This window comes from Pan troglodytes, chromosome 9, assembly GCF_028858775.2.
Source record: "Pan troglodytes isolate AG18354 chromosome 9, NHGRI_mPanTro3-v2.0_pri, whole genome shotgun sequence".
Classification (NCBI taxonomy): domain Eukaryota; kingdom Metazoa; phylum Chordata; class Mammalia; order Primates; family Hominidae; genus Pan; species Pan troglodytes.
Genome location: NC_072407.2, coordinates 93,434,750 through 93,506,838, shown reverse-complemented (window position 1 = coordinate 93,506,838; position 72,089 = coordinate 93,434,750).

Below are 72,089 nucleotides of genomic sequence, written 5' to 3'. Positions count from 1 at the left end.
TATTTTTCCTTGAAAGATGCCTTATCTGCAGTACTTCTAATCTCAGTAAACATACAATTATTTATACAACTTTTAGGTTCCCAATTTTTTTTTATTTCTTTAATCACACATCTAATGTATTAACAAGTGCCAGCAAATCTACACTCTAAATATATTTTCTTTTCATTTTATTTTATTTTTAATTTTTTATTTCCATAGGTTTTTGGGGAACAGGTGGTATTTGGTTACATGATTAAGTTTTTTAGTGGTGATTTGTGAGATTTTGGTTCACTCATCACCTGAGCAGCATACACTGAACTCAATTTGTAGCCTTTAATCCCTCACACACCTCCCACCTTTTCCCCTTGAGTCCCCAAAATCCATTGTATCATTCTTTTGCCTCTGCATCTTCATAGCTTAACTCCCACTTATGAGTGAGATGATACAATGTTTGATTTTCCATTCTGAGTTGTTTGAATTAAAATAGTAGTCTCCAGTTCCATCCAGATTGCAAATGCCATTAATTCATTTCTTGTTATGGCTGAGTAGTATTTCATCATATATACCACAATTTCTTTGTCCACTGATTGATTGATGGGCATTTGGGCTGGTTCCCGATTTTGCAATTGCAAATTGTGCTTCTATAAACATGTGTGTGCAAGTAACTTTGTCACATAATGACTTCTTTTCCTCTAGGTAGATAGTAGTGGAATTGCCAGATCAAACTGTAGTTCCATTTTTAGTTCTTTAAGTAATCTCTATACTGTTTTATATAATGGTTGTACTAGTTTACATTTCCATCAGCAGTGTAGAAGTTTTCCCTTTTCACTGCGTCCACGCCAACATCTATTTTTGGTGGTTGTTGTTTATTTTTTGATTATGGTCATTCTTGCAGGAGTAAGGTGGTTTTGCGTTGTGGTTTTATTTTGCATTTCCCTGATTGTTAGTGATGTTGAGCGTTTATTCATATGTCTGTTGGACATTTGTATATCTTCTTTTGAGAATTGTCTATTCATGTCCTTAGCCCGCTTTTTGATGGGATTGTTTGTTTTTTTCTTGCTAATTGTTTGAATTACTTGTAGATTCTGGATATTAGTCGTTTGTCAGATGTGTTTTTACTTTTTATTTTAATATAATTTTGACTTGTGGAATTATTACAGGAATAGTACACATATATTCTTCACTCAGATTCTATGACTGCTAATATCATATGTTGTATTATATATACACACATATAATATGAGTAATTGTCTTCTCTATTAATTGGGAATAAATTGAAGACAAAATTTTATTTTATCCTTAATTGCTTCAGTATATATTTTCTTTCTTTTTTTTATTTGCGTATGTCATTTTATTAAAGCATGGGTAGGTTTTTTTTAAATCATTTTTCCTCCTTCTTTTTGCTAAATAATAAGACATAGATTTCTTCCCCCTAGATGAGACTGAAACGTTTCAGTAAGATTCTATTAGATAAATATGTCGATTTCTGAATCTCAATTGTGGACCAAGGTCAATCTTACAATGATACACTTTAGTCAGATGCAAATTGAGGAATATAGCCAAGTACTTGTTTTAAACACCTTGAAAAATGTTAAAACAAGTTCATAATATTTTAGGATACTTACAAAGGCAAACTTCACAGAGGAAAGAGAGGCTTTAGAGGCCGAATACCAAGAATAGAACTTACTGCCGACTCAGTAAAAAAAGAATATGTTGTGTTAGTAGTAAACTCATTATAAACATACAAGTTATGCCCGTGCCAATACCGCCAACATCATTACGTGGTAAGCACTTTTTATGAGCAGGCATTGTTCCAAACAAGTTGTACTCTTCATTTTTTACCTTTTTATTTATTTATTTATGTATTTATGTATTTATTTTATTATTATACTTTAAGTTTTAGGGTACATGTGCACATTGTGCAGGTTAGTTACATATGTATACATGTGCCATGCTGGTGCGCTGCACCCACTAACTCGTCATCTAGCATTAGGTATATCTCCCAATGCTATCCCTCCCCCATACCCCCACCCCACAACAGTCCCCAGAGTGTGATGTTCCCCTTCCTGTGTCCATGTGATCTCATTGTTCAATTCCCACCTATGAGTGAGAATATGCGGTGTTTGGTTTTTTGTTCTTGCGATAGTTTACTGAGAATGATGGTTTCCAATTTCATCCATGTCCCTACAAAGGACATGAACTCATCATTTTTTATGGCTGCATAGTATTCCATGGTGTATATGTGCCACATTTTCTTAATCCAGTCTATCCTTGTTGGACATTTGGGTTGGTTCCAAGTCTTTGCTATTGTGAATAATGCCGCAATAAACATACGTGTGCATGTGTCTTTATAGCAGCATGATTTATAGTCCTTTGGGTGTATACCCAGTAATGGGATGGCTGGGTCAAATGGTATTTCTAGTTCTAGATCCCTGAGGAATCGCCACACTGACTTCCACAGTGGTTGAACTAGTTTACAGTCCCACCAACAGTGTAAAAGTGTTCCTATTTCTCCACATCCTCTCCAGCACCTGTTGTTTCCTGACTTTTTAATGGTCGCCATTCTAACTGGTGTGAGATGGTATCTCATTGTGGTTTTGATTTGCATTTCTCTGATGGCCAGTGATGATGAACATTTTTTCATGTGTTTTTTGGCTGCATAAATGTCTTCTTTTGAGAAGTGTCTGTTCATGTCCTTCGCCCACTTTTTGATGGGGTTGTTTGTTTTTTTCTTGTAAATTTGTTTGAGTTCATTGTAGATTCTGGATATTAGCCCTTTGTCAGATGAGTAGGTTGCAAAAATTTTCTCCCATTTTGTAGGTTGCCTGTTCACTCTGATGGTAGTTTCTTTTGCTGTGCAGAAGCTCTTTAGTTTAATTAGATCCCATTTGTCAATTTTGGCTTTTGTTGCCATTGTTTTGGTGTTTTAGACATGAAGTCCTTGCCCATGCCTATGTCCTGAATGGTTGTGCCTAGGTTTTCTTCTAGGGTTTTTATGGTTTTAGATCTAACGTTTAAGTCTTTAATCCATCTTGAATTGATTTTTATATAAGGTGTAAGCAAGGGATCCAGTTTCAGCTTTCTACTTATGGCCAGCCAGTTTTCCCAGCACCATTTATTAAATAGGGAATCCTTTCCCCATTGCTTGTTTTTCTCAGGTTTGTCAAAGATCAGATAGTTGTAGATATGCGGCATTATTTCTGAGGGCTCTGTTCTGTTCCATTGATCTATATCTCTGTTTTGGTACCAGTACCATGCTGTTTTGGTTACTGTAGCCTTGTAGTATAGTTTGAAGTCAGGTAGTGTGATGCCTCCAGCTTTGTTCTTTTGGCTTAGGATTGACTTGGCGATGCGGGCTCTTTTTTGGTTCCATATGAACTTTAAATTAGTTTTTTCCAATTCTGTGAAGAAAGTCATTTTTAGCTTGATGGGGATGGCATTGAATCTATAAATTACCTTGGACAGTATGGCCATTTTCACGATATTGATTCTTCCTACCCATGAGCATGGAATGTTCTTCCATTTGTTTGTATCCTCTTTTATTTCCTTGAGCAGTGGATTGTAGTTCTCCTTGAAGGGGTCCTTCACATCCCTTGTAAGTTGGATTCCTAGGTATTTTATTCTCTTTGAAGCAATTGTGAATGGGAGTTCACTCATGATTTGGCTCTCTGTTTGTCTGTTGTTGGTGTATAAGAATGCTTGTGATTTTTGTTCATTGATTTTGTATCCTGAGACTTTGCTGAAGTTGCTTATCAGCTTAAGGAGATTTTGGGCTGAGACAATGGGGTTTTCTAGATATACAATCATGTCGTCTGCAAACAGGGACAATTTGACTTCCTCTTTTCCTAATTAAATACCCTTTATTTCCTTCTCCTGCCTAATTGCCCTGGCCAGAACTTCCAACACTATGTTGAATAGGAGTGGGGAGAGAGGGCATCCCTGTCTTGTGCCAGTTTTCAAAGGGAATGCTTCCAGTTTTTGCCCATTCAGTATGATATTGGCTGTGGGTTTGTCATAGGTAGCTCTTATTATTTTGAAATACGTCCTATCAATACCTAATTTATTGAGAGTTTTTAGCATGAAGGTTGTTGAATTTTGTCAAAGGCCTTTTCTGCATCTATTGAGATAATCATGTGGTTTTTGTCTTTGGCTCTGTTTATATGCTGGATTACATTTATTGATTTGCGTATATTGAACCAGCCTTGCATCCCAGGGATGAAGCCCACTTGATCATGGTGGATAAGCTTGTTGATATGCTGCTGGATTCGTTTTGCCAGTATTTTATTGAGGATTTTTGCATCAATGTTCATCAAGGATATTGGTCTAAAATTCTCTTTTTTGGTTGTGTCTCTGCCAGGCTTTGGTATCAGAATGATGCTTACCTCATAAAATGAGTTAGGGAGGATTCCCTCTTTTTCTATTGATTGGAATAGTTTCAGAAGGAATGGTACCAGTTCCTCCTTGTACCTCTGGTAGAATTCGGCTGTGAATCCATCTGGTCCTGGACTCTTTTTGGTTGGTAAGCTATTGATTATTGCCACAATTTCATCTCCTGTTATTGGTCTATTCAGAGATTCAACTTCTTCCTGGTGTAGTCTTGGGAGAGTGTATGTGTCGAGGAATTTATCCATTTCTTCTAGATTTTCTAGTTTATTTGCGTAGAGGTGTTTGTAGTATTCTCTGATGGTAGTTTGTATTTCTGTGGGATCGGTGGTGATATCCCCTTTATCATTTTTTATTGCGTCTATTTGATTCTTCTCTTTTTTTCTTTATTAGTCTTGCTAGCGGTCTATCTATTTTGTTGATCCTTTCAAAAAACCAGCTCCTGGATTCATTAATTTTTTGAAGCATTTTTTGTGTCTCTATTTCCTTCAGTTCTGCTCTGATTTTAGTAATTTCTTGCCTTCTGCTAGCTTTTGAATGTGTTTGCTCTTGCTTTTCTAGTTCTTTTAATTGTGACATTAGCATGTCAATTTTGGATCTTTCCTGCTTTCTCTTGTGGGCATTTAGTGCTATAAATTTCCCTCTACACACTGCTTTGAATGCATCCCAGAGATTCTGGTATGTTTTGTCTTTGTTCTCGTTGGTTTCAAAGAACATCTTTATTTCTGCCTTCATTTCATTATGTACCCAGTAGTCATTCAGGAGCAGGTTGTTCAGTTTCCATGTAGTTGAGCGGTTTTGAGTGAGACTCTTAATCCTGAGTTCTAGTTTGATTGCACTGTGGTCTGAGAGATAGTTTGGTATAATTTGTGTTCTTTTACATTTGCTGAGGAGAGCTTTACTTCCAAGTATGTGGTCAATTTTGGAATAGGTGTGGTGTGGTGCTGAAAAAAATGTATATTCTGTTGATCTGGGGTGGAGAGTTCTGTAGATGTCTATTGGGTCCGCTTGGTGCAGAGCTGAGTTCAATTCCTGGATATCCTTGTTGACTTTCTGTCTCGTTGATCTGTCTAATGTTGACAGTGGGGTGTTAAAGTCTCCCATTATTAATGTGTGGAAGTCTAAGTCTCTTTGTAGGTCACTCAGGACTTGCTTTATGAATCTGAGTGCTCCTGTATTGGGTCCATATATATTTAGGATAGTTAGCTCTTCTTGTTGAATTGATCCCTTTACCATTATGTAATGGCCTTCTTTGTCTCTTTTGATCTTTGTTGGTTTAAAGTCTGTTTTATCAGAGACTAGGATTGCAACTCCTGCCATTTTTTGTTTTCCATTTGCTTGGTAGATCTTCCTCCATCCTTTTATTTTGAGCCTATGTGTGTCTCTGCACATGAGATGGGTTTCCTGAATACAGCACACTGATGGGTCTTGACTCTTTATCCAATTTGCCAGTCTGTGTCTTTTAATTGGAGCATTTAGTCCATTTACATTTAAAGTTAATATTGTTATGTGTGAATTTGATCCTGTCATTATGATGTTAGCTGGTTATTTTGCTCGTTAGTTGATGCAGTTTCTTCCTAGTGTCGATGGTCTTTACATTTTGGCATGATTTTGCAGCGGCTGGCACCGGTTGTTCCTTTCCATGTTTAGCGCTTCCTTCAGGAGCTCTTTTAGGGCAGGCCTGGTGGTGACAAAATCTCTCAGCATTTGCTTGTCTGTAAAGTATTTTATTTCTCCTTCAATTATGAAGCTTAGTTTGGCTGGATATGAAATTCTGAGTTGAAAATTCTTTTCTTTAAGAATGTTGAATATTGGCCCCCACTCTCTTCTGGCTTGTAGAGTTTCTGCCGAGAGATCCGCTGTTAGTCTGACGGGCTTCCCTTTGTGGGTAACCCGACCTTTCTCTCTGGCTGCCCTTAACATTTTTTCCTTCATTTCATCTTTGGTGAATCTGACAATTATGTGTCTTGGAGTTGCTCTTCTCGAGGAGTATCTTTGTGACATTCTCTGTATTTCCTGAATCTGAACGTTGGCCTGCCTTGCTAGATTGGGGAAGTTCTCCTGGATAATATCCTGCAGAGTGTTTTCCAACTTGGTTCCATTCTCCCCATCACTTTCAGGTACACCAATCAGACGTAGATTTGGTCTTTTCACATAGTCCCATATTTCTTGGAGGCTTTACTCATTTCTTTTTTTTCTTTTTTCTCTAAACTTCCCTTCTCGCTTCATTTCATTCATTTCATCTTCCATTGCTGATACCCTTTCTTCCAGTTGATCGCATCGGCTCCTGAGGCTTCTGCATTCTTCACGTGGTTCTCGAGCCTTGGTCTTCAGCTCCATCAGCTCCTTTAAGCACTTCTCTGTATTGGTTATTCTAGTTATACATTCTTCTAAATTTTTTTCAAAGTTTTCAACTTCTTTGCCTTTGGTTTGAATGTCCTCCCATAGCTCAGAGTAATTTGATCGTCTGAAGCCTTCTTCTCTCAGCTCGTCAAAGTCATTCTCCGTCCAGCTTTGTTCCGTTGCTGGTGAGGAACTGCGTTCCTTTGGAGGAGGAGAGGCGCTCTGCTTTTTAGAGTTTCCAGTTTTTCTGTTCTGTTTTTTCCCCATCTTTGTGGTTTTATCTACTTTTGGTCTTTGATGATTGTGATGTACAGATGGGTTTTTGGTGTGGATGTCCTTTCTGTTTGTTAGTTGTCCTTCTAACAGACAGGACCCTCAGCTGCAGGTCTGTTGGAATACCCTGCCGTGTGAGGTGTCAGTGTGCCCCTGCTGGGGGGTGCCTCCCAGTTAGGCTGCTCGGGGGTCAGGGGTCAGGGACCCACTTGAGGAGGCAGTCTGCCGATTCTCAGATCTCCAGCTGCGTGCTGGGAGAACCACTGCTCTCTTCAAAGCTCTCAGACAGGGACATTTAAGTCTCTTCAGTATATATTTTCTATAAACAGAGACAATGATGTTCGTATGTCTAATTGCTGGTTTGTTAATTTGAGTTTTGTTGGTATCTGCCAGGTTACTCCACTTTAAAGCTACTATTTTCCACCGTATAATTAAAGTATGCTGAGAGGAGATACCTTAGTATCCTGTTCCTTCAGCAACTTGCTCCCACTAGTTTAAGCATTCACTGATGATTCTTGCCTGAATAAACTATTCTTATGATGGCTCTTGTGATAGACAAAATCATGCTCCCTGCAACTGATGTCCATGTTCTAATCCCTAGAACCTAAGAATATGTTAGTTAACATGATAAGGATGAATTAAAGTTGAAGGTGTTATTAAGGTTGCTAATCTGCTGACCATAAAATAGAATTATCCTGGATTGCGTGAGTAAAACCAGTTTAACCAGAAAGGTCATTCAAAGTGGAAGAGGGGGGCAGAAGAGAGAGTCAGACAGAAGGAGATGTGACAATAGAAGAACATCAGGATTATGTGATAAGTAATATATTTGCTTTCACTGTTTTTGAAAATGGAGGAAGTGGCCATGAGCTGCAGAATGTGGGCTCCATCTGAAATCTGGAAAAGACAAGAAGACAGATTTTTCTCTACAGCATCCAGAAAAGAACCCATCCATCCTAACACCTGACTTTTAGCCCAGTGATATCCCTGTCAAACCTCAGATTTACAAGTCTGCAGGATTATAAATTCATATAGTTTTAAGCCATTAAGTTTGTTGTAACTTTTTATAGCAACAAAAAATAAATAAATAACAATTACCAAAAGGCAAATCTATCATTTCTTATATGTATTAGTTGCTTTTTTAAAAAATTGTAAAGCAATATTGTTAATTTATTTAGAAAATCAAACCTGGCTTCTCCAGGTATATTGCTAAACAAAATTAAGAGGATACTATATGTAATTTGGTTAGCCACAGGAGCTGAAGAAAATCATAATAAATCAAATAAGCAATGATTTTTTTTCACCCAGAAAAATTCTACACTCCTAATTTTGCTATTGTACTTATGTAGACTTAATTTTCATTATGGTCACATAAAATATTTAATTTGATACTGTACATACTTATTGGTCTGTTTACAATAATTACTTTCATTGTTATGTTTCTTTATATTTCTATTTTTAACTAGGGGGTGTAGGAAAAGAATGATTTCATCAGATACCTTGGCTAGAAAAATTAATAGAAAATATATATGACAAAGAGAATTTGAGACTTCTTGAAACTTATGCAAGTTTTGGCAGACATCATAAAAGGGAATCTTGGAAAAATGCATATGGCCTTATTTTTTATCACAACTATTTCCTAGAGCTATTTTGGGGAGGAATATAAATATTTTTGTCATAACAACAGTGTTTTCATAGTGTTCTTGTATAAATGAGTAGTTGCTGTTCTGAATTAAAAAGTTTGCCCCATTCCTTTAGTAGACAAGGATGTGTCAGATTATAAGATGATTAATTATTGAGAGATGATTGGGGTAATCATTTTACCTTTACAAAATCAATTACAAAAATTGCTCTCTTTAATTCATCCAGTATTTTGTTTTTGTAATTTTTTATGGTTCTATCAGCAAGAACTTTATTTAAAAAATTAAAGCTACCGGGCTGGTATCATAAAAGCAGTAATTTTTGACAAAGGAAGAGAATGTAAAGCTGCAATGAAGTAAGTATTCAAACATGTGTTCCGGTCAATGTTACTTTATCCTTTATTCACAGTTAAAAACTTGCTAATTTTTGGTTTTCTGCTTTAGAATCCAAGTTGACTGGGGGAATTTTTTTTGAACCAGGAGCAGTTTATATTCAAGTTTTCTTCAGAAGGCTCACAAGAAATTGAAAGAGAAAAGGAAGGTATACATTTGCCAGAAAATTAGAATGAGAGAGATGGGGAAGGAAAAGGAAATATGGTCTTTCAAAAGTAAGTACATGCCTTCTCTTATACCTAAAAATATAAATCATTCTTTTTTTAACATTTTTTCCTTTTTAAAGATTTTTTTTTCCTTTTCAGAATTGTGAAATTAAGCAAATATTTTGCCTAAGAAAAAAATTATGAAATACAGTTTTTCTGTATTCATATACTTTAACTTTACTGTCTTCCTCTCTTTATTTAGGTATGTCCGTCCAGAGTGGCCTCTCACTGTGTTTTTCACTTCATTAATCAAAACTTGTTCTCTGAAGTCAAGTTGACAAATTCATTCACACAAAGGCAAGAATAACAAATATTACCATAAAAATTGTTATCCATTTCCAGACATTATCATCAATCTTGATACTTTTTATAACTCATAGTATTTGTGTCCTCAAAATCCCTTCCAACTGAATATTTCAGGCAAAACCTGTCACTTGACCATAGTTGGTCAGAGGAGGAAATCTATTTTTTAATCTTTCACTAAAATAAAAAATAAATTCAAAAACTAGATGATATTTTCTTGCGGAAGTATTTTGAATTTTTATTGAAAAAAATCTTCAGTTCCTTATAGATGATTATCAGTTCATAAAGAGGCAATAAGAACATATTTGCAAGGCAAGGAGCTCATTGCTCTTCCTAAGTATTGAATGGCAACGCTCCTGGTGCTAGATTCTCTATCACTCATGATCTATAATATGTTCCCTTGAAATTCTCATATGTTTCTCTGTTTAGGTTACACAGGTAAGTCTGGTTTTCTTCTTTAGTTTGGAAGCTCTTTAAGGATAGAACCATGGTTGCTAATCTCTTTATCCTCTTTGGCCCCAAATCCTGGGACAAGTATTATAAAAGTATTTCCCTTTGACATTATCCCATATTTAACTGAATCCAGGGAATAAAGACCTAAGGTTGAATAGCTGGACAGCATTTTAACATAAGTATGGTAAAAGGAAAAGACAGACAGGAAGATTAGTTTATATTTTTGGCTAGAAAGTGATAGAAACCCAATTAAACATGAAAAAAATTTACTACCATAACTAGTTCACAAAACTGTTCATGGGGCTTTCCGGAATCAAGCATAATTATTCTGTATGTTCAAAAAAGTTATCAGTTCTCACCCTTTCTTTCCATCTTGACTCTATTGTTTTGTTATTTTTTATTTTATTTTACAGACTGTGTCCCCATGGCAATGTGGCAGCAAAAACGAACCCCAAGACCTCCAGACATTGTCTCATTCTTGCATCAGTGATCATATCCAATGGGAAGTGGTTTGCCAATTGGCTGGCCAGAGATACCTGGTCAAATTCTGAAAGGAGCAGAATTAAGGCATGTAATTAATAGTTTTAAAAGATGGAAAATATACAAATGCTAAAAGAAAAGAGAAATTCTTCTGTTAGGAGAAGAGCAAAGAATGTGTTTTATAAAACAACATAGAGAATTATTGTTGAGAGATTCTTCATCTAGTTCTTTCTCTTTGTTATATAATAATGTATACTGCCTTAAGAACAGAAAATCAGAATAGACATGGAATTTACTTAGTGTAAATTCAGACTCCCTAGTTAGTTAGACCACAATGAGCTGGTCTTCTTTGAAGTCTACTCTATTAGGAATGACTATTCTTCTCACTTAATAGATGTAAATGGTAGACATAAGACAGCACTATATGTGACTATTGGGATAGAACATGTTCTTTTTGATATCTTCCTGGCTGTAGCTATAATTTGTCAGATGGAAGGAGCTCAGCATATAAGAAACAGGAACATTTATGACCTAGATTTAGTAAGTTTGAATTAGGAAATGCCGTTATGCAAATACCATTTAGGGCTTTCGGTAATCTGTGAGACTGTGATTATTCATTTCAAAAACAGAAAGAAGTCAGAAAATCTGAGTTACTAGTGTTATAACTCAAATAAGACAGACATAGGCACTGCTTTTGCAGAGCTTAAATTATGGGGGTGGATTTAAACAAGCAGAGAAGCTGATCCAATAGTGAAATAAGGGCTACCATGAGAGAAATGTCAGGTATCATAGGAGATAGTGTTAACCTGAATATACAATGAGTTGTTCAAGATGAAAGAATAGATAACATTTGGAAAGGGGTGAGGACAATGTGTGAGGGAGTAAGTCATTTTTTGGATAAATATTTTGAAGGCATTCTTAGTGACTTGTGTATTTGATATACAATAATTTCTATTAAATGGATGAGTGTCAGTGTTTTGGAAGCAATTTGTTTTCTAAGGATATTTTCCTCACCAAGTGCCTCTGCCATCTATGAAGCTCATAATAGAAGAAGAAAGTATTTACTGGCCTATTATACGGATCTCATTGGGATCTGCATTAAGACTTCAATGATGATGGATGCAAGCAGGAAAGTAGTCAGTATAGTGAAAAGGAAGCTGTTCCAAGCCTGGTGATGCATAGTACAAAGTTTTTGGAATAACCTGGAATAAGGTTAGGCCCTAGTTATGAAAGAAGTGAAGAGACCAGTCCAATGCCTGGTCTCTCGAGCATCTCACCTGCAGAGGTAAAGTGAGGGGTAAGCAGTAAGACAGTTACCTCTAGGGAGTCAAGGTGATTAGTGTTCAAGTGTTGCCTAATTCTTTTCTCCTCTGACTTCTCTCTTCCCTTTGGGCAGCCCATTGCTACGCCCGAAATATTCAAAGGGTCCCTGTTGCCTAGTGAATCAAGTACAAATTCCTGAAGGTTTTACATAACATGGCTCTAGTCAATGTTTTAAAACAGACATGGGGAGGCAACAAGTACAATAAAAAGAGTCTGGCTTTGCAGCTAGGCGGACCTGGTAACAATTACCAGTAACGTTGTATAAAAGAATGGCAGTTTCTTCCCTGAGACTCAATTTCTTCATCTGAAAAAAAGATAGCATCCACATTGCAGGCTTTAGAAAATAAGGGCTAAGCATCTGATATACAGTAGGTGCTCAATAATAGCAGCTAAGTCCTTGATTGTTAATAGGTAGTAATAGTTTTGAGATTTAGTAGTACTTATCAGCATCCTCTCTTTGTGCAATGTTTCACAATTTGATAATAAATAAGAAACAGAAGTAGACAACATTTGGAAAGGGGTGAGAATGATGTGTGAGGGAGTAAATCATTTTTACTAGAAATATTTTGAAAAGCATTTTTAGTTACTTGGAAATTTGATGTATAACAAGTTCACTTTCAAATATAGGTCAGGCTTAATAGTTAAATTTTTTCACATTTATTTTCTTATTCTTCAAATATCCCCTGTAAGGTAAATACTATTCTGTTGATTTTGAAATGAATAAATGAGATCCCACTTGAGGAAAAATGGAGAGTCAGTGTGGCATAGTGGGGGTAAAGAGATCCGTATTTGAAAAATAGCTCCAGGGATCAATAGCCACATGACCTCCTAAAGCACTTAGCGCAGGGCTAGGAACATCCCTTACTTTAAGTCGATTTATCTCATTAAGCATGTGTGGATACTTAGGTATTAAATGAGAAACACAAAGATGTTTAAGCAAAAGACATGGAGTATAATTGAGGCCTTATAGTTATTAATTATCCTCTGCTTATCTTACATTTTAGGTAGAACCTAGCCCAAGATTATTTTGGAAAAACTTAAGTGGAATTTGGATAATGGGTATAATCTAGAGAGTTCAGTACCTAAATTTGACTGGTGAAGAAAACTTACACAAATCTTTAGCCTAAGTTTACTGTATAATTGATCAGCCTTCTACTTCACTTCTTCTTCCTTAAAATGGCTTAGCTTAGAACATCCGGCTACATAACTGAGGCTGTGGAAGAAACACAACAGAGCTTACTTTGCTATTAGCTTTCCTGATAGTTGTCAAGAGCATTCAGGAAAGGTAATATGTAGAGAATGTTCTATCGGGGTTGGTTCATGGTTTCAACATGACTCGGAGGTTTTTGTGGATGTATTTCAACTCAGGCAGCACTGAAGAGCATAAAAAAGCTAGACTGTACTGTAGTTAGTTGATAGGTGCACTCCAACATGTGTGTGTGTACGTAAGTACACATAGACACTGTATTAGGTCTCAATTATTGGCAGCATCTTATTTATCTCTGAGGTGGCATCGTAGCATTCATATGCAAAGCCTTGAATTCTTGCATGCTCCACAGATCTAAAATCATTAATGGATTCTGCCATCTAGAAAAGAAATATTTGTTTTCTCCAGGAAACAAATAACCTAACATTAATACTTATAATAATAGCAGTAGTTTAATGGGTGATTTTTATGTGCCCATCAGTATATTAAATTATCATATAACTCTCACAAACTCCATTCTACAGATAAATAAATTGGGATTGAGAAAGGGTTACATAAATTGCTTAGAATTACACAGCAACGAAGTGAATAAACAGGAATTCAAATATATTCTGCCTGAGTCCAATGCCTGGTCTCTTGAGCATCTCACCTGCAGAGGTAAAGTGAGGGGTAAGCAGTAAGACAGTTACCTCTAGGGGAGTCAAGGTGATTAGTGTTCAGGTGTTGCCTAATTCTTTTCTCCTCTGACTTCTCTCTTCCCTTTGGTCAGCCCATTGCTATATCCGAAATATTCAAAGGGTCCCTATTGCCTAGTGAATCAAGTACAAATTCCTGAAGGTTTTACATAACATAGCTCCAGTCAATGTTTCAGAAAGCTTCCAGTACTCCCTTGCCTACAATAGTCAACTTGGATAATTTATTATTCTCAGAACCTAACATGGATATTTCCCATATTTCTTTTTGCTTGTGATATTCTGTCTGCCTGATTGACACCCTTCTACCAACTATACTCTTAGACATTTTTCTTAAAGAATCCTGTTAAATTCCCCTTTTTCTAGGAAGCCTTGCCTGAACCCTGGAATCAATTGTTATTTCACTCTCATATCTCATGCTCATGTAATACCCATGACCTTTTGGTTATAATCATATTTTGGCTTTTAACATTTGCTTTATATTATGGGGATTTGTGCAGAGGTAATCTAATATAGGGGGAAGTTGGAGTCTGGCAAATCTTTGATATTTCGTTGACCATTTCCTCATTAGGCAAATTATTAGTTTTTTTCTGAGCCTCCATGTATTTTAACACATACAGGGTGTTTATAGAGGTAAAATTCTTTTTTTTCTTTCTTTTTTTTTTTTTTTCTTTTACAGGATCTATTAGCTGCTTCTTCAGTTCTCAAACAGGGGGCACTACTACCTCCATAGGGGACAGGTAGAAATGTGTAGGGGTCTTAACATACCATAACAACTAGGAGACACTATTTGTGTTGGTGACAGGAAGCTAGATGCTGTCATGTGTGTGGCAGTCCCATACAAAGAAGGATTGCTGCACCCAAAGTACTGAATGTTCCCAGATAAGAAACACCAGTAAGTAAACAAGAAAAGTCATTGTTAGGCAGCAATTTTTTGTTTCGAGGGGATCAAAAAAGTCAGTTTTCTTAACTATGCAAATAGAAGACTCTTGGAAAGAATATTCAACTTTATATTGTATAACTTGATAAAGTGTTGCTTCTCTAAAAATCAACTGTTATGCAGAACTGATCAGTCAGGGAGAGGTAGGTAATCTTCTTAGAAGTCACTAATTTTTAGAGCACAACTTTATAGATAGAGGCACACATGTAAAATTTGATCTAAAACATAAAGCAGGAGAAGAAGCCAACTACTTAAGGAGATAGAAGAGAATACTCTAGTAAAAGGGATCAACCACTGTGAGATCCCTAAAGCAGAGAAAAGCTAGGTGGTATATTTCTGCAATATAAGACCTGCATGCCTGAAGCATCATAAAAGAGAGAGGAGGGGTAGCATGACATGAAACCAGAGACAGTGGAGTAGACCATGGATATTTTTCTCTCATTTCAATAAATAATGATTTGAAGAACATAAAAACATTGGAATGACATAAGCTAATTTTTGGATGTATATATTCACTCATGCTCTTGTGTGGAGAGTGGACTGGAGAAAAGATAGCAATAAAGCAGTTAGCAATCCATTGCAGTAATTCAGATAAAAGGTGTTGTTACCTAGACCAGCAGGATGTCTGTGGAGATGAGGAGAAGTATGTGATTCTGGACATAAAATATCTTGGATGTAGGCAAAAAAGAACATGGCAGTGCGTGAATGGCATGTGGGAAGTATAAGAAAAGGATGAATTAAGGATGACTCCTAATGGATTGTCATCTAATAAGATTGGGAGTATGCAGCAAAAGTTTCAGTGAAAATATGTATAAATAAATTGCTTAGAATTTATTTATACATATATAAATATGGGTATAAATTTGATGGTTGGTGAGTTGGGTCTAAGAAGGAGGACAGGGCTAGATACAATATTCGTGAGTTAGCTTATTCAAATCACCTAAAAAGGGTATAGACAAATAAAAAGAAAAGGTCCAGGAATGAGTCCTGGAACCATTCAGCATTCAGAAGTGGGAAAGATAAAAAAGTCAGCAAAAGATGCTGAGAAAGGCCAGCCAGAGTGAAGTGAAAGAAAAACAAAGAGAAGGGATATCACAAAGGCTTAGAGATGAAAGTGTCTCAAGAAGGAGAGCATGGTCATTTCTGTCAACTCAGTAGAATGTTACTCAGTGGCCAGATGAGCGAAGAAAATGACCATAGCATCAATCAACCCGAGACTGTAGGGGTATAACGGTGTAATACCTTTTCTCACTCATTGCAAGGGGCACTGCCGGCATTTCTATAACAACAGGTTAAGAAAAGAAAAGTATAACAAATTTATTTAATCAAAGTTTTAGGTGACATGGTGATACAGGAACTAGAAAGAAATTATTTAGGTAGATAGTGAGGGTAAAAGAGTACTTAGCAGAGCTTCCCCTTTAACACAAAGCAGCCCACAAAATTATTTTTTTTCTAACAAAGAGAAACTTGAAAAATTGAGCTGCAAACATAGATAAGCAAGATGGAAGCTTGCACAGGGAAGTGCCAGCATCTGTGCTAATAGAAAAGGGGTACCTGGGGGCCAGGCATGTCCATCATGGAGACTCCATCTTCCCTTTTATTGTTACCACACGGACAGTAAAGAAATGGGCAACATGGTGCCAGCCAGGCAGAGAACACATCTGCATATAAAAGTTTAAGGTGGGGGTGGCCAGTTTTTTGCACCCTATGCAAATGGCACACCTAATCCTAAACAGTTTTTCACACCTTAAGCAAATGGCAGACCTGGTACAACCAATTTTGTTCTTTATGTCAATCAGACACTGCCTTTTCGAGCTCATCTCTAAAAAGCTTGTGTTTCACCTCGGAAATGGCAACCTGTTTGGGACCCCTCTCTCTGCAGCAGAGAGAGCTGTTTTCTTTCTTTTGCCTATTAAAGTCCCGCTGTCAACCTCACTCTTTGTGTGTCTGTGTCTTAGTTTTCCATGGCTGTGAGACAAGGAACTTCGGGTATCACCCCAAGCGAACGACTTCGTTTCAGTGGGAGCCTTCAAAAAGGAAGACACAAAGACCCAGGAGAAAACTGTCCATTTTTATGCTTAGATTCAATGAGGAGTGAACAGCTGCGTAGAAATGTAATTTGACAAAAGAGAATGTTCTAATAATAGTAGACTGAGTGGGGAAACCTAGCAACACCTGTATATTTTGATTAGTCTTGATGCCTCTGTGTGGCATTCCTTTCTCCTGTGTATAGTACAGGACCCATCTGAAATAAGGTTTTTATAAACTACTATGGGACAAGGGTAGATCAGATAATTTTTTATGACCACTTCTTACATAAAAGGCAGGCGAAGGATAAATTAATATTTCTAGGTTTATGGCTAGCTTTGTGGGGGAGGGGTTCTGGTTCCTATGACCTGCCTTGTGAAAGGGGGATTCTAGTTTCTATGGCCTGTGGTGGGAGAAGAAGGGAAGCAGAAGAACCAGCAATCCCATTACTGGGTACACACCCAAAGGATTAGAAATCATTCTACTATAAAGACACATTGACACGTATGTTTATTGTGGCACTATTTACAATAGCAAAGACTTGGGACCAATCCAAATGCCCATCAATGATAGACTGGATAAAGAAAACGTGGCACATAGACACCATGGAATACTATGCAGCCATAAAAAATGAATTCATTTCCTTTGCAGGGACATAGATGAAGCTGGAAACCATCATCCTCGGCAAACTAACACAGGAACAGAAAACCACACAACACATGTTCTCATTCATAAGTGGGAGTCGAACAATGAGAACACATGGGCACAGTGAGGGGAACATCACACACCGGGGTCTGTAGGGGGGCTTGAGGGAAAGGGGAGGGAGAGCATTAGGACAGATACCCAATGCATGCAGAGCTTAAAACCTAGATGACAGGCTGATAGGTACAGTAAACCACCATGGCACATGTATACCTATGTAACAAACCTGCACGTTCAGCACATGTATCCCAGAAATTAAAGTAAAATAAAAAAAATTTAAAAAGAAATCTCAAAAAAAAGAAAGATAGGAGAATTTTAGGAATAAACTTTGCTTCTGAGGCCCTTCCAATGTCCTTCAATGCAAAGTACTCAGCACACCAAAACACCACCCTGTGTGTGGTGTAGTTTTCTAAGCATCATCAGTACTCTTCACAGAAGTATTTTCTGTAGAATGACTGGGACAGAGGCCACAATGGAATTGGTTAAAGAGGGACTGGGCCTTGTAGATCTGAAAAGATGACGAATCAAGGTAATGCACAGCTTTTCTTTGAAAAACATTTAAAATGACTAATTTCCTAAAAGTTATATTTTATAGCATTAATTATAAAGCATCATTGATCTTCAAACAAAGGACAAAAGTCACCAATTGCCAGTAATGTACTGAGAACTGAAACACGGGGTGGTCAGTGCAGGAATTGATTCTGAGCTGGCCCTGTGGGAGGCTGTCATTGACAGTACATTGAATTTAAAAGTTAGGAAAATGTATTTGGGCCTCCAACTTGGTGAGCTAATATTAAAACACTTGCATAAATCTAGAATCTAGGAAGGATTATATCTCAGTGAAAGGATCAAGTAGAAATGGCAGACACACATGCACAGGAAAATGATAAGAAAGTCAGTTTATCACCACATATTATGGTGTAAGGAAAAAAACACAAAAACAAAAACTTTCCCAGAGAAATCAAAATCAAAGTCTGATATTTCACATGGGTTTTACTTTACCCATATGGAGTGGTCCAGATAAACATAAATACAGTAGTGCCCCCAACTGATCCACAAGGTACATGTGTGGAGACCCCAGGTGGATGTCTAAAACCTTGGATAATACTGAACTCTATACATATGATGCTTTTTCCTGTACATAAATACCTGTGATAAAGTTTAATTTTTTAATTAGGCACTGTAAGAGATGAACAATAACTACTAATAAAATAGAACAATTATAACAATATGCCATTGTTACTACTTTTAAGCTTTGGGGCCATTATGGTGGGCCCTCACAGTATATTTTGGAGATTGGTTTCAGGACCTCTACAGATACCAAAATCTGCAGATGCTAAAGTCCCTGTTAGAAAATGGTGGTGTATTTTGGATATAACCTATGCACTTCCCGCCATATACTTTAAATCATATCTTAATTATATAATGAAATGTAAATGTAAATATTGTATAAATAGTTGTTATCCTGTATTGTTTTTATTTATATTGCTTTTATTTTTGTATTGCTATTTTTATTGTACTTTTTTGTTCAAATATTTTTGATCTGTAATTGGTTGAATGCACAGAGGTGGAAACTGCAGAAACATAGGGCCAGGGCCAACTGCATTATGTAAAGTAAGAGTTACTTACTGATTAACAGGCAGGTAGTGTATACAATATAGATACCTTGGACACAGGGATGATTCATGTCTTGGATGAGACAGAGTGGGACAGTGTAAGATTTTATCATGCTGTTCGGAATGTTTAACAATTTAAAACGTATGAATTGTTTATTTCTGAATTTTCCATTCAATATATTCAGACCTCAGTTGACGGCAAGTAACTACAGCTGCAGAAAGCAAAGCCACGGTTAAGGGAAGATTACTATATTAACATTAGCATCAAAGATATCCTTTCAGTGTCTGGAAACAGTAAATAGTAAAGACACACTGGAAATCCAGCCTGCAAGAAAATTTATTAGTGGAGAGGACCTACAAAGGTAAGTTAATACTTTTTTTGAAAGGGGGCTATAGCCTTGTTAACTTCCAACAATAGGGTAGCATATAATGAATACATCAAATCGAGGTTACACAATGTGTACATTTAAGACCATTTTGGTGGGGGAAGGGAGACCATCAGGACAAATAGTTAATGTATGCGAGGCTTAAAGACTAGGTGACGTATTGATAGGTGCAGCAAACCACCATGGCACATGTATACCTATGTGACAGACCTGTACATTCTGCACATGTACCCAGAATTTAAAGTAAAATGTAAAAAAATAAAATTAAATTAAATCTTTAATATTGTTTCGTTTCAGAAATACGAGAGGCTACATTATCTGAAAATTCCTCAAACTGCAGAATTCGTTCATGCTTCCCGTAAAAAGAAATTCAAAGGTCTTTTAAAACATGTAGCTGTCTTTGAAATAAAGAAATGGAAGTTTTCAGGGATGCACACAGAAAAAGACAGCTAATACCAGAGTTTCAAATCAATATGAAGCTCTACTATTGTGGGGAGTTTAAAAATGCCAAGATTTTTTTTGCCCCCATTTTATTGTAAAAGTTTTAATATTTTCAAAATAGAAAGTTCTTTGCCCCATTTTATTGTGAAAGTTTTGAAACTTTCAAGATAGAAATGGCACACCAAAATCTTAGAGGATACACTTATATTCCTGTCACCTATATTCCTCCATTAACATTTACAATACTTGCTTTTTTCACATATCTATCTGATATGGTTAGGCTTTGTGTCCCCACCCAAATCTCATCTTGAATTGTAATTCTCATACTCCTCATAACCCCCATGGGTCAAGGGAGAGACCAAGTCAAGGTAATTGAATTATGGGGGTGGTTTCCCCCATGCTGTTCTCGTAATAGTGAGTGAGTTCTCCTGATATCTGATAGTTTTATAAGGGGCTCCTCCCCTTTGTTCAGTACTTCTCCTTCCTGCTGCCTTGTAAAGAAAGTGCCTTGCTTCCTCTTTGCCTTCCACCATGACTGTAAGTTACCCGAGGTCTCCCCAGCCATGCTGAGCTATGATTCAATTAAACCCCTTTCCTGTATAAATTACTCAGTCTCAGACAGTTCCTTAGAGCAGTTTGAAAACAGACTAATAGACCATCCATCTATTCATTCTTCTACCTTTGGGTACAAACACCTTTTGTTTTTTGATGCATGTCAAAGTAAATTCCAGACATCAGTATACTTCATCCTAAATATTTCAGAATAAATATTAATCAGAATTCAGTTTTTGACTTTTTAAATTTTGATGATATAAAATGTACATACAATAAAATGCATCATTTTTAAACTGAGTTTTGACAAGTGAATACAACTGTGAAACCCAGCTCCCAACAGGATATAGAATATTAACTGTACCATCAAGTCAGGAAGTTTGTTTATGACTCTTCCCGATAAATACACATCTCCATTTCCCCAGGGGTAACAACCTTCTTGATTTTTTTCCTACCATAGAATATTTAATATAAATAGAATCACACTTTATGTACTTTGTTGTACAAGATTTCTTCCTCTCACCATCAACATATTTGAGATTCATCCATTGTTACATGTATCCACCATTTGTTCCTTTTTACTCTGAGTATGATTTGATATGAATATACTGTATTTTGTCTATCCATTTTATTTTTAACCAAAGAGTTTCATAGGTCAATGCTATCAAAATTTCAAAGAATATGACCCTTTATTTGATATGAAGTATTTCACAGAATAGAAAAGTAAAAGAAGGAACCTTTCATCAATGTGCTACCATACCTAGATAAAGGTAATTGAAAAAAAGAAAAAGCACAAGTCATCTCATTTATTAATGTTAATGCAGAAATATCTCTTAAAATTTTAGAAAATCTAAGCCAACAGCCTGTAACAAAAGAAAGTTAATAGTTCAACCGCTCAAACACACACAAATACCCTTCAGTACCAACTTTATCTTAACACAGAAATATGAGGACTATTTAACTTTGGGAAATTCGTGTTAGAACAATTAATTTCATTTGTAACTGAAGGAAAAAAATACTACATTATTATCCTTACAAGTGACCAAAAAAGCACTTGAAAAATTTACGGTTATACAAATAAAACAACAATAAAAAAGATACCTCTTAGCAAACCAGGCATAATTCAATCTAGCTATGTATAGAAGTGACTACAATCATGAAGTTGATGTCTATCATTCTTAGGCTTGTTTTTATACTTTCATTATATTAACATGTCTTTATATATAGAAAATAATATTTTATAACAAATTTTTACATGCAAAGCAATATTTTACTTATTTATTTGAAATTTGTTTTTTCCCCACTCGATATTATGAATTTACCCAGGCTAGCATCATTGGTAGTATAGTTCATGTTTTAATTCATTTATAATATTCCATTTTATAAATCAAACATATGGTATATATTAATTCTTTTGAGAAAGAGATAGATAATTTTTTTATTTGTTATAGAGAGATACAGTGAGCATCCTTGTGTGTATCTTTTCATGCTCAATTTTCATTAAGCACAACAATTAGGTTGATGGTTTGTGGGTATTTTCTGCTTCACATGTTGTAAATTTGCTCTACAACGTGTAGCAACTACCATCAGCAGTAACTGAGCAACCCTTTTCCCAGTTCCTCACTAAAATTTGGTGATATCAGTTTTATTAATTAAAAAACTAACTGGAAATGGTATTATTTGCTATTAATGTTCAAACTTAAATATTTGTGAAATTACTAATAATACCTGTGTTAAAATGACAAATTGGGTTCTTTACAGAATGCTTATTCACAAGCTTTGCCCATTTTTTAGAAACTGTGATATTCATCTATTTATTATTTATGTGAAAAACTCTTCACTTATGTTGTATTCAATCTTTGGTTGGCTATGCAGTTTCCCATATCTGTAGCTTGACATTTTATTTCACTTCTGGTGTCATTTGTAAAACACAATATTTTTTATTCAAATGAACAAATGTAGCAGTCTTTACTATTATGATTTGTGATTTTTATATTTTTTAAAGAAATATATTCCTATCTTGGGATCTAAGATTTTGCTTTGTAAATACCTACAAAAATGATGCAAATATAACCCTTTGACCCAGGAATTACTTTCCTGAGTGATAAGGGTACTGAAATGTCTTGAGATAACATGACTTGCTTTCCATTTCCCAGCTAAACAAGGGCAGCTTTGAAACTGAATTCCGTAACTTCTGTTTGTAAGGCTGGGTTGATTTTCACTGTATAAAACCATGGGTGATTTAACATGTTTTCTTCTTAGCAATACTTGCAAGGCTGCACCTCTTAGCAATTCAGTATCTAATATCAATATAATGCAGCTTTAATGCCAAATATCTGACATGTTTTGACAGTCTTACAGAGATGCTACTTTGAAGTAGATGGGAAAGAGACAAGAGGTAAGAAGGAAATTTTGAGCTTTCTTTGCACTGGAACCCACTGTCTATAGGTTATAATGACAGTTGATTTTATAGTGCAATCTGTATGTACCACACACTTTGCATGCTTAATTTATCTAATTTTAGCTCATAAGAATCCTAAGATAGGTATTAATAGTTTCACTAACCTCAGTGAATAAGCAACTGAGACACAGAAAGATGAAGTAAAATGAACCAAGTCAAAAAGCAAAGCTGGGATTCAAATTTAGGTGGCATGGCCTCAGAAGTCATACTCATAACCACTGCATGGGACTGATTCTTCATATTCTAGGTCATATCCTAGGTTCGGCTTACTTAGAAGTATTTTCCTTAAAAATAAATAAGTGAATATGTAAATACATAAATTTACACCATTAATCCATGTTTATCATAAAAAATGAGGAAAAAAAGATACAAATGAGAACGAAACTCCCTTCTATCCCATTACATCAGGGATGATCATGTTAATATGCTTTGTATATCCAACCTGAAGTTTTTCTCACAATATAATATTTCTCATATTTTAAAATTTGAAAATTTAACAAGTGAATATCGAACATTTTACAGTGATAGTAACAAACTGATAGAGAATATTTAGGATGTATATTACAATGTATCCATAACAAATTCATGTGTTGGTATTTTCAGTTCTAGGTGGCTTCATGTAAAACGTATCAGTTGTGATTAAATTTGATTACATCAGAAAAATTAAAATTCCGGAGGCTTATGCATGACAGCATTCTTAACAGTATCTATCTCATGTTTTAGTAAAGATTAGATAGATAATTATTGTAACAAGCTTAGCCCAGTGCTTGGCATATAGCATCACTATTATCATTGTTGTCAGTATTATAATTATTACTCTAAAATCACCTGATATTATTGCTGGATTAGATGCATTAGTTATTGGGCTATCAACTTTTGCATAAGAGCATCGTTCTGAGTATTGCAAATAAATATTAAATTCAAAGATAAATAGAGTTATTTCTGTATTAGTCCATTCTCATGCTGCTAAGAAGAACTGCCTAAGACTGGGTAATTTATAAAGGAAAGAGGTTTAATTGACTCAGTTCTGTATGGCTGGGAAGGCCTCAGGAAACTTACAATCATGGCAAAAGGTGAAGCAAACATGTCCTTGTTCACAGGGTGGCATGAGAGGGAAGTGTCCAGCAGAGGGGGAAAATCTTCGTATAAGACCATCAGATTCACTTACTATCACTAGAACAACATGGGGGAAACCGCCCCCATGATTAAACTACCTACCAACAGGTTCCTCCCACGACACGTGGGGATTATGGAAACTACAATTCAAGGTGAGATATCATATCAGTCTAGAAAACTAAATGCTGCACTTGAAATGAAAGAAAAATGGAAATAAAAAATATTAGCCTGGTAAAAGCATGTAGAAGGATCTCCACTCTTTTTTCCTTGATTTTTTTTTCTGAGATTTTCCTAGGTTTCAAATATTCGCTCCTAATTTTGCTTGCTGCACCTGTAAATTCAATAGGCTATAAAATGAGCAATACTTGAGAGACTGGGTCTCTTAAAAGAAGGCACAGTTATCTCACCCATTGCTTTTTCTCTCCCATCCCTTTTCCAATAAAACTAAGAAAGCCTGGGATGGATAAAGCCCTGAATTTTGATAAAAATATTAAACTTGAAAGGCTGACAGATTTTCTAAGTGTAATTAAGTAGGATGAGGTACTAGAATGGGTGATGGCACAGGCTAGTCAAAAAAATTATTATATGTTTAAAGACTCCCTTCATAATGATTGTAGCAGGAATAAAAACAGACCAATCTGGATAAAAGAAAATACTCAGAAAATTATCAAAGAAAAGAAATCAGTGTCTCAGATGTCTGAGATTTCAGGATAAGAATAACCTGGAGATATTAATAGTCATTTGAGAAGAAGAGCTTATGAAAAGAGAAACTATCCTAAATAATAATACAGTACTTTTCATGCTAGAGAATGTGGTAAATGGATATGAAAACTGTTTTGATCACATCAGTCTAGCAGGCTTTTAACCATTTTAAACTACTATACAAAGGACATCTAAATGCTGAAAGTACAGGTAAAGTATAACAAAGCTACTTTTTAAAAAATATTCAGATTTGACTACATAATCCCGGAGGTATTTCCTGTCTCTTAAATTCATGATTTTGACATGCATCTTGTGGAACTTTTTGGATTTTCTTGTCATGGTTTCCACATAAGGCAATATATCTAAAGAAATTGTAAATAATAAGGTTCAATATAAATGTGAGCTGTTATGAATTTAGTCCAAGACTTATTTGGACACTCTTATTGTAGAAAGCATAAACAATACTTACATATATTGTATTACCTAAGAACTTGTGAAAAAATTAGGATCAGCATTTGTAAGTTGAATAAACAAAAGGTCTGTAACTCCTTGTTTTTAACTTTGGCACTGATAAAATTGAATTCCAATTATTTTTGAGTGTCAATCTTTCCTTGAGGGTAGAGGTAAGGTCTCCTGTGCAGGAAGAACCCTGCAATTGTAAGCCCTTATTACAGGTGAGTTGAAAGCCTCTATGATTTTTTATGTAAACCCTCCTGCAGGGGAATGATTGGGGAACAGGGTAGGTTGCCTATTATATGATCAGACACAGAACACTAAACTAAGAATTAACCTCATAACCTACCCCCTGAAAGTGATTCCCCTCTATTACTTTTGCCTAAATGAATCCTTCTTAAGAAACCTTTTGAATATCTCATGAAAGCTATGTAATCTCCCCCCAGGGCTGGGGAGGACACAAGCATTCAAAATCTTGCATTCAATTTTAGAGGCTTCCTAGAGCTATTGAAAACCACTGATGTATCCTCTGAGAGATCCATGAACATCACATTGGGAACCCTTAATCCAATCCTTTGGTAGGAAACAAGAAGTTAATTTTCCTCTAGTCAATTTATCTAATTACATGTAAGTCACAACAATTTTATATATTTCTTTCCTATTTCATTTTTTCTCATATACATATATATATACTAAGACACAAAGCAAACCTGATCCAAACATCAGCAAGAATATATATATATATATATATATATATATATATATATATATATATATAATTTCCATTGAAGGTTCAAGTTAATTAAAATTTGTCATGTAGGCATCAAAGCAGTCTATTCACTAACATGTGTCAAGTTCTATTTTATCTGTTCAAATATTTGGAAGGGCTATTTTATCAAATGGCAGGTAGTCACACAAATCATGTACTGATTTCTTGGGGCGTGTGGGGGGAAACTATATATTATGTGTGTGTGTTAGATATGTATTAGTTTATTATTATTTATTGTTATATGCTTACTATTATTTATTGTTTACTACCTGTTTCCTCTGCTTTGAGGGCCAGATTTTTGTCTGTTTTATTCTTTGTTGTATGTCCAATGCCTGGAACATAGCATCTGGCACATAGAAGTCACTCAAAATGCATTTGTAGAATAAATGACTTAACAAAGTAAGTTATTGAGAATGGAAGGAAATTTTATTATATACTTCAGTACATGGCTTCAGAATGTGCACCTGCTACATTCATATTAGTATAGAGTTTTCATGGTTTCTCATGATAGGTAACATTTGCTTCAATCTAAGAACATTTATCTTTATTGAATACTACCACATGCCAGGTATTGTGCCAGCTGCTTTATCAAATTATCTCATTAATCCTTGTAGTAACTTTCCAAGTGTGTATCATAATACTTATTTTACAAATGAATCCTCTGAAACCAGAGAGTTTAAACAGTCAAGGTCACATACCTGGTAGGTTGTAGGACTAATACTTGAAATCATGCATCTCTGTTGTTATGTAATACATTAAAATAAGACTATACCTATTCAATAGATTTGAATTCTAATCTCTCACCATTAGGGCCAAACTTCTAGAAAGAAACATAAGGTATGATATCTGCCATCAAATAATGAACAGGGATAAATGTGCCATAAGATTTATCTTCATTTCACCAATACAAGATTGTAGCCATTTTTTAACTAAAAAAACTTTTAAGATCTATTTTCAGAGGCTATTGGTTATATGAAACAAGAAGACAACCATATTTAGGAGCAAGACATAATATGTTTAGACAAATTCACTATTTATCATTATCAAATCAACATATGAGAACAGGTGATAGATTTCATTGCTGGTCACAGCTCTTCAACCCTCCCTTTATCCATGCTCTTTGCCATGAGTCTTTGTAGTTTCTCTCACTGAAGGAGCAGAGAATGAATCTCCCTATTCCTTGACTTTGGGTTTCCCCATGTACCTTGCTTGAGCTAATACAATAAGGTAAAAGTAACAGTGTTACACTTTTGAGCCCAGATCTTAAGAAACCTCATGTTCCTTCTTTCCGTTTGCTTTTCATCTTGAAAAGTGCTTGAAAAAACTGAAGATTTGCTCCTCCTCATTCTGGACCCACATGGCCAGACATGAAGCATACCTGAACTGAAACCTCAGCAAGAAGCCAAGTTCATCCAGATCCATAGCTAGAGGCAGAGCCATTCAGGTGAAGCCAGCCTATATCAACCAATTCACCCAAACCTGCAGACATATTAATAATAATAATAAATAGTTGTTATTTAAAGTCTCCAAATTTTAGGGTGATTTTCTTATGCTCCCATAGCTAACTGTCCCAGAGCATAAGCTGACATTTCTGTTTCAGTCTTCAGTGTCACAAAATTGCAGTAACTCCAGTGGTAATACAAAACTATGTGTGTGTGTACAGCACACACACACAGACACACACACACACATACACACAGCCTAAAATTCTTTAGGCTTCTATAATCCTCCTATTCTTAGATTTGCCATACAAGAGAAGCCAAGTTTCAAGAACAGAACTTCACTTTTCACTTGCATAGTAGTGAACTACAATATGTATCTGATGAATCAAATATGTAAAATTATGGTTACTGCATACAGCCACAACCAGCTGTGAATTAAAGTGCTAAAAGAAAATTAAGTAACTTCTAAACCTATACTTCACAATTTTGTTGACACAAATGCTGTAAGAAAAGTGATGGAAGGCAGAACTAATCAACATCCCAGAAATGTCTGAATCTATTAGGAAAAACAGAATGCAATACAATCACCGTGATGTAATTGGGAGAGAATCCTCACTAATTAATTTCAAATGATGACTTGCAGAGGCCATAGTATAATATAGTAAGAAGCTCTACAGGACATTAAAGTTAGGACTGTCACAGGCTTTGACAGAGTAGATTCTCCTAAGGCTTTTTATATAAACATGCACATGCATGCACATACAGAGAAATAATGTATTTCCCCTTGAGGGTTTATTTAAGTTAACTAAAAATTGATGTTCATTGTCATGTAAGTTACTGAAGCAGTCTATTCATTAATGTGTTCCAAATTCTATTTTATCTTTTCCAATATTTTGAAGGACTACTTCATCAAAACATGGCAGGTAACCATGGAAATCATAGAGCAATTCAGTGAAGAGAAAAAATTAATTAGTTTAGAGTAAGAGCAAGGTGAGTATGTGGCACTGGACAAATAGGTTAGCTTCTAGGTGAGAACCCAGGAGGGAAGAACTAGCCTCTAGATCAGAAGGGAGGCATATTAGGAAGCCTGTCCTTTCAATTTTCTTTAACCTAAGGTATTTTTTTTCTACATAGAAGATGGAAATAAAGTACAAAAATAATATTTAATTTTCAATTTTGTCTTGATAATATATAAGCTATGTAGATTTAGATAATTGTTAAGTTATTGTGGCTTATGTACACATTTTATACTAGTAGTTTTTGTTTATAAGATATGCGTGCATTGCATGGAGTATAGCCCTCACACAATCCTATAAGGCAAGTAATAGTAGCCCCATCATACATATGAAGTGCAAAGAGATAAGGGACTTGCCTGAAGTCACCAGGGTGGGGCTGTGAGTCTGGGACTTGAATGAAAGTCTATCCAAGTTAAAGTCAAGAGTTAATTCCATAGTACCATCACTAGATAATGTTACTCAGCTGGAAACTAGAGGGTTTCTAGGGAAGCACTTGATTTAAAGTCGGCAAAAAGAGGCTTAAAGGGCATTGTTCTTTATAGAAAAAAAGGTATTTGCTTCGTTTAACTAATCTACCCATGCTGAATACCACTATGTACAAGAAACTGCAGTAGAATCAAAGTGAATAGGATCTAGTCCTTACCTGCCAAAGCCTTCTAGCCAAATGGTGAAAGAGGTTGCCAGTCATCAGTCATCACATTCACAATTAAAATATGTTAGAAATTATGTTGTGATGCAGGCATTAAAGTGATGAAATGAAGTTATTCTGAAGACTCAAAAGAGGAAAGTATCCTATTTTTTGATAGGAAATTAGGAAATGTTTAAAAAGCAGGGTACTTTTTCAGACAGGGCTTTGAAAAATAAAGAGGATTGCAGCAGAGTTATTGTTAGCGGTGGTTGGAAGAGAGGTGTGATAAGGAAACCTTTTAAAGAGGGAACAGTGTAAGAAAAATATGTGACATGAGATATTATAATGCATATTTTAAAAGTAGTAAGATTTGTGGTTTTACTGGGACTTAGAAAATGTGCAATTGGGTTTATAAAATAAAGCTGGCATGTGGGTTGATATCGTGTCTTGGAGACACGATATCAATCCATAAAAATAGCATTTTTAGGGATTTCGATTATTCAATGGTCTAGGAGTTTCCAGCATCAGAGTCACCTCAAGGGCTTGTTGAAACACACATTTCTGGTCCGCACTCATGAGTTTCTTATTCAGTAAAAAAGAAGTGGGGCCTGAGAATTTTAATTTCTAACAGGTGATGCCAATGCTGTTCTCAGGTGATGTCAATGCTGCTGGTCCAGAACAGTAGTTTGTGAACCAATGCAATAAACAAAGGTCATCTAGAAAGGACTTATGAGCAAGAAAATGGCTGGATCATGGTGATGCGACACAAAATCAATATTTTTTGTAGGATAGATCAGAGCAACGAAGGTAATATGGTTTGGCTCTGTGTCCCCACCCCAATCTCATCTCTAATTGTAAGCCCAACAATCCCCACATGTTGAGGGAAACACTGGGAGGGAGGTGATTGGATCATGGGGGTGGTTTCCCCCAGGCTGTTCTCGTGATAGTGAGTGAGTTCTCATAAGATCAGATGGTTTTACATGGCGGTTTTCCTTGCTTTTGCATACACTCTTTCTCTTGCAGCCCTGTGAAGACGGTGCTTGCTTCTCCTTCCATTATGACTATAAGTTTACTGAGGCCTCCCCAGCAATGCGGAACTGTGAGTCAATTAAACCTCTTTCCTCTATAAATTATCCAGTCTCACATATTTCTTTATAGCAGTGTGAAAATGAACTAATATAGAAGGTCACTGTAGTTTAGGAGGCTATTACAATAATATAGGACGGAGTGGATAGACGTTCTAAGAAAACCAATACAAAGAGGAAAGTAAAATACCCAGAAGCTGTCAGTTTTATCCCCATGTATTCTCACTTCAGCCCTCACCTACCCACATAAGAATCTGAAAGGTCAAAAAACTAATATAGTTCAAAGAAAGTAAACTATAAAAACAAATATCAGTTATTATATGTGAGTCACTTTAAAAATTATATATGCTTAGCCAGAGTAACGTTTAGCTATAATGAAACTAAAGGAATGTAGTTACAGCCCTCATGGAGCTCATATGAAGGGGAGCCACAGAGTCATAGATTTGCAGGCTCTCTACACCCTGACCAGGGAGAGGTCCTGGCTGCCGGGCAGGTATTTCTCCGAAGTGGAAATAGATGGATGTTTTCCACAAGTTGCATTTTTTCTCATATTAAATGAATAAATTAACATTTGAGTTTACGATTTTCTCTCTTGAGCCATGGCCGCAATAAATAGGCAGGACCAGAGGAGAAAACCAAACCAGTGACAGAGAAAGGAATGCGGACTTTAGAGAAGAACTGAGCAGTGAACTACACACTTTAAGCAAGGTCTATGTTGTCAGAGGTAAACAGGCATTGTAATTGGGGACTTGTGGTGCTAGGTTAGATTTTGGACTTTCAGGACAAAGAGAGGTTTGCATTACCTAATCTGTAGGCATAGGCAAATTTCTGTTCTTTATTGTTTGTGATTGGGTTAACAAATTCAACCCAAGGAAAATTAATTTAGTGGCATTAGGTAAAACAGCAAAGAAACAAAATGGACGAGGGAAGTAGGCTAGATGGGAAATCGATGCCAGGAACATTGCACATTAAATTTAGTTCTCCTCTGCGTTTTTCAGAGGAAGCAGGGAAGAAGTACGGTCTGTCCTGTGCTAGCTAATGAAGGCTCACCACATTGCTATATTTGAATTTGTTTAGCATACCGATTTGCACAATAAATTTAGAATTTAGAGGGAAGCACAGATTCCAAGCTGTCCATACTCAGGTTTGGGAGTTACAGTGTAACAAGGACATTCTCCAGAGAAGAAAATCAAGGAGCCAAGCAACCCATCCCAAACCGGATTTTGTGAGATCAGCAGAATGAAATGTGTATGAAGAGGTCAGGGACTGTATAAATCCTGGGATTAGATTTTAAAGTGAACACAGCTCAGCGCCTAGCCAAGAAAGAGACAGGGGAGTTGGTAGTTATGGTGATATGCCGAATCATTTGCCAAACATCAGTGGAGTGAAAAAAGAACAGGGAAATGTAATCCTGTTGTGTCTATCCTGAGAGCTTGAGAATATAAATCATTTGAAAGTTATTCTCGCGAAATGCAATATAAAACCCTAATCACCTGAAATTCCTGTCACCAGGTTCAAGAGGAAGCTTAGCCTTTAGTACCTCCAAAGAGCTGGTTCTAATTGCATAGATGGTTTCTTCAAAACACCCAAAAGTAGGGGAAGGGGTAGAGAACAAAGATCTACATTGGATTTTACTCCACAAGTTGTAGTATTCATGGGTGGCCAAGAAATCTTAGTTCAGTTAATTATTTAGCATTTAATTTTGTGCTATGTATTTTACTAGATATTGACTTGCTGTGGTACATTTTTTTTAAAGTGTAGGAAGAGACAGAATGTTGCATTCTCACATAATAACAGTTGTAATGAGTGCTATGAAAAAAAAACAGGTTTCAATAAAAATGTTAAACAGAGCAACATAATCTAGTTTTAGAAGCTAAAGGAATCTACAGAAAACAACACAAAGTTTGTCCTTGAAGAATGAACAGAGACCAGCTAGATAAATGTGTTTGTAAAAAGCATTCTGAGAACACATAATATGTAAAGGCTCTAAAGTAAAAAGTAGCTGAATATGCCCAAGAAACTGAAAGAAAGTTGTTGTAGTTACAAATACTGAGTGAAATAGAAAGGATGTAAAATGAGTGAGATAAAGTTGCAATTTATAAGGGACCATAGAGCAACTAAAGATTGTGTGTGTGTATGCATGCACACACGTGAATGTATGTGTGATAAAGTATCTAACAAAAGGGATATATATATATATATATATATATATATATTTTTTTTTTTTTTTTTCTTTTTGAGACAGGGTCTCACTTTGTCACCCAGGCTAGAGTACAGTGGCGTGGTCGCAGCCCACTGTATCCTCAACCTCCAGGGTTCAAACAATGCTCCTGCCTCAGCCCCTCAAGTAGCTGGGACTACAAGCATGTGACACCACACCTGTCTTTTTTTTTTTTTTGGTAGAGATGGGGTTTCGCCATGTTTCCCAGGCTGGTCTCAAACTCCTGAGCTCTAGTGATATACCCACTTTGGCCTCCTTAAGTGCTGGGATTATAGGCATGGCCTAGTCAGGAGGTAGAAATACATATATTTTATATATATGTATACACACATATATATGTGTCGAATATTTTATATTATCATAGCCAAGGCTATTGGTTATGATTATCACCTTTATATTGTCCCTCTTGTCATCTGTACAAGGGATATTGTCCCTCTTGTCATCTGTACAACTTTTAACAGGAGTGGTATTGATACTAAGCATGCCTTCCAGATAGTCCTTAGGGATGTTCACAATACTAGAGTTTCCTTCCAGTCATATGTATAACTGAACCTCCATGGAACTTTGATATTAGGTGAATCCACATGACTTGCTTTAGCCTATGCAATGTGAGCAGCACTGTGGCTGTTACACATGCGGAAGCATGAAGAGTCATTGTGCAACATGCCCTGTCCTCTGCCTATGCTGCGGGAACCATGAAAGCCTGTGTGGAGGTGGGTCCTCTGTTCATCACCTGGGATTCTAGTTAGACGTATAACCATGTAGAAGTTGCTTACTGTCTCAATGTTTTCATTTACTAAATAGTAATGACTCTACCAACTTGATTTCCACACAGGAAGTTCAGTGTGTAATACAGGATAACAGCAACATTCTATACACATAACAATTATTGCTGAGTAAATAATCCGTTGGTACTAAATATAATCAGGAAATAAAAAGCAAAGTGAAAATGCATCTTCAAACTTTTCTAATTGTGAATAGAAAATAATGCAATAAAGACCTTGCATTATTAAGATAAGCAAAATCCTCTGCTGAGCTGGAGCAAATTTTATGCTTATTATATCAAGAGGGATTTTTGATCAAAAACTGCTTAAATTTGATTATCATTGTATTCCCCTATAATCTAACATGGACCTTCAGACTATTCTTATCACTAGATAATTGGCTTTCAAATAATCACTCAAAAAAAGAAAGGAATGCCAAGAATGGCAAAGTAAGGAAATTAATGCGTGGCCTTCCAGATGACAGAAATTAGCACCTCCTTCCAACTCATGACATAAATACATGTCTCTTACTGATACTTTCTAACCAGTGGTTTTCCAAACAGGTGCAGTGAGACATTGCAATGTTGAAGTCACTTGTAAGGTAAGTCATAATAATTTGTTAGTAATACAATACTACAGTTTATGAATTGTTGGCTGAAAATAATTAGAATTGATTCAACATCATTCTTGCATTCTGTTATGCTTCTTGGGGTGGGAACAAAGGATGCGTAGGAATGTGGTATGTGTGCAGCTTAGCCTATGCATTATCAAGAACACCAAGTTCCCAGGTGAACACCTGGGATTCTAGTTAGACGTATAACCATGTAGAAGTTGCTTATTGTCTCAATGGTTTCATTTACTAAATAGTAACAACTCTACCAACTTGCTTTCCACACAGGAAGTTCAGTGTGTAATACAGGATAACAGCAACATTCTATACACATAACAATTATTGCTGAGTAAATAATCCATTGGTACTAAATATAATCAGGAAATAAAAAGCAAAGTGAAAATGCATCTTCAAACTTTTCTAATTGTGAATATAAGCTGTGCACATGTTAAGAAATATCTAATTAACTGAGACAACAGTTGCTAGGATGTATGTAACTGGAAATGTAGCCACTCCAGAATTCCAAGGCAGGCAAGAGAATTGTGAATTAAGGAGCTGAAAAAATTTCCACCAAGGAGAAATTATGGAAACTGGGTCTTAATTGCTAGGAGGATTCAGAAGCAACGAGAAAACTGAACATGATGTTTTGAGATGTTTGAAACTGAATTCTTACTCTGGACCACATTGGCCTAGTTGATAGGAAGCTTCACATATCACACAGAATGTTGCTCTGAAATTAGTAGTGCAATTATTGCAGTCCTACTCTATGTAAAAATTAGAAACAACAGTGGTAGCTGCAAGGCACATTTGAGTATCTACAAGGATTGAGGCAAGGAAAAGTGAAAATTGTAAGGGAGAGGCAAAACAGAAGTGCTATTTTTTTCAGTGCCAATTCAGGACCAAACACTAGTAGGCATTTTACCTTTGCATCATCTAGTGCTCACAAAGCTTTGTTTAGTGAATATTATTTCCCTCTAATTTAGAGATGAAAAAACTGAGGCTTAGAAAGCTTATATAACATTTTCAAGATTTTACATCGTAAAAGTGGTGGAGAGGAGATATTTACCCAGACCTATTCAACTTCTAAGCCTATATGTATTTATCATGCCAATTTGTTTTCCCAAAGATTATACAATCTAGTGATGGTGGCAGTTAGGATGGAGGGGGTAGAAGTTATAAATAAAAAGATGTAAGACAGCATATGATAAGTGCCAAATGACTGATATTTAAATTAGAATAGAAAGCCTAGCTGAAATGGACACAAATTGTAAGGAGACACATTATCTTTGATAGGGTGAGATCCAGGACAGATATATCAAGTAGCCTATTTATGTCATTAAATACCCTGTTTATTTTAATCTTTAGTATATCACAATGAGTTGTGATCTTAATATCTCAAAATGGAGTCACTCATATCAAGAGGCATTAGGCCCACAGTGAAGTTGTTTACCCTTCATAGCAGTAAACATATATGTAATGCACCAAAATGAGAAGATAACATCTGCTGTTGCCCAGTCCCACAGAAGACCTGAAACGACCTATAGAAAGTAAATCCAGAAAAGTGGCTAAGATAATGAGAATATACACAACTGCAGAGAATCCTAAAAGCAGCAAGGAGGACCTGATCCTGTCTGAGACCGCTTTGGAGTCTCTGACCCTGAGAACTTTGAAATCTTCTCCCAACTTGGCATCTGCCACCAGAGGTTCTGGAAGAAATGACTCCCCTGTCGATTGGTGTCTGAAGAATTTCTTGTCACACTTGACGCTTCTGTTGGCATGCTGGCCCCCTGAGCCATCACTGTAGTTTGTTAGCCCCTTTTTTATTACCGACTGTGTGTTCAATATTAATTGATGATTTGTGGTGTGTGAAGGCTTTGCAAAAATCTGTGAATTTGATTGTACAATAATTGGCTACTGATTCACTATGAATTCTCTTGACATCAGTCAGTGAGCACACCTAGGCCAGATGAACCGAATTAACACAAACATCTTTGTGCAATGTCCTCAGAGTTATCTTCATTCTCAGGCTAAGAGCAAGATGGTCCCAAGTTTGATGGCTAGACTACCATCTAGAAAAATAAGGACTTATTTTTTCATATGATTCTATGTTAGAAGCAAAGGAACTTTCCTTACAGGTTTCAGAAAATGGGTCGTGTGGTCACTTTTGATTCATGTGTAAGTAGGGGGAATGGGTTACCCTAAATAACATTAGCACTCAAATCATCTCACCATATGTTAAAGATCAAAAGTGTAAAACTCCTAGAAGAAAACACAGGGGAAATCTTTACTATATTGGTATTAGCAATAGCTTCAGGGATATGACACTGAAAACACAGGCAACAAAAACAAAAATAAATGTCTCTATCAAACTAAAAAGCTCTGCACAGCAAGGGAAACATTCAACAGAATAAAAAGGTAACCTACAAATGGAAGCAAATATTTACAAACTACCTATTTTATAAGGGATTAATCTGAGTGAAACCTATAAGGAGCTTCTACAACTAAATAGTAAATAAAATTAATGATGAATAAAAAAAAATGGGCTAAGGGCTTGAATAGACATTTCTCCAAAAAAGACATACAAATGGCCAAACAGTAAACAAAATTTTTGCTCAATGTCAGTAATGAAATGCAAGTTAAAACCACAATGAGATATTACTTCAAGCCTGTCTGGATGGCTATTATAAAAAAAAATATTGGCAAGGATGTGAAGAATTTGGAACCATTGAACATGTCTGGCGGAAGTGTAAAATAGTGTAGTTACTATGGAACACAGTATATAGGTCCCTTTAAAAATTAAAAATAGAACTCCATGTGATCCAGTAATCCTATCTCTGGATATTTGTGCAACAGAATTAAATCAGGATCTCGAAAAAGATCCTTATGTTTATTGCAGCATTCCAATGTTGACTGCAGCATACTCACAATAATCAAGATGTGTAAACAACCTAAATGTCCCTCGACAGATGAATGGATAAAGATTGTGAATACTATTTGTGACAACATGAATGAAACTTGAAGACATTATTTTAAGTAAAATAGGCTGGTCATAGAAAGACAAAGATGGTGTAATTCCACTTATATGAGGTATCTAAGATAGTCAAAAATCATAGAATCAAAAAGTGAAATGATGGTTATCAGGGTCAGGAAAGGGACTAAATGGGCATGACTAATCAGCAGGCATATATTTTCAAGCAACAGTGAGTAAGCTCCAGAGATCACCCTGTACAATATAGTACTTATAGTCAATAATAATGTGTCATGCACTTACAAATGTAAGAAGGTAGATCTCATGTTCAGTTTGTTTTATTTACCCTTAAACCACTGCTGGAGGTGAGAGTAAGGTCTATATCCCTGAGACTCATAACTATAAGTAAAAGAGGTGAAGTATTACCAGAAAAAAAGGTGACATATCCTATCTAAGAATTCTTGCAGATTCAATAATTGCTTGTTTCTCCCTGGGATAGTTGATGAAGACATTATGGAGGAGAATGCATGGGACTTCTTTTTGATAATAAGGCAGGATTTCTTCTCACCTTCCACCTATTAGAAAAATATGGGAATAAATATAGATGAAATATGTTTTTCTCAGATATATTTTATATATACAAAGAACAAGCAGCTCTATTTTATTAAGCAATTATATACTAAATATTGTGCTAACAGATTTATATGAATTTATTTAATTTCTGTAACAATCATATACAGTTATTTGCACTTTTACAATGCCCATTTTGCAAATGAGAAAACTTAGAGCTTGGAGACGTTAAGGCCTAAGACACACCACTAGAAAGCAGTAGAACCTTTGGGTATATAGCTAGTAATGGGATGGCTGGGTCACATGGTATTTCTAGTTCTAGATCCCTGAGGAATCGCCAAACTGACTTCCACAATGGTTGAACTAGTTTACAGTCCCACCAACAGTGTAAAAGTGTTCCTATTTCTCCACATCCTCTCCAGCACCTGTTGTTTCCTGACTTTTTAATGATTACCACACCAGGGACTGTTGTGGGGTTGGGGGGAGGGATACTATTAGGAGATATACCTAATGCTAAATGACGAGTTAATCGGTGCAGCACACCAATATGGCACATGTATACATATGTAACAAACCTGTACGTTGTGCACATGTACCCTAAAACTTAAAGTACAATAATAAAATTTAAAAAAATTTTTTAAAAAGGCCAGGCACGGTGGCTCACGCCTGTAATCCCAGCACTTTGGGAGGCCAAGGCGGGCGGATCACAAGGTCAGGAGATCGAGACCATCCTGGCTAATGCAGTGAAACCCCGTCTCTACTAAAAATACAAAAATTAGCAGGGCGTGGTGGCGGGCGCCTGTGGTCCCAGCTACTCGGGAGGCTGAGGCAGGAGAATGGCATGAACCCGGGAAGCGGAGCTTGCAGTGAACCGCGATCACGCCACTGCACTCCACCATGGGTGACAGAGCGAGACTCCATCTCGAAAAAAATAAAAAATAAAAATAAATAAAAAATAAAAAGAATAAAAAAAATTTTTACTTGAAAAAAAAAAAAGTAGTAGAACCACTATTCAAACTCAGTCTGACTCTAAAAGCCAGCGCTTACACAGTACTACATTAGATTTTATATATGAAATATTAATACATATTAGAACACGAGAAAGGAAATCCCTTCAATTCATTACAAGCAGCAATCCTGTATCAGTCCATGATGGGCGATAGGGTCTCGCTCTGTCATCCATTTCAGCAGACATTCATGTAAATCCATTTTAAAACTCCTGACCTACTGACAATCAATGAAAGTGAATTTGAAAATCTGTCTTTTCCATGCAGCTATATAATCCATACTAAATAATTTGCTTATCTGTTTCTGAATAAAGTCATACAAAAGAAGAGAAATCAGGACTTTGATGAAACACTAGGTGTCTTTCCTTTCTCCAATCTCTAACTATTGCCAGACAGAGCCTAATTTTGCAGAGGACTCTGAACCTTTTGTGCATCCTCTTTGGTTATATCTACAAGGAATGAGGTGGCCTTGAACGGCTGTGGGAGTAGGCCATGCTAGTCCACAGATTCGTTGTCAACAGATTTTAGGTAATTATGGCAGGTAAGCTGACTGGCGTCATCACAGACAGACATTTATTTGTGGACCAATAAATATTTTTGTAACTTTGGTGCTACTTTTGATGAGACCAAAATCCATAAAAATCTTTGGGCACCATATGCTAACTGCTTTCAAAGAAAAAAATTGACAATCTCTTTGCAATTCCAACTGTCACTTTCACAGTAGCAGATAAAGGAGGGTCTGTGTTACTCAGAACTTAACTTTAGTGGACATTCCTCTAATTTTAAATGGCAAATTAATACAAATGATGGTAATGGCATGGCCATTAGTGCTGATCTCTAGATTAAAGAACCAGTTTTACAACTGCTAGAATTTTTTGAATAGTCAACTTCAATTTTTTTAATGGTTACTTAATTAAAGGGAATTAGAACTTTAGCAATATGGCAATTTAATTTTAAAAAATGAGAAAGAAGTGTCACAGCTACATCTTTCATTCATTTTAATTTGAGAAAATGTATTATCTTCTCAGAGAATATATAAAAGGAGCTGAGAAGCATTTTTCCCAAAAGAAAAGTGGGTTATAATAATACGAATCACAAAGTTGCCTCATATTCAGTTGTCATTTAGTCAATGTTATTAACTTGGTTTTATAATAGCTTAAGAATAGATTCTCATAGAGTAATTCAATCGGTGAGAGCAAGTTTCTTAACCCCTGTTACAGAAAATCTCTTCTATTGATTTATAGGGCGTGTGACAAATGATGAGAAATGCAAAGCAATCATAATGCTGTATGGAATACCAGGTCTTACAAGCAGTTGAAGCTAAGAGATCATGTTTGTGCATTCATCGTTACTTGAGCTTTCTGATCTATCTATTTCAAGAATCATTAGGTTACTTAAGAAGAACTTCTAAATGCCACACACAATTTTTATTATAATATCTTTTCATTTTGGAAAAAACACTATATGTTGCAGGTCCAGTTTCCCAGCTGCCTTGACATAGATAACTGCAGCCCTTTGAATGGTGTGCATCTAGGGACATGCACTGATTCTAGGGCTCAAAAAGTTGCTACTCACTTTGTTTAAAATATATGTTCGCTTTTAAATCAGAATGTTGCTTATATTAGAATACCAAAAACCCCAAGAATATGCAATGTCCATTTTTCAGGACATTAACCTGTTCCTTGAATGGGAGCCATTGTTATTTTGCAGGCAAAAATGTGTCACCTTTTCTATTCCTAACCACGTCAGTACTGAAAATCTGGTTAGTGATTAGGTGCCTTTTAAAAGAAGCAGCAACATCACTCCTTGGAGCTGAAGGACAATGAAAAACAGAAAGAAAGAAACAAGGAACAAAATAGATCTAGGGTCTCTGGGAATCTGCTTTCAAATCCTGTGTACCTTATTTGGAAAAAAATAAGTGCTATCAATTTCATTTAAACTTATTTAAATGTCAGTTTCTCTGCCTTTCAAAAGACGTAAAATGTAAATATTAGAAGCAGAATGCCCTCCTGATGTGACCAGTTTTGAATGAACAAATAGTAAATAATGCCAGGTAAAATTAAAGGTTGTCCTCAAAAGTCAAATTCTGATTTGAGCAAAGCCTATTTATAGCATAGTTCTTTGTCCCAGACAGAGAAATCTTTCAAACATTATTACCCAGAGTTCATCATTGTTAAGAAACTATCATTCCTTCTTATTTGATGATATAATAGCATTTGGCATATTTTTAAATCCACATATTAATTCAATTAATATGTATGTAGCACCTGCAATGAATACAGTTCCAGACCACGGGGTGGCTAGAAAAACGGATTAATCTAGGTGCTGTTAAGTAAATACAAAATAATTGCTTGATACAACGTTTGTTTTGGAAAGACAACTGAGACAGGGCACTAAGGAGGTGATTTTGGAATAAAGGTCAGAATCAAGTGGAATCAACAATACACTAAGAGAAGAGCATTTAAGAAAGGAAAGCATGAAAAAGATGAATCCGTGGGTAATTGTTTGAAGAAAAACTAGGAGACCAGAGTGGCTAGAGGAGGGAGAATCAGTGAAGGAGTGTGAGAGAGAAGGTGATAAAGGAAGTCAAGGGCCAGATTATACAACGCCTAGTAAGAACGTGGGATTTCCTTTTTATCCTAACACAAAGTTATCAGAGAGTTTTGAGCAAGTAGATGATAGCATCTAATATTTAATATTCTAGAATTTTTATGCATTTTATATGAAAATATTCAAACATGCACAGAAGTGGAGAGAATATTATGATAAACACACATATACCCATCACACACATTTAATAATTATTAAAAATTTACCATGCTCACAATTTATCCATCCTAGGTTTTGTGTTATTTTTATATATTTATTTTTTATTGTTTTCATTTTTTAATATATTATTATTATTTCGAGACAGGGTCTTGCTTTATCACCCAGGCTGGGGTGCAGTGGTGTGACCATGGCTCACTATAACCTCGACCTCCTGGGCTCAAACAATCCTCCTACCTCAGCCTCCCAAGTAGCAGGGACTACAGGCATGTACCACTAAACCCCACTAATTTTTGTGATTTTTGCAGAGACAGGGTTTCGCTATGTTGCCCAGGCTGGTCTTGAACTTCTGGGCTCAAGTGATCCACCTGCCTTGGCCTCCCAAAGTGCTGGGATTCCAGGTGTGAGCCACCGCACCCTACCTTGGTTTTGTTGAAATGAAAATCCCAGATCTCATATCACTACTACTTGCTGAAACTGTAACTTCAAAAATTATAGACATTTTCTTACATAGACACAGTCATTATTCCACTCAACACAATGAATCTTTCCTTAGCGTTACATACTACTTGGTCCAGATTCAGATTTCTCTTTTAAACACAGTATGTTACCACATTGAACTGAAGTTTCAAACTTGTTACACACACTGTATTCAATTATTATTTCTTTTACATATCTTTTAGTTTGAAAGTGTCTTTCTCCCCTCCACCATCATATTTTCAACATGTCATTGATTTTTTAAACGCATCTTGTCCCATATGCAGGATTTTTCTGTTTACTTTTGGTGATATCCCTTGAGTTGTTGCTTCTTTGTCTGTATTTGTGTATACTAGAAATTAGCTAGGAGGTCTTGATTAGATGTTTTTCAAAAGAAAAAAGGCTTTATAGTACAGATTACATCACAGTAGGAGACACAGAGTGTCTGGTTGCCCAATATTAGTGAGCCTATGATTGGTCTGTGTGTTCTAGGGTGACAGTCTGATTTCTTCATTGTAAAATCCTCCATCGACAGCTCATCTTATTCATTGATAATTTTTGCCCGAATCAATTATTTCATTAGGGTTTACTAAATGGCAATTTTTGAATCCTGTCATTCTTTCCGTATTTATCAGCAGGAATTATGTGTAAAATAATATTCTCTAAATATCAAGTGTTACTTTTCTCTTAAATACGCTTTGCATGAGAAAGACAAGATAAATACTGAAGTCTTTTTCTTGAATGAGAATTTTCAGAGAAAGAAATTTGTTTCCTATTTACTAGCAATGATATTTCTCTCTTTCTCTCTGTCTCTCTCTCTCTATACACACACACACACACACACACACACACATATACATACATATAAAACAAATATATGTATCTGTCTCTTTGGAATATTAATATGAATTCATCGATTTTATATATTCAATATGCTTCAATCTATTGTATTCATTACTGTTTTTGGTGTTCAAAATGTTCGCTTTTGTCTGGGAATCCCTTTAGTTTGACTCTTGTCTTTTTAACATAACCTTACTTATCTCTGAGCTTGTTTACTTTCTAGCACAACAAAGTGCTTCTTTGCATCTTATACATTTCCTACCCCATCTAGGAATTAGTCAACTCTCCCAACAAGCTGAGTTCTATTACTGAGAAATGGTAGAAACCACTGTCAGGACAGCAGATATATTCATTGCTGTGGCTTCATTTTTGCTTATTGGTATTTTCAGTAGCTAGAATTAGAGAATACATCTTTGGAGAGAAAAAAATCAGAATTCATACAGTTGTATCAAAATAAAGGTAAAATAGTTTATTTCTACCTTATTTATTTTAGACTTACAACTCTTTCCTCTTAACTAGAAATTAATTTTTCTAAATTATATAAATACTGTCTACTTTTCTTTATCCCATAATGTTTAAAATAGTTATAAAAATTCTAATATTAATACTCCAAATGAGACCACTGAGTTAAACTTGAGATTTCCTTCCATCTCTGTTTGTCCTTTGGATATACTTCACTTTGCACGTATATCCAAAATACTGTGTATAGACAAAGTACTGTGTTTTGAGGTCACTTGGAAAATTATTTTTTATGTAATTGTGTCACCAATTTGATAGTTAGGTTCATTGATTTCTATTTTCTCTCCTACAGATTGCTTTTTAAAATCTTTGATCCAATTTTAATTTTGAAATTGTGCAACATTTAGATTTTTCCAAAGTCAAATAAATATAACAAAGTATATTTAGAGCAATTTTGTTTCTATCTATCTCTGATATTTCCATCCTGATCTCTGGTCTTTCTTTGGGTAACTTTTTGTTCATTTATACATCAATTGTTCTTTTTGAAATTGAAGCAAGCACATACAAATATCCATGCCACCTTCATAATACTATAAATACTGGTCTGTACTTTACTTTTCTCACTTAACCCTATATCTTGGAGATTATTTCTTTTCAGTATATAGAGATATTTTCATTCCTTTTTAATGCTTCATGGTATCCCTTAGTATGGAATTAGTGAGGATATTAATTTCTAATTTGATGGGATCTTTATTTAATTGATAATATAGTGCAGGGAAGCAAGGGAAAAAGCAAAAAGACCAGAAAACTATGGCAATAGGTTATAAAAAAGGTAGATTGGACTAGAGAAATAGTGGTAAAAGCATGCAAAGTAATCAAAATAAGGAAATATTTTGAAGGTAAAGCTATTTGGAGTAACTGATGACTTGAATATAGGATGAGAGAGGAAAGTGACAAATCCACATTTTCCACCTCAGCAATGGGGGGATTGGAATGTTATTCACCAGAGGAGGAGCTGATGTGAATGTGGTAATGGCAAGGGTTCACTTTGGGACATATTATTTTGAGATGTATTTTAAATATCCAAGTGGAAATGATGAGTCAATATGTAAATCTGAAATTCTGGGGAGAAGTCTGGGATGGAGCTCTAAATTTGGGCATTAATAATTTAGTTTTATTATCTCATTTGCCATTTATCATCATCATTAAATTTTGTAGCTTCTTTCGTGTCCGTTTTTGGTTTAGATCTTGACTCTGGTGCTAACAGTGGAATCTTGGGAAAATCACCATATGATTTTAAAGTATTTTTAACTTATAAAAAGGTGATAATAATAGTATTATTTCAAACATTTATTTAATGTTTGACACAACATATGTAAACTACTTACAATAGTGGTTATTTTGAAATTTTAAATTAATGTTAGTGTTTTTTTTTAATTTAAACTACAGGACAACCCCTAGATGTGTATAAGTAATTCAGAAAATGTTATTTTGCCTCCATATATATTGCCTAATATTCATCTATGATCTTCTGGATTATGATAATATAAATATATAGGAGGCATAGCCCCTAACTTTGAGGACCTCATGGTATCATTATCCTAATATTACAATTGGAGAATTACAATTGGAGAATTCAGCTCAAAGGAAGACTTGCACATGTTTAAATAGTGAATTTTTAGAATATTATTTATTCAGACATGCTTTGAACAAATTGTACCAAGTAACAGTAGGTAAAGTCTAGAAACAAATTCAAATAAAAACTACATGTGACTATATGTTCATTTTGCCCTAAAAAACCCATATGTAACTTTTTATTTGGGATACTAAACTAAGATGTTGATTTATAGAATGCAACGAAGGTGTACAAAGTTCTTGCCCTGATGATCTTATTTCAGTGTAACGGCAGCATGTGTGATAAATTAGTTGGTAGTTCAAATAGATAGGAGGATCAAACATAAATGGTGAGCAAGTGAAACCTAGAAGGCCATCGGCCAAAGAAAGCGTTCCTCAAAAATTTGTCTGCATACATAAGGAAAGGCTGGGTGAAGTACTGAAAAGGAGAGAAGTTTATTACTGCAACTATACAAAAGGGAAACTAAGGTCACGTAGTGAAAAGATAGAGAACATTTGTAGGTAGGGAAAAGTATTTCTTTGTGCTTGAATTTATATATATCTGTGTGTGTGTGTGTGTGTGTGTGTGTGTGTGTGTTCTCTCATAATAATAACCATGACAATTCCGTGGAGATTCATACTTTATAAATGAGAAACAGGGTTTAGAGGAGATTGAATAACTTGCCCAAATTCAATCAGCTAAGGAAAGAGTCCAGATTCCCAATCTTTGCCCATGGACTCTTGCTCTGCCACTCACACTGCAGTATTAGTGCACAGAAGACTTGGCTCTGCATGATTTCTCACTTTGGGGCTCCTATATTCCAGGGGAGCTGTTCATTGCATTTGGTCCTGGAGGAAGAACTCTATCTTTGGATGAATACCACTATATATTGAAACCTTAATACATATTTCCCTGATTAATATTAATCAACTCAAAGTAGAAAGAATCACTCTTTTTAAAATGAGGAAATCATGGTGTAGAGATTAAGTAGTTTTTCAAAATATTCACAGGTTGTACAGTAATTAATTGATCTGGAATTCCATCTCTTTGAATCCAAACCTTGTACTTCCTCTCATCCAACAGAAAACCTGTGTTATATCCCAAATGAATCTTAGTAAATCACCTTTTTCTGACTTCCTCTCTGCTTCTTATTTTATCTTTAATGACTGTACTAAAGTCATAATTTTTGTGAAGTATCATAAAAGTGATCTGGGCAAAGTTATCTGTTTCCCCAGTGTGCTCCTAAAGCAACTTGTCTATGATAGCCATTCGATTTCCTCTCCATATTCTGTGTAATGATTTGTTTTGCATAATAGATTTGAACTCCTTAAGGCCAAAACTGTTGTTTAACTTATCTCTGGAAGTTGAATGCACTAAATGAATTTCTCTGTAGAAAGGAAACACTAGTGTTATTTGGCAAGTTGTATTTCTTCCTGTTTTTGCCACTTTTTTAAAAACCTCTTTTGAGTATGATGAATGAAGAAGGAGATAACTGGATACATTTAGGTTAAAGAGATATAAAACAATTTAAATTACATTTGCAGAATAGAATAATGGAATCCGTGGACAAAATTGGAAAATAGTTAAAAATACAGCCTCACATTTTACAAACCAATGATTTATTTGGGGTCAGGTAATACCGATGCTTTAAGGAGCTTTAGGGCTGACTGGAAAGTAGAGATAAGAACGATGATTAAGTAACCTAAGGTGTTAATACATATTTTTAAATTAAGAGCATAGAGCTGTTTATAAAGCTAAGAAGAGGAGAAAGAAACTGATATAAATGGTTCTTTTACACTGTGGGGGGATAGTTGAATGGGTCCACAAGGCATGCCCCAAAGATCTGATGCCACAGATCAAAAGAGATAAAAGGTTTACTGGTGGAAACATTCGCATGTGTGATACTAACTTCAGAGACCTCAGCAGGGGAGATTAGAGAGAAGGGAACATGGAGGAGCCCCGAGTAACTAATCTCTTCTGAAAGAATGTTGACTTGGAAAGACTTAAAGGCTTAGAAAGGAATTCCTAGGAGGGTACATGCTGCCAAAGGAAGCACATAAGAGACTAGGATAGGTGTGATGTAGTAACATTTTACTCGAGGGCAGGCTTAGTGTAGTGGGGAGAATATAGTCTTAGGAGTCACCCTGACCTGATAGAAATGGCTGTTTCATCTCTTACTACTTTTTAACTTCTCAGAAGCCTACTTTCTGAGAGGCAGCAAGAACAAGTTGATGAAAATGACACCTACTCTGTGGTTCTTTTGGAAGTAAAGGTGATGTAACACATGTAAAGAATATAATTTAATATCTGGCAAATGTCAGGTTATTCCTTTCTCTTACCTTCCACACTTCTGCATTTCAGATCTTTTTTATGTATTATTAAAGCCTTTCCTCTCATCCACTTAGCATGAATTAAATAATAGAAGCAAATGTTGGAATTTAAAGGAGTAATACAAGACAGATGAGATAAAGAGAAAAAATGATGCAATAAAATATCAGTGGAAAAATATAGAGAGTCTGAAAGAAAATTCCAAAGCAAAGATTTTTTAGAATGATTCCATTGGTAAAGGAAGAATAGAACAAACCTGGGATTTAGGTTCTAACAGTAAGTCCTTGGTACACAAATGACTAAACCCTTCTGTTTTTTAGTTTTTTATTTATGTAAAATTAGTACAATAACAACTGGACATCAATGTAAACCCGGGGGAAAGTAGGAATGTATGTTTAAGTCCATTGAAGAAGCTTAAATTCACAATTGGCTTTCATAAAATTAGATCTGACCTGGCTAGGTATAACCATGAGAACTCTGTTCCGTTGATTTTCTATCCTATACATTCAGATTGCTGCACACTTACAGGTGAGTTAATTTACTAGGTGTATAATAAAACATTTAAATACTTATCCTATTATTAATGAGTGGGAAGCTGGAGATAATGCCTGAGTAGAACTAATTTAGATGCTTTCAAACGAAACAAATTATTTATTAAAGCATCACAATGGTTATTAATCAAACACTGTCATAGAAATTAAATGACACTTAAATCAACAATTTAAAAAATTCATATATTGGTACCTATTATTATCGTTATAGTTGCTTTCAATATTTATGTTAAGCCTTTTATCATTATGTGCCATATCTGAATAGTCTCAACAACTCTGAACATTGGTAATGTTACTTCACTATTGTGATATAATGAATGAAAAAGAAATAATGATTAAAGTAGATTATTGGCTCTGAAGGGTTATGAAAACACAGAACCAGGACTTGGACCAATTCTTGAGATGTCAGATCTCTTATTCTACTAGCCAAACTGTGCTTTAAATATATCTGGAGACTTTTGTGTATCATAGTGTGAAAATATCACTGGTAAGATTTAGCCTTGGATTTTCTACTTTTAGAACCTATATACCTAAGTTTCTTCCAAGCCACTGTTTCCAGTTGAGTACCTGTATTGGTTTACAATGGCTGCTAAAACAAAGTATCATAGACTGGGTGGCTTCAACAACCAAATTTCATGTTTTCACATTTCTGGATGTTTGATATCAAGGTGTCAACCAGGTTGGTTTCTACTGAGGACTCCCTTCTTGGCTTATAGATGGTCATTCCTTTCTGTTGTGTTCATATAGGTATCTTTGAGTCTGTGACCAAACTCCCCTTCTTATAAGGACACTAGTCACGTTGGATTATAGCCTACTCATATGACCTCATTTTACCATAATTATCTCTTAAAGGTCCTATCTCCAAAGACAGTCACATTCTGAGGTATTGGGGGCTAGGACTCCAGCATATGAATCTGGGGGGACACAATCATCCTTTAATGGTCTCTCTCTCTTTCCCGTTTATTTGAGTAAGGCTTATCTATTCACTGTCATGTAATTGCTCAGGTCTTGGTTGTGCAATGGGAAATCTCTTCATAGAGAAGGGGGTCAAAGATAAACTGAACCAAAGCTAAAGAGATATTTGGTCCAGAGAAGTTCAGCACTGATAGCACAGACATAAGAACAAATTTAGATTCTGGCTCCAAACAAAGGAGGTTGGTAGAATCTGAGAGTATTTGGTTGCAAGGAAGATAAGTCTAATTAATCTAATTTAACCAAACACAGGGAATTATGGAAACTATTTCTTCTTTTATTCAATTACCTGTTTATTCATTTAAAATAATATTTCAAATTGTTAAGGTGTATTACAGGCACTATTCTCAGCTGCAGGGAATACAAAAGTAGACAAAACATACTAAAAGCTCTACTTTTGTGGAAACTACAATAACAGAATGGGATAGGCAAATAAATATTTGGTACACAAGATGGTGAAATGTGCTACTGAAAAAAAGAAAAAAATGAAAGTGGATAGCTGATGGATGGATGAATGAGGGTAAGTGCTATTAAAGTGACCAACTCTCATGGTTTGCCTGGAACCGAGGTTGTTACTGGGGTGTGAAACTTTTAATCCTAAAATTGGGATACTCTGAGGCAAATCGGAATGGTTGGCAAATCTACTTCTAATTTAGGAAGCATTGACAGGAAGTAGTCTCTGAGAAAAGACATTTGACCAAAATTCTGTAGGAGGTGAGGAGGTCACCCAGGTAGATATATAGGGGAAGGCAAGTCTAGTCAGAGAGAAAAGCAAATTTAATAAACATGAGGCAGGTGAATTCCTGATAGGATCCAGAAGCAGCAGCAGTGCTGTAGCATGGTTGGAGCTGAATACCTCGGAGGGTGAGTGGTAGGGAATGAGGTCAAAGAAGTGACAAGATCTGGGTCACAAAAAAGCTTGTAGGTTAATAGAAGTACATTGAATTTTACTGTGAGCACAGTGAATAAATACTGGAGGGTTTTAAGACAAATATTGCCATCATCTGACTTATATTTTAAAAGTATCACTCTTAAGGCTGCTGAGAATAAACTTCAGAGGGCAAAGGCATAAGCAGAGGGACAAATCAGAAAGCTATTTCAGTAATTCTGGCAAGAAATGATGGCAGTTCAGAGCAATGGAAACTAGAGAACTGCTGGCATTCTGTTTGTTTTGATTTGTAAAAGATTTTGCTAATAAAGTGAATGTAGACTACAAAAGAAAGAGAGGTATAAAAGATAACTTTATTTTATGGCAAGAAATAGGAGATATTGAGTAGGGAAGATAGATATGTGATTCTGGAATTCAAGGCCGAAGAATGGATGGAGAAAGAACTTCATATAAATGTACACTAACCCAAGCCATTAGACCTTGATTTTTGAGCAGACATGGGATACATTACACAAATGAAATCTGTATCTTAAAAAGAATTGCAGAAATTACATCTGTGTTGAAAAGAAGAACACATGCACAGTTGTGAGAGGTGGGAGTGGGAGTTTATGGAAATTGTTTTGCAATTTTTTCTTATTTTTTTCAGGTTGTGAAATTATTCTGTAATTGTTTATTTTGTTTTTTTCCAGTTGTGAAAACCAGAATCATTATATGAGAGTGAGAATGAGAAATGGGAGAACAAAGACCAGAAACTTGAGAAGACAAAGGTATGAAATTATCATATTAAAGTTGCAAGAGCGAATGGCCCAGGGAAATGTAATTAGATCATCAGGCAGCATTAAGGCCCACTTGATAGCAGAGATCACTATATTTAAATAGGTTCATATAGAATATCTCCGAGTTTTTATCTAGCCACTTTTATCTGCATGATATAAACATGGAATAGCTAAATAATTGGATTTAAATAGGGCTTAAGTTTCAGCAAAATGTGTTTGGCAAAGTTAGAGAAAAGCAAAGTTGGAGAGGTGAAAGACACTGTGAGAAATAAGCCAGGAGTTCACTTTTAATGATTGACCTTGAAATTTATGCAGAACAGAGAGTGAAATGAGAGGAAACCAAGATAGTTGAGAGGTAATAAAAAGGTGGTAGGATGAAGAGATTAGAGGCCTGGTGTGGTGGAATGATTACTTAAATGGGGAACAAAAGGAAATATACATATGGGCTAAAGCACAGGTTCCAAGAGAAAGACGAATCTCCCATATGCCTGAAGACAGCACCTCAATGGTTACGTCCTCTGTGTTTTTGAGAGTACATGGTTTCTTATCTCTGCTTCTCTTTGCATGTCTGCTTCATTCTTTTCCTTGTCTCAAGAGGTTACTTTCTCCCCTTTGGTGGACATATGGTTATCCTTGACACAATATTACATGGAATCCCTGTTTTAAACCCCTTAAGAATCCAGGACAAAGAGAATCTGTTTTGTTTGGCTTGGCCCCAACTGTGTTCTAATCAGTCAATACCAGGGGTATAGAGGAATGAATCTTAGTACCCCTCAGCAGGAATAATGAAAATTGACTTCTAATAAGAGGACATGAGCAGATTTTTTAGTAAGAGGGTGTAGAGATTAGAAAGAAATAGTTGTTAGAGGAAGTGGTTGGCATTTTATGAAATTGACTGAAGCATCAAGTTAATTGTCATTATGAACTAGTTTCAAATTAGAATTACTGACAGAAAGGGGAGCTACCATTTTAAAACCAAGTTGAGAGTTCAGGCTAGCAGTTGTTTGCCTTGCCTTGAACAGAACGGAGCCCTCAGAAATAACGCCACATATCTACAACTATCTGATCTTTGACAAACCTGAGAAAAACAAGCAATGGGGAAAGGATTCCCTATTTAATAAATGGTGCTGGGAAAACTGTCCAGCCATATGTAGAAAGCTGAAACTGGATCCCTTCCTTACACCTTATACAAAAATTAATTCAAGATCGATAAAAGACTTAAACATTAGACCTAAAACCATAAAAACCCTAGAAGAAAACCTAGGCATTACCATTCAGGACATAGGCATGGGCAAGGACTTCATGTCTAAAACAACAAAAGCAATGGCAACAAAAGCCAAAATTGACAAATGGGATCTCATTAAACTAAAGAGCTTCTGCACAGCAACAGAAACTACCATCAGAGTGAACAGGCAACCTACAAAATGGGAGAAAATTTTCACAACCTACTCATCTGACAAAGGGCTAATATCCAGAATCTACAATGAACTCAAACAAATTTACAAGAAAAAACAAACAACCCCATCAAAAAGTGGGCGAAGAACATGAACAGACACTTCTCAAAAGAAGATATTTATGCGGCCAAAAAACACATGAAAAAATGCTCACCATCACTGGCCATCAGAGAAATGCAAATCAAAACCACAATGAGATACCATCTCACACCAGTTAGAATGGCGATCATTAAAAAGTCAGGAAACAACAGGTGTTGGAGAGGATGTGGAGAAATAGGAACACTTTTACACTGTTGGTGGGACTGTAAACTAGTTCAACCATTGTGGAAGTCAGTGTGGCGATTCCTCAGGGATCTAGAACTAGAAATACCATTTGACCCAACCATCCCATTACTGGGTATATACCCAAAGGACTATAAATCATGCTGCTATAAAGACACACGCACACATATGTTTATTGTGCCACTATTCACAATAGCAAAGACTTGGAACCAACCCAAGTGTCCAACAATGATAGACTGGATTAAGAAAATGTGGCACATATGCACCATGGAATACTATGCAACCATAAAAAATGATGAGTTAATGTCCTTTGTAGGAACATGGATGAAACTGGAAATCATCATTTTCAGTAAACTGTCGCAAGGACAAAAAACCAAACACCGCATGTTCTCACTCATAGGTGGGAATTGAACAATGAGAACACATGGACACAGGAAGGGGAACATCACACTCTGGGGACTGTTGTGGGGTGGGGGGAGTGGGGAGGGATAGCATTAGGAGATATACCTAATGTTAAATGACAAGTTAATGGGTGCAGCACACCAGCATGGCACATGTACACATATGTAACTAACCTGCACATTGTGCACATGTACCCTAAAACTTAAAGTATAATAATAATAAAATAAATGAAAAAATTTTAAAAAAAGAAAATTGGTTGGCAAATCATTTCCTCTGTATTTCCCAGCCAAAACGCATTCTTCTCTCAGTCTTTCTTTCTCTATAGCTTTTAAAGTTTGCCTCAAGTTCCAACTTTAAATTTTACTTCCCCAACCTTTCCTATTCATGATTTTCTTTGCCTGTGTAATATATAACATCTCTAACATTTCATGAATCATAATCATAGGCAACTTAGTGTTATACTTTATTCTTCCTTGCTTCTCATACGCTCCTCTTGTTCAGGTAGATAGTGGAAAGGAAATTTAAGGAAAGGAAGTATATTTATTTTTTTCCACCCTCTAGAAGCCAATGACTAGTAACAGATAGTAAACATCTTCTATATTCCCATACCCATCTTGCATTTAAACCTGTTTAAATCAGCCGGGCACGGTGGCTTACATCTGTAATCTCAGCACTTTGGGAGGCCAAGGCAGACAGATCACGAGGTCAGGAGATCGAGACCATCCTGGCTAACACGGTGAAACCCCATCTCTACTAAAAATACAAAAAAAAATTAGCCGGGTGTGGTGGCGGGCGCCTGTAGTCCCAGCTACTCAGGAGGCTGAGGCAGGAGAATGGCGTGAACCCAGGAGGCAGAGCTTGCAGTGAGCCGAGATCACGCCACTGCACTCCAGCTTGGGTGACAGAGCGAGACTCCGTCTCAAAAAATAAATAAATAAATAAATAAATAAAATTTAAAAACTGTTTAAATTAAATCAATAAGTAACCATTTATATTTTTTAAAAAAGTATATATATAAGACAATATGATAACTGGAATAGAATGCATAAAAGTGAAGAAGATGCCCTACAAGACCTTTCATCCAATAGAGCCTCAAGTGACTTAAGATGAAGAATGCCTATTTGTAAGGAACCATGGTCAACAGGGAAAGTCCTGAAGTCTGGCATTGAACATTTAACTAGGGATGAGAGGGACTTCAAAATGGGATAAGACTGATGGCCAAAGCTTTTGCAGAAACATGTTCAGGCACTAGATTATGAAGATTCTTCAATGCAATGCAAGATTCGAGGCTTTCTTCCCTAAACGTTTGGTAACTACCAGTGGATTTTGAGGAATAGGGTATTGAATTGTGCATAGAATGAGTTAAAAATGATAATCTAGTAATTTTAAGATTAAAAGTATGAATAAGTGGGTGAATAACTGAATGACAAGACTTGTTGTCATCAGTCCCTCCATGGTAAGTGCTAAGGAAAATCAGATACATTAACAGAATGGGTAATATAGGTGATATTTACTTAAGATCTTGATCTTAGAAATACATTTCTACATGGCATTGGCATAAATAAACTGAAAAAATACAATTAAGAAATGCAGCTGCTCAACTTTTGCTTTTGGGCGTACAACACAATGTGGAAGGTCTAAATAAGTGACTACAGGTAAATCTATCTCATTTTTCTCTCCGGCTCCATTCTGGCAGCATTGAGTGGGTGAGTATTTGGAAGGAGTCGAGAATCATGAGTTGTAAGCCTCAAATAGAACCTGAGAGAATTCTAGCTTCTATGTTACCAGTGTAAAAGTGCATTTTTTTTCTAGCTGTAGTATGAAAATTTGAGCATTATTTTTGTGAGGAGTTGGAGGGAAATGTCCTTTAACATCAAGGAGATCAAGAGGTTAAGTTTGCATTTTACAGGCTGGTATCAGGCAAATAAATGGGTTCTGCAGTGTGTGTGTCAGCCAATGACTTGACTACTTTCTGAGAAGACCTTCTGGTTTCTCCCTGTAAGGGCTGTTTATGCTGAAAACATTTCATCCTTATGCCTTGACAATCCAAATTAAGAATTTAAATATTATATTACTATTTAATATCACACTATTAACTCTCTAATGCCAAGTGTCTCAGTGTAGTTAAAGTTGCTAGATGGTTGTAGAGGTGGTTGATATGATCATTGTGATTTAATCATAGTCTGTGTACACTTATGTAACAAACCTGCACATTATGCACATACATCCCAAACTTAAAGTATAAAAATAATACTAATAATAGGCTGTACTATTTATTGAGTGAGTGAATGAATGAATTATAACTACAACCTATGAATTATTTATATTCAGTACAAACTAATTTTTAATCTATGACTTAGATGTTTGTAATGCTAAGCAAAAATATATTATCTAATTATTTTCTTTTTTCTTATTTTTGGCTTATTATGCAAAAAAGATACAATAGAAAAAAATATTGGTGAAAGTCTTGGGTTTAAATTTTGGTGCCACTCTTTGTCAATTGTGAAGCTGGTCAAGTTATTTCATCCATATAACCATAACCTTCCCATCTGGAGAAACTTGCTTGGGTTCCATTTTCAGCTGTGTTATTTACTAGCTATAATATTGAAAGGGTTTTTAACCTTTTTGCTTCTGTTTCCTTACTATTAACATAAAAATTAAAATAGCACTTACCTCATGAATTTAGCATAAGGATTAAGTGTGATAACATGTAAATTATTTAGAGTAAGACTGATACATGAAAAGCAACAAATATTATCTATTATAATCTATGCTTTTGAATAAAAGTTTTATAGGGACGTTGAAAAAGGCAAAGAGTTGTCTGAGATACAGTGGATGCCAGATAAACATTGGTTAATTTTTTAAAATCTTATTTAAATATTTTTATTTCAGTGGCTTTTGGGATAAAAGTAGCTTTTGGATACATGGATAAATTATATAGTGGTGAATTATGAGGTTTAGTGCACCTGTCACCTGAGTAGTGTACATTGTTTGTAATATGCAGTTTTTAAATCCCACACTCCCCTTCTCTCCTCTCCCCCTATTGAATCTCAAAGTCCCTTACATCAATCTGTATGTCTTTGTGTGCACATAGCTTATCTCCCACTTATATGTGAGAACATATGGTATTTGGTTTTCCTTTCCCGAGATATTTCACTTAAAACAATGACCTCCAGCTCCATCCAAGTTGCGCAAAATATAGTATTTTTTTCCTTTTATTATTACATCACATTTCCTTTATCCACTCACTGGTCGATGGGCACTTGGTTGGTTCTACATCTTTGCAATTGTAAATTGTGCCGCAATAAACATATGTGTGAATGTGTCTTTGTTATATAATGTTATATAGCATTATATAATGACTTCTTTTCCTTTGGGAAGATAGCCAGCACTGAAATTGCTGGATGAAATGGTATATCTACTGTTAGTTCTTTAAGGCATCTCCATACTGTTTTCCAGAGAGGTAGTAGTAATTTACTTTCCAATCAGCAGTATATAAGCATTCCCTTTTCATCATATCTATGCCAACATATATTGGGTTTTGACTTTTTAACAATGGCCACTCTAGCAGAAATAAAGTGGAATCTCATTGTAGTTTTAATTTGCATTCCCTGATGATTAGTGATGTTGAGAATGTTTTCACACATTTGTTGGTCATTTGTATATTTTCTTTGGAGAAATGACTGGTCGTGTAATTTGCCCACTTTTTCATGGGATGATGTGTTTTTTTTTTTTTTTCTTGCTGATTTGTTTGAGTTCCTTGTAGTTTCTGGATACTAGTCTTTTGTTGGATGCAGGATATGCAAATATATTTTCCCATTCTGTAAGATGTTTATTTACTCAGATGATTTTTTTTTTTTTCACTGTGCAGAAGCTTTTTAGCTTAGTTAGGTCCCATTTATCTACTTTTGTTTTTGTTGCATTAGCTTTTGAGGTCTTCATGATGAATTGCTTTTCTGGACATGTCCAGAAGAGTTTTTTCCAAGGCTACTTATATAATTTTTATGGTTTCAGATACTAGATTTAAGTATTTGGTACATCTTGAGTTGTTTTTATTAGATGAGAGGAATCCAGTTTCCTTCTTCTACATGTGGCTAGCCAGTTTTCCCACCACCATTTGCTAAATAGGGTGTCTTTCCCCAGTTTATATTCTTGCATGCTTTATTGAAGATCAGTGGGCTGTAAGTATTTGGCTTTATTTCTGGGTTCTCCATTCTGTTACAGTTGTCTATATGCCTATTTTTATACCAGTATCATGCTGTTTTGGTAATTTTAGCCTTGAAGTATAATTTGAAGTCTGGTAACATTATGTCTCTAGGTTTGTTCTTTATGCTTAGGATTGCTTTGGCTATTCCGGCTCTTTTTTTGATTCCATATGTATTTTAGGATATTATCCCTAATTCTGTGAAGAATGATGTTGGTATTTTGATGGAATGGCATTCAATCTGTATATTGCTTTGGGCAGCATGGTCATTTTCACAATATTGATTCTTCCCATCCATGGGCATGGAATGTGTTTCCATTTGTTTGTGCCATCTATGATTTCTCTCATAGTGTTTTCTAGTTCTCCTTGTACAGATCTTTTAACTCCTTGGTTAAGTAAATTTCTAGGCATTTTATTTTATTTTATTTTTGCAGCCATTGCAAAAAGAGATTGAGTTCTTAATTTGATTCTCAGTTTGGCCATTTCTGGTGTATAGCAGATTTGGGTACCTTGATTTTGTAACCTGAGACTTCACTAAATTTATTTGTCAAATCTTGGAGTTTTTGGAAATGTCATTAGGGTTTTCTAGGTAAAAAATCACATCATCCATGAGCAGTGATAGTTTGACTTCCTCTTTTCCAATTTGGATTCTCTTTTTTACCTTCTCTTGCTTGATTACTCTGGCTAGAACTTCTAGCACTATGTTGAATAGAGGGGTGCAAGTGAGCATCCTTATCTTGTTCCAGTTCTCAGGGAGAATGTTTTCAACTTTTCCCCATTCAGTATGATGTTGGCAGTGGGTTTCTTATATACAGATTTTATTATTTTGAGGTATGTCACTTCTATGCCTAGTTTTTTGAGGGCTTTTATTTTAAATGGATGCTGGATTTTTTCAAATGCTTTTTCTGCATCTATTGAGATGATCATATGGTTTTTGTTTTTAATTCTATTTATGTGATGTATCACATTTATTGACTTGCATATGTTAAGCCATCCCTGCATCCCTGGGATGAAACCCACCTGATCATGATGTATTATTATTATTATTTTTGATGTGCTATTGGATTGGGTTAGCTGGTATTTTGTTGAAGATATCTGCATCTATGTTCATCCAAGGTATTGGCCTGTAGTTTTCCTTCTTTGATATGTTCTTTCCTGGTTTGTGTATCAGGGTGATACTGGTTTCAAGTAATGACTTAGGGAGGATTACCTCTTTCTCAATCTTTTGGAATAGTTTCAGTAGAATTGGTACTAATTCTTCTTTGAATGTCTAGTAGGATTCACCTTTGAATCCATCTGGGCCTCTGTTCTATTTTCGATGGCAAATTTTTTATTACTGATTCAATCTTACTGCTTGTTACTGGTATACTCAGGATTTATATTTCTTCCTGACTTAATCTAGGAGGGTTGTATGTTTCCATGAATTTGTCCATTTCTTCTAGGTGTTCTACTTTGTGTGCATAGAGATGTTCATGGTAGTCACAAACCATCTTTATTATTTATGTGGTATTGGTGGTAATGTCTACAAGTTCATTTCTAATTGAGCTTATTTGAATGATTTCTTGGTTAATATAGCTAATGGCTTATCAATTATTTCTATCTCTTCAAAGAACCATCTTTCTGTTTCATTGATCTTTTGTGTGTTTTCTGTTTTAATTTCACTTATTTCTGCTCTGATATTTGTTATTTGTTTTCTTTTGCTAGCTTTGGGTTTAGTTTGTCCTTGTTTCTCTGAAGTACAGTATTAGGTTGTCAATTTGTGATCGTTTAGACTTTTTAATGTAGGCATTTAGCACTGTAAACTTTCTTCTTAGCACTGCTTTTGCTGGATCCCAGAGGATTTGATAACTTGTGACACTATTATTATTCATTTCAAAGAATTTTTAAATTTTCATCTTGATTTCATGATTAACCACAAAATAATTCAGGAGCAGATCGTTTAATTTTTATGTATTTGTTTTGTCTTGGAGGTTCCTTTTAAAGTAGATATCTAGATTTATCTCTTTATGTACTTGATATGATTTCAATTTTTAAAATTCATTGAGAGTTGTTTTGTGGCCTATCATATGGTCTAGTTAAGAGAATGTTCTGTGTCATGATAAGAACAATGTATATTCTGCTTTTCTTAGGTAGAATGTTATGTAAACATCTGTCAAGTTCATTTATTTTAGAGTGTACATTAGGCTATTGTTTCTTTGTTGACATTTTTTGCTGATGATCTGACTAGCACTATCAGTAGTATATTGAAGTCCTCCACTATTATTGTGTTGCTGTCGATCTCATTTCTTAGGTCTAGTAGTAATCATTTTATAAATCTGGAAGCTCCAATGTTAGGTGCATATGAATTTAGATTTGTAATGTCATCTTGTTGGACTGATTCTTTCATCAGTATAAAATGACGTTCTTTGTCTTTTTTTTCTGTTGCTGCTTTAAGGCCTGTTTCATCTGATATAAGAATAGCTATTCCTGCTTGCGTTTGGTATTCATTTGCATGGAATCTGTTTTTCTACCCCTGTACCTTGAGTTTATAGAATCTTTCTTTGTTAGATGAGTCTCTTGAAGACAGCATATATTTGGTTTGTCATTTTTTAATCCATTCTAACAATCTATATTTCATAAGTGGAGCATTTAGGCCAATTATATTCAACAAAGTTATTAAGATATGTGGTACTCTTCAATTAATCCTGTTCATTGTTACCTATATACTTATTTTTTTTCATTGTGTAATTGTTTTATAGGCCCTCTGAGTTTTGTGCCTTTGAAAAGTTCTGTTTTGGTGCATATAAAACTTTTATGTCAAGATTTATAACTTCTTAGAATTTTTTGTAAGGGTACTGTGGTAGTGACAAATTCTCTCAGCATTTATCTGTAAATAATTTTATTTCTCCTTCATTTATGAAACTTAATTTTTCTGGATACAAAGTTATTCACTGACAGTTATTCTGTATGAAGGAGGCTAAGGATAATACCCCAATTTCTTCTGGCTTCTACGGTTTGTGCTGAGAAGACTGCTGTTAGTCTGATAGGTTTTCCTTTATAAGTTATCTGATGCTTTTGTCTAATTGCTATTAGAATTTTTCCTTTATATTGACTTTACATAGCTTGATAACTATACACCTCGGTGATGACCTTTTTGCAACTAATCTCCCAGGAATTCTGTGCACTTCTTGTATTTGGATATCTAAATCTCTAGCAAGGCCAGGGAAGTTTATCTCGATCATTTCCTCAAATAAATTTTCCAAACATTTTGCTTTCTCGTCTCCCTCAGGAATACCGATTATTCTTAGGGTTGGCCATCTTACAGATTCTTGGAGACTTTGTTCATTTCTTTTGATTCATTTTTCTTTATTTTTATCTGATTGGGTTAATTAAAAAGCCCTGTCTTTGAGCACTGACATTCTTTCTTTTACTTGTTCTACTTTATTATTAACACTTCCAATACATCTTGTAATTCATTTCATTTCCAGCAGTTCTGATTGGTTTTTCCTTATGACATCTATCTTTTTAGAAAAATTTTCATTCATTTTTGATTTTTTAAATTTTTTTATATAGGCTTTCATCTTTCTCTGGTATCTTCTTGAGCAGCTTAATAATTAACCTTTTGAATTCTTTATCTGGTATTTCAATGACTTAATCTTGGTTTGGATTGACTGCTGGAGGGCTAAGGGTGATCTTTTGGGAGTGCTACAGATCTGTCATATTATGAAAATTATGTTTCTGGTTCCTTCTCATTTGCATAGACTTCTTATTTTTGAAATTATTTTTTATTTGACGGTATTTTTTATCATTCCTTTTTCCCCTTAATGATGTGACTTTTATGTTTATAGTTTATTATAGCCTCATTCAGCTCTTGGTGCTTTAAGGGTTGAAGACTTTACATAAGTTCTTTTGAAGCTTATCTCATTCTCCCATGGTATGTATTTTTTATATATTTATTTTTCCCCTAGTATTTTATTTACTGGATTGAATAGTTCAGGATTCAGGCCTAAACATCTGGAGATGTATTCAAGTAGAAACTGGTTATGGCTAAACCCAGTGGGTGAATGCAATACCCAACGATGGGCAGAAGTCCCAGCTTTGACAGAGGTGGTTAGAGAAGCTGTCAGTGAAATGCACTGAAGTCTTAACAGAGGGGAGAGTAGGAGCCACCTCAGTTCCCTTGCCAGGTCAGCAGGAAACCTATCCACTTCCCAGAAACACTCCTGACCCAGTATTCCAGCTATTCAGATCAGACAGCCACCTCTTTTCATCTGCTGGATATTTATGTTCCAAGCAGAGAGGAATTGTGACATTTCCCCTTGTGCAAGCCTGAACCTGGAGGGTGCACCTGTGATGGGGATGTAATCACCACAGTCCAGAAAGGCTGTCTATATATGCACCCATTCTTCCTGTAAGATATATATATATATATATATGCTTATATATATTTATATCTATATATGCTTATATATATGCTTATATATATTTATATCTGTATATGCATATATATGCTTATCTATCTATCTGCTTCCTGTGAGAGAAGCCCCAGCTGTGTCTGTAGTGGTGGATGAAAGGCAAAATGAAAGGTGACTACCTTCTCCAAGACCCTTGACAAGCACCAGCGCTGCCTGACTCTTGCGGTAGAGCTGCAGATTCTCCTTGCTGAACTCTGTACTACACCTGTGCCTCTGTTGAAAGAAACTTCCCACCAGCTGAAAGATTTGGGACTCAAGGACTGCCATCTGGATTCTTTCATCCTATAGGGTGTTCTCTTGATGTGGTGCACTCTCCTTCCTCTAGGAGTAGGGATCCCTGAGAACTAAGCTACTGTGAATACTGCTGCTCCTCTGGGTCTAGCTGCCCAGTGGGGTTACCACACTCCAGGTTGGTGCTGGGGAATGTCTGCAAGGGATCCACTGATGTAGATTGTCACCAAGTCTCCCAGCAGCAGCTCTGATGGGTATGGCAGGGGAGTGATATAGACTCTGAGATTCCTTAATTAGGGGTAGCTTTGGTGTTTTGGCTTTCTCAAATGCTGGTTGTGATAGTAATGAACTAGTCGTGTGGACAGACTTCAGACCTTCTCATTAGCCAGGGTAGGGTGGGCAATGGTAATAACCAAGGCCATACACAATTTTTATCCTTCCTGAGTGCTATGTTATTTTACCTGGTGATGCTGTAATGGACTGTGTCGGTTGACCTCTAGCCAAGAGGTGGTACTTGCACCTTCCTACTGCAGCTGGAAAAATACCAGCTGCAGTAGTAATGGTAGGATATATACTTGCCTTATGTTATCCAGGGGAGATACTCTTGTTTCTCAGGTGATGGGCAGGGCCATAAAGCTCCCAAAAGTTTCTGTCTTTTGTGTTGAGCTACCAGGGGAGATAGAGGAACAAACCCAGGTGGGGGCTGGGTGAGGCAGATCTGTCCTCTGGCTCCAAACATGTGGGTCAAGCAGTGTTCCCTCTGGGAGTTGAGAGGTGTTTCTCTGGCTTCTGCTGCAGAGAAAATGTTGCAGAGGGAGTGGAAAGTAGCAGGTGCTGGTAACCCCCAACCAGCTCCCAGGTACTTGGTAAGGCAGATCTCACATCTGCAGTATTCTGCTAGCAGCAGTGAGTTAAGTTCCAGGTCATCTTTGATTAGAACTCAAAACTGCCTCAGGCCATAAGCCTTCCTCACGGAAGTAGCTATCCCAGCTTTCAGGCCACACCCCTCCCAGTCTAACCACAAAGCTGGTGCACCCAGCTCTTGCCCTCATGGCTGCAGCACACTTCCACTCACACTACCCCTGATTCAGTTCTGGCCAAGGGACTTCATTCCCCCTTGAGGTCATATTGCAAAATTCAGGTGGGAGTTTCTTTTAACTTATGACCACTGCCTGAGTTAGTTGGTAGAATTCTGTGAAGTCCCCTGTGACACAGAATAAGAAATGGCTTCCCTTGATCCATGCTGGAGACTGGGAATGCACACAAGGCTCTTCTCACTGCTGTTTCTCCTTTTATATTCCTCACCACTGCCTATATCATTGCCAGCACTGGGTAAGATTAAGGGCCTTCCCCTGTGACTTGGATTTCTAGGTTCCCCAATGGAGAGGTGTATATCCTGGAGGCAGTCTCTCCCAACTCACACTCTGAGGACTTACAGTTTTTTGCCTGGCTCATGGTGTAGGCTGCAGCCCACTGCTTCTTTCAAAGGGTCTTTGGATTCTTTCAGCTTTCCTGTTAAATCCCTGCATTGCTTCTTTAAAAAAAAAAAAAAAAAAAAAGCAGTGTGAATCTCTACATGCTATTTTGTCTTTTTAAATGAGAGAGGCATGCTAATACTGCTTCCAATCTGCCATCTTAGGAAAAAATAAACAATTTGAATTTGAATCTCGATGAAACTCATTTTCCTTCTTCTCTCCTGGATAAGCATGATCAGGCTCTGGATTGGTGTTGAAGTCCCAGAGGTCCTACCTGGGGTAAGAATTAACTGAAATGTGTCCCTGGAAAAGTGGTGTGAAGCTGAGGCAGGAGAGAAAATAAAAAGTAAGTGAGAGAGAGAGACCAAGAGAGTTAGTATCTTGATATCAGATAAAGGGAGAGATTCCAAAATCAGTAGAGCAAGAAAGAAGATTCTGATTGTTAAGAGAGAGAGATAGGAAAGATTCCATAGTTTACCGGACACATAACTATATAACAGTCTGCACTTTAAGGCACTGGAATGAGGCAGACACCATTGACCAAAGAGTTGACCAGTGCCTGTCCAGTAGACTGTTCAGTTGTTGGGGAAAAGGAGGGACCCCCTGATTAACATACAGTTTTTTCCAAGGAAGTAGATGGATGTGAGAATTTCCTTCCCCACCACCAAGAAGAAAATAGTATTGGAAGACACCTCCAGTCTTCTTCTATTTTCATTAAACTTCTCCCATTCATGAAGGAAGAATGATATTTCTGATTGATGAAATTGGAGCAGAGGTAAACTGTGTCCTGGCCTTTCAGATCTTGCTATTTCTGTCTTGGATCTATTGGCACTGATTTGGAGTAAATTCATTTTTCCTATTCCTGCTTATTACAGTTGGCCATCAGTATCCCTACCCATCTTGCACCAGACACAGACTGTATTAGAGAAGTTTCACTTCTGCAGTTGTACTGCATTTGATTAGATGGATAGATTGATAGATTCAATTCAGTGAGGAAGGAATTGCAGTATTATCCAATACAGCTTTATTAGGAAACCTGAACTTTAGATTATAAGGCGGATATCACATTGTAATCCCTATTTGCTGAATTCTGTTGATCCACACTTTATATCACATGACTCCATAGGTTGGGTTTGGAGTATTAGTAGTCTAATTTCATTACCACTACCACTCCCCACTAATCTAATCTACTAGAAATGAGTCATAGATGGGAGGGCAGAGTGGGACTGGAAGGTTTTCTGATGCTGTTCAAAGTATGCACAGGTCATTCTTTTCCATGGGAGAAAAAAAGTGGGTCACAAAGAATTAGGATAAATGTCTTTTCTCAAAAAGAACCAATTTTAAATTATGTTCCTGGATGTCACATACAGCTAAAACCTTAAATTCCCATCCAATCTCATATTTCTAAAATATTGATGGTAAAGTACAAATTATCTACTAAATGCACTAAACTAATATGATTTGAGAGGACTGGAGACAGGCTGGGAATTAATTTTGAAATTTTCAAAAGATGCCTATTCATCTTTCTATGTACTAATCAATAGAGACATTTTCTATGCTCCTGTTTTCTAAAAATAAAGTCATTTTCATAGATGTCAGAGAGCAAATTGATCAAAGACTAACAATAAAAAGAATTGATAAATATAAATGTACTTTGTTGGGGTGAGTGGGTTGGTGTCATGAGACTTGTATTAGATCCAACTTAATTAGCAGCTTGACTTTCTCTTAGAATAGTGTAAATAGTACAGGAAATTTGTAAATTAGGCCAACTTGAGAGATTTAGCACATTCTAAGAAAAATAGATAAATTGATCAGAAAAGGAAGTGGGAAAATTACTACAGAACAAATATATTAAATATTCAATGTACAGCATAGAATATAAGAGCAATTATTTTAACAGACTGAGAGTTTTACTCTAAAACAGAATCATCGAAGATTACTCTTTATGGCAAATGTGGCCTTTAACCTATGAACATTTTACAAAATTCTACATGACTAAAGCTTTCTCATTCTAATAGTTTTTTTAACAGATTAATTTAGATATAACTCACATTCTATAAAATTTTCTCTGTGTACAAATTGGTTTTTAGCATATTTACAAAATTATAAAACCATTGCTACAATCTACTTTTACACTATTTCCATCACCCCTAAAAGAAACCCTGGAAACCATTACTCCATTTTCTGTTTCTGTGGATTTGCCTATTTTGAACATTTCATATAAATGAAATCACACGATATTTAATGTTTTGTGGTTGGTTTATTTCACTTAGCGTAATGTTCTCAAGGTTCATCCATGTTGTGGCATGTTACCCATGTTTTATTCCATTTTATTGACAAGTAAGTTTTTGCTTTATTAATATACCAAATATTATTTTATCCATTATCAGCCGATGAACAATTGGATAGTTTCTATGCTTTTGCTATTATAAGTAGGCTGCTGTAAATATTTGTGCACAAGTTTTTGGGTGGATACATGCTGTGATTTGGATATATGCTTAAGAGTAGAATTGCTGCATCATGTGGCAACTCCATGACAACATTTGAAGAACTGCCAAACTGGTTTCTAAAATAGCAGCACAATATTACATTTTCAATAGCAATGCATGAGACGTCCAATTTCTCCACATCCTCATCCACACTTTTTATTGCCTTTTTTATTATAACCATCCTAGTGGTTATGAAGAAGTTCTCTTAATGTGGTTTTGACTTGCCTTTCTCTGATGACTGCTGATGTTCAGCACGTTTTCCTGTCTTTGTTTGCCATTTGTATATATTTTGGGGGAAATTTTTATTTATATCCTCTTTGTTCACTTTTTATTATGGAGTTGTAATGGGTCCTTATATCCTTGACACAAACCTCTTATCAGGTGACTTGAAAATGCTTTCTCCCATTATGTGGACTGTCTGTTCACTTGTTTGATGGTATTGTTTGCAGGTCAAAAGTTTTACATTTTAAAGTACAACACAACTAATTTTTTTTTGTTCCTTGTCCTTTTGGTGTCACTTTAGGAACCAACATGCCTAACATCAGGTCACAAAGATTTACACCTACATTTTCTTCATAGAGTTTTATAGTTTAGCCCACACTTTTAGATCTTGGATCAATTTTGAGTTTTTTGTTTGTTTGTTTATTTGTTTGAGACGGAGTCTCGCTCAGTCACCCAGGCTGGAGTGCAGTGGCGTGATCTCGGCTCACCGCAAGCTCCGCCTCCCGGGTTCACCTCATTCTCCTGCCTCAGCCTCCTGAGTAGCTGGGACTACAGGCGCCTGCCACCATGCCGGGCTAATATTTTTTTTTTGTATTTTTAGTAGAGACGGGGTTTCACCGTGTTAGCCAGGATGGTCTCGATTTCCTGACCTCATGATCCTCCCGCGTCGGCCTCCCAAAGTGCTGGGATTACAGGCGTGAGCCACTGCGCCCGGCCTTGAGTTTCTTTTTCGCTTGGCATGGGTTGGAATCCAACTTACTCTTTATCAGGTGTTTACCCTGTTGTTCGAGTACAGTTTGTTGAATATATTTTTCTCATTGAATTGCCTTAGTACCCTTGTCAAAAGTCAATTGACCATAAATGTAAAGCGTTATTTCTGGGCTTGCAATTCTATCTCATTTCTCTTTTTCTCCCTTTATAAATATATAAATTATTGATATATTTGTGTATATATGTATTATGTATATAATATATGCATGTATATATATGTATCTCAATGGGATGGAATATACCACTGAGATAACAAGCATAACAAAGGTAATGGGTAAGAATGGGATTTTAAAAATGCATGTATTTATTCTTATGCCAGTACCACACTGTATTGATTACTGTAGCTTTTTCTAAGTTTTGAAATCAGAAAATGAGAATGTCCAATTTTCTTCTCCCTTTTCTAGATTTATACAACTATTCTGAGTCCCTTACATTTTTATATATTTGGGAATTAGATTGTCAATATTGGAAAAATAAAAAGAAAACTGTGATTTTTATGGGATTGTGTTGAATTTGCAGATAAATATGTGGCGGAATGCCATCTTAACAATTTATAATCTTCCAATTTATCGACACAGCATGTTTTTAATTCATTTAAATGTTCTTTAGAACCTTTCAACAATGTTTTATAGTTTCAATGTACAAATCTTGAAATTTTTGGTTAGGTATATCCCTAAATATTTTATCCTTTTTTATACTTTTAAAAACAGAACTATTTTTTATTTCATTTTAGACTGTTCATTGACACTTGCATTTTGATCTTGATCTTGTATCCTACACTATTTCTAAATTTGCTTTTTAAGTCAAAAGTCTTTCTGTGGGTTTCTTAGAATTTTCTAAATATACAATCAAGTCATCTCCAAATACTTTTACATTTTAATTTTCAATTTAGTTGCTTTTTATTAGTTTTTCTTGCCAAATCGTCCTGTGTACTGAGTTGAACAGTTCATCACTACCCAAAAGAAAAAAAATATGTCCACCCCACTATCTCATAATTGATCTTAATTGGAAATAAGGTCTTTGCAAATGTAATTAGTTAAGTAAGATGAAGTCATACTTCATTAGGATGAATGCTAGATCTAATGACCAGTATTCTTATTAAGAGGCTGTGTGAAGAAACACAAACACTCACAGAGGAAATATGACCATGTGAAGATGGGGGCAGAAATTTGAATCATGCAGGTGTAAGCCAAGGAAGCCAAGGATTTCCGGCAACCACCAGAAGATAGGAGAGAAAAGGAAGGAACCTCCCTTAGAGTTTTCAGAGAAAGTATGGCCTTACCAACACCTTGATTTCTGACTTCTTATTTCTGGGACTGGAGCAGAATACACTTGTTATTTTGGCCACTCAGTTTGTGAAACTCTGTTACAACAGTTTGAGAAACTAATATAGATTTTGATACTGAGAAGCAGGAGCTGCTGTATCAACTACCTAAAAATGTGAAATGGCTTTAGAATTGGGCAGAGTCTAAAGTACTTGATAGAAAAAGCCCAGATTCCTTAGATAAATGGCTGGTAGATATTGTTAAAGATGATTAAAAATGTTTAAAGATGTTAAATATGATTCTGATGAGAACTGAGATAGCTGTGAGGAGCACATTAGAAGAATTTTCTATCACTTTAGAGGACACATGTACCACGAACAGAAAGTTGGTGGAAATATGAACATCAAAGATGCTTCTGGTGAGGTCACACAAGAAAATGAGCAATGAGAAACATGATATTGGAAACTGGAAACTGGAGTAAAGGCAATGATGTTATAAAGTGGCAAAAATGTTGGCTTAATTGTGTTATACTGTTGAATGGAAAGTCAGACTTATAAGTGAGGAATCTGAATATTTATCTGAGGAGATTTCCAAGCCAATTAGGGAGGGTGTTGTCTGGTTTCTCTTTGCTACTTATAGTAAAATGTGAGAGAAAAGAGATAAATTTAGGTAGGGTATGTCACAGGGAAGAAAAGGCTTGATGATTTGGAAAATCTTCAGCCTATCCATATTGTAAAAGTTGCACACTTTCTGGAGATAACACTAAGTGTATGGCTGTACAATATTTTCCTGAAGACATTAGGCATGTGATTATAGAGTCAATGACCAATACCAGTAAAAGTCAGGAATAGAGATGGGGCTACATAGAAAGGATCTCTGGAGAGCCCTCATGTGTAATGGTGTGGATCACTTTTACATTCCCAGAAGGCTGGAAAGGATTTTGAGAATAACAGCAGAAACAAACCTACCTTGAAGATAACAGATTGGAAATAGGGAAATATGAAGGAGGATTATCAGACTTTCAGGATCTGCAAACATAGAATGGGCTATTCAGAAGGCAGGGTTGCCACTGCCTTGCAGGTCTTAGAGGGTAAAACTGCCACCTCAGTGATAGAAGGTGGGACTGCTGCCCTGGTCCCCAGGACAGATCATGAAGCCACAGAGATTGTTCTTAGGTCTTGAATGATGAAAATTTTCTTGCTGGGTTTTGGACTTACTTAAATACTAGTGACTCCTTTATTCCTTTTATTTTCTTGCTTTTATTATGTAAATGGCATCCATGTCTCTTCCACCACTGTATTTTGGAAATAGAGAACTTGTTTTTCAATTTCACAGGTCCACAGGTAGAGAAAAATTTTATCCCAGGGTAGATCAGACCCAGGGTTTCATCCCTACATGTATTGGATGACTTAGATGAGATTTTGAAACTCTGAGTTGATAATTGAGATTTTGGACTTAGAGTTAATGTTTTAGTGGGTTTAACTGAGTATGTTGGGATGGGATTAATGTATTTTACAGGTGGGATGTGGATGAATTGATGGGGTGCAGAGGGTATACTGTCTGGATTGAATAGCATCTCCCCAAAATTCATGATCACAGAGATCCTTGGAAAATGACAACTTCAAAAACATGTAAATTAAAATATTATTAAACATTTTTGTTACAATTCTCATTATTAAGTGAAACTATGTGCTATAGGAGCTTGAAAAATCCTCAAGTCAGATACCCTGTTGAGAAAAATATCATAGAGAGTTAACATATCAGTTTACTTCCTTAAAATGTTTTGGCTGAATTTAGATTATTCTCCTTGATTATGAATAGCTCCCTACTTTGGATAAAGAAATGTAATTTGGACTGTCTCTGTAGGGACAAGTGCTACGCTTACTAAATATCCACCCCATTACATATCCAATTCTCTGGTTAGCCCACCACACTCTTCCCACCATTCTGGGTTTATAAAAATGACATCTCTCTACTCATGAACAGAGTTCATTCTACAACATCAGTTGAAACTGCAGAATGTCTCTGACCATCCCAGAATTGTACATACCCCAAATTATAAAAGGATAGGCTGTGCTGCTAATGGCTGCTTATATTCTCCTGTCAAAATTGTAGTTCTTAGGATGAACAGCTAGGTGAGATGAGATAGAACAGGCTTTTAAAAGCTTTTAACAGATGAGTTCTTTGCCTGTTTGTAGCCTATATAGGATCAATAAAAACTTCTCATACACATGCATGCTCAGGCACGTACATACACACGCACACCCCCTCACACACACACCCCCTCACACACAAATACACACAATCATGCTCAAGGTAATGAGCACTGACTTATATGATTTTATTTGTACCTTTGCAAATGGTTCTGGTTAGAGGTCAGTGTTGGTGGGGCAAATGCTTGCTTCCGGTATTTACTTTCTAATAGAGGTTATTGGAAAGCTCACTATAGTGGGATTATGAAAAGCTGGTTTAAAATGCTGTAATTCTGTAATTCCCTCCCACTGCTGCTCATCAGACACACACACCACACCACACACACACACACACACACCCCCACATGTTCTCTCTCTCTGTCTTTTTTTCTCAAACATTTTATCACAAAACTCCTGCACTTCTAAAGAACAGGTAAAAAAAAAAGATTCTAAAGTAAGACAAATCTGAATGTTTACTCTCCAGTTGTGTGACCTCTCAAACTCCACTTTTCTTGTCTATAACATTGAAATAAATAATAATCCTGTAGACTTTTGCTAATTCTTTGTTACAAGTCTATCTCCTCCCTTAAACTCTTTGTGAAGTTCTATGTCTTATTTCTATTTCTTCAGCATGTAGCATAGTACTGTGTACATACTAAATACTAAAACTTGCTGAATGGAGGCTGGATGATGTTTAAATCACATTTGCTTCTTATATAATCTGTCATTTCAAAAATAAAGTTATTTGACTTAGACACTGTTTCCATAATATAAGAACTATAATAAATAATATATAAAATAATATCTTAACCCTGGCATTGTTAATATTCATGATGTCACTGGTTTTTCATGGTAGGGGAAACAAAGATGGTGTTTCCATATGATACTTCCTTTAATTAAATGAATTAAATTTAGATTTAATTTAACAGCCATCAGAAGCTTTTCCCAGTGCTTGCTTATATGTATCTGAAGTCATTGTACCCAGCTGAGTAAAATTGAATCCAGCAGTATATGCACTACTTATAAAAACTTTAGATTTTGATCTGAAATGTCATGCTAGAGTATAAGAAAGTCAGGCGTGAGGAATACATCATCACTCATGGTTTTTTCATGATCTACATAGGTATTATTCCCTGATGTTTTTCACCATAATTGCAAGATAATCACTTTTTTTTTTTTCATTTTGGGAGAAAATCAGAGTGAGACAAAGTGATACTGGCCTTGACCAAAAAACATGCTTTGTATTTACCAAAGTTTACAGCAATACCCTCATGCTCTCTACTGATGATTCATTTTAAAGCTATTCCTGGTTCTATTCATTTCTGCTTTTTATCCAAAATATCTTAAGCACACCACATTGGACTACCTGATTCCTTCCATCTTGGGTTGGAGGAATTAGGAAATAGCAGTTCTCATGTCTTTTTTTTTTCTTTTCCCACTTTGGAAATTAATTCCAAGTTTATTTAAGGGAAAGCAAAAAAAGAAGATGTGCATATTTATCCCCCCACAGGCTAACAAAGATGCAGGCATTTTTGCTAATTGAGGATTCAGAGAGAAGACTTGGTGGTGTCATGAGGTGTCATACATACAGGAAACACAAGTGGCAGCTGGTTGCTATTGAGGTAGCTAAATGTGAAAACTCACTAATTAGAGAAATGCAAATTGCAAAGACATATTTTGCTACACCCTGGAGCTATGTTGAAGCAATCAGCAAAGGAGGATCCTGAAAGTGCCCACCTTTTGGAGGAATCTTGGAGCCAACATGGTGTTCATTGACAGTTATTGAATACACACTGAAGTAGCAGCTACTGCTCTAGATACAGAGAGGTTTAAATTGTGAGCAAAGATAGAACTCTGTTAGTCCATTAACGTGAGTGATTTATTTGTGAGACCATTTGATGTCACAGAATCTCCTGTGTTACTGTTCTCTGTCCTGCCTTTGATTCAGTCTCTAGTAGTTCAAGAAGTATAGTGTACTGGGTAAGATAGGGCAGGAAACAGGTTAAATATAAGTGTAGTCATTTAACTTCTGACCAATTGACTATGAGGAAAATGAAGAAAAAGGGATAAAACTATGGCTAGAGACATGAACAAATTTAAATGTTGATTTTTTAACCAAATAAACTGTAGATCTTTTTCCCTTACTGAATTAACTGATTTTTAATGAAATTAAATTAATTGGCTTATGGTTTTAACATCATGCTGCCTAAATGTCTGCCTTCTTGTGCTGAGGACCTAGCTTAGATTCATTGATTATCAGACTATAGGTCAGTGGCTCCTAATTTCAAGTTTGTGTAGTCCATGGATATATTTAAGTTGACAGAGGAAAATCTATAAATACTCCAGGACTCTAGGAAATAGTGTTTGTTAAAATGCATGTGTACAGTTTTCTAAAGAAAAGTTGTATGTCTTCCAATATATATATTTTTATAAGGTCCCTATCCTAGCCTCCAAATTTAAGAAGAGTGCTATTACAGTCTTATCACTAATATAGTTTAGGCAGTCCTTAATAAATGTGTATATCCATTTCTACCCAACTGTACTTACATTTATTTCTGATAGGGTTTGGTGGAGGTCACCTTACTTTCAATATATCAGAAGAAAAGATATCAGACTTCTTGATCTTTACATAGCCCTTAATGCTTTAACCCATATTTCCCTCTAGTATAGAAGTTTCAGGTCTCTGCTATCAATGCTGCATCCTGCAGGCTTATTCTCTTTGCCCTAGGAGGCAGAATTTGTGGGATCGTCTTAGCTGTCCAAGCACAGACACATGAGAGAATTTAATGAAGGCCTGCCATTGCCCTGGGGTAGGAGAGTATTGCT